This window comes from Thrips palmi, unplaced genomic scaffold (assembly GCF_012932325.1).
Source record: "Thrips palmi isolate BJ-2018 unplaced genomic scaffold, TpBJ-2018v1 HiC_scaffold_4, whole genome shotgun sequence".
In the NCBI taxonomy this organism is placed as follows: domain Eukaryota; kingdom Metazoa; phylum Arthropoda; class Insecta; order Thysanoptera; family Thripidae; genus Thrips; species Thrips palmi.
Genome location: NW_023144631.1, coordinates 12,392,674 through 12,450,611, shown reverse-complemented (window position 1 = coordinate 12,450,611; position 57,938 = coordinate 12,392,674). Strand labels below are relative to the sequence as shown.

Genomic DNA, 57,938 nt, shown 5'->3' with positions numbered 1-57,938 from the left:
CTTGGTCGATCTTCACAAAATTTGGTATCACTTTGGATTGCCTTTAGAGCCACGCGGTGGTAGCAAATTTGATCAGAGCCCCAACAAGAGCCCTGCGATTGCACTGTGATAATTTGTTGTCACTTTAGCCTTGAAATTGTCATCAAGTTACGACTCAAATTTTCAGTGTGGGGCATAATGTTCCGTCATGCTCACTAAAGTCTCGTCGACTTTTTAAATGCACGATCGTGCACGATTATAGTTTTTATGCATAAATAATGCATACACAGATACGTGGTGTGTATGAAATTACGCAACACTGTACATTTGATGCATCTTCCTGCTTAAAATGTACACTGTGATGCACAATATTATACACACACCTTACGTACATATCTGTGCATGCACAGACCGCAATAATTAAATGTGTGGATGGATGGAGTGCTGCAACTGGGGGTGGAATCGCGGCAAGGAGTCAAAGTCAGCGGTGCCAGTTTAGAAGCTAGTCGGAGACGTTTGGGCCCTGGTCTGAATACGGGTGGGGTCAGGGCCAAAACTTTATATTCGAGTTAGGCAGTTTCATTCACTGTCAGAAATTTTGTCGTGAATTAGCGACAAAAACGTCGCTAGTTTTCATAGCGACAGAAGTCGTTCTGAAACTACTTCGTCGTAATTGAACGACCAAAAAATCATTTGTCTACGACAATGTCGTAATCGCGATTACATACTTTGAAATCTGAAATCCCCGAAGAGTTGATGAAAAGTTGCAATTTTGCTCGCTTATTCACGATTTGTGTCATTCATTTACGATTAATTACACAAATTTACGACAAGATTCGCAAATGTACGACTGAACTCATAACTGCACGACATATTCCATAGATAAATTACGATCGTTCGTAAACCTCCGATTAAGTTGTAAATTTACGACTTAATTCGTTTCAAAACGGAACGTCTCGCTATCAAAATTAGCGACAAATATGTCGTAAATTTACGACTCAAGTCGTATATTTGCGCCTTGAGTCGTAACAAAATATGTCGTTTAAAAACGACATAATTGTTCTACAATATGTCGTAAATTTACGATTATTTTTAACAGTGTGGGTTTGCGAGGGTACACTTACGAATGACACGGATGGCATTCGGGTGAAGCCCGTTGCGTTCGAATACGATCCAAACACGTTTCTCAAGTTAAACATGGACAGAGGCTTGAAGCGGAAGAAAATGCCCTCTCCCCATCGTCTCCGTCGGAACTTTGGTGTTCGCCTCCTCCACCAGAGTGCGCTAGCGCGCCGACTCTCGATTGTTCTCGAGCTCTCGCTGGAGTCCTTGTGAGTGCCTGTTAAAACCTCTCCAGTGAAGTCGGCAATAAACAGTCTTCGAGACAAGTCGTGTCTGAAGTAAGGAATACACCATAAATCCCTTGTCCATGGATCCATCCACAGTCCATGTGCAGTCCGAGCACTAAAGCTACGTTTGAATTCTGTTCCGCACCCTCAGACTGTTATCGACTTTTTGTCCTTTGTTAAAAAGCATTTTACATAGCAATAAACAAAAAAACTACTATTTCCTCAATATTTATGTAGGATTTTCTTCGTTATATTGACATAAAGCCAATTTGCTATTGACAAAGAGTCAATACGCCATGGACTTAAAAAATAGTCAGTAATTGATGACAATTAAGTTTTTATAGTGAACAACATCATACATGGTTACAAAGGAAATACTAAATATTATTGCTGCTCAAAAAACTACGTCAGCAAAGGACAAAACGTCAATAACGGAGAGAAAAAAGTCAATACGAGTCTGAGAGTGCGGACGGTGTCGTCGTGGCCATCGAGGGCCGGGCACGTGCCGCAAAGCCTTAAGCCTCAAGAACGCCCCGTCGAGCGATTCAGAAGATTCGTTTTTCGTCGCTGTCTCTATCGCACGCATGAGGCTCTCCCTGAGGGTGCGAGAGAGACAGCGGCAGACTGATGTTCTGAATCGCTCGGCAGGTCCCAATTGGCGTGGTGGGGTGGTGCGGGGCCGGGCGCGGCGGCATTCAAAAGTACATGGTCCGAGTCCAAGCCGCTCGATGCCGTTGACACCAGCAGAAAGGACCCCTTGACAGAAGAACGCCCTCCTCGACGGGGACCAGCACACATTCAGACAGTCGTTATCGTCGCTCTGTCTCTCTCGCACTCATGGGGCGTTTCGTTTGGGTGCGACAGAGACAGCGACGGAATCGACTCAATGAGTCAGTCTGCTGGAGGAAAGGTCGGCACCGACCGCCCGGCAGCCTTCAGTGCAGTGCCATGACTTTCCGCGGCGCCACGCTGTGGCTGTGGGCCGCGGGCTGCAGGGTGGGGGCCTTGTTGGGCTTCATGCCGGTGTGGTGGCGGCGCGGCCGCGCGCACCCACTGTCCCAGATGGCGGCGTTGGCGGCGTTCGCATGTTGCCAGGGCGCCATCATCACCAGCTTCCTGTTGGTGGTCGGCCCCGGCACCATGTTCGCGACGGGCGCGCTGCCCTGGTGCCTGCAGCTCACCGATGGCCTGGTCTGCACCACGCGGCGCCGCGACCTGGCCGTGCTCCTCAACAGCGTCAAGGCCTACCTCGACGCGTACCCGCTGGGCGCCGCGCGCTGGCGCTCGCTGTTCATGTTCTCCGCCCTGAGCGTGACGCCGATCCTAGCGCAGGGCGCGTACCAGATGAGCCAGGTCGGCGGCAGCGGCGTGGTGGGGACCGTATCGCACGTGGTGTACTTTTTGCTGGTCTCGGCCACGTTCGCCTGCACCTGCCTACGACTCATGTGGCCTATGGCGGTGCTGTGCGCCGCGGCCGCGGACCTGCGCGTCGACTGCAAGCGGACCGTGCTGACGGCGTCCAAGAGCCACGCCGCCGCCCTCGACGCCGTCCTCGACGGCCACGAAGCCACCCTTGACGGCCTCGCCTGGCGCGCGCTACGCCAGCGCCAGTTCCTCCTCCACGACATGGTGCGCAAGTCCGGCGACGTCAACGGGCCCTGCGTGTTCATGACGCTGCTGTACCTCGCCAGCCAAACCACGGGCGCACTGGACATCTTTGACGACGCCGAGCTGCTCCCCGCGCTGCTCTACTACTTCCTGTTCATGGCACACGTCCTCGCCATCGCCGCGGTCTGCCAGTGGCCTGCGCTGCAGGTACTCATCGAACTGAACTACTACGAACTTTTTTCTTGTGCACACTCTTAGAAGCCTACGAAGAATTTGATTCGTAGCTACAAAGAAAATGAAGGCATTGTAGAATTGCTTCGTATTTCGAAGAAATGCTTCGTATTACGAAGGATTTTGCTTCATAATACGAAACATTTCCTCGTAGATTTTACAATGCCTCCATTTTCTTCGTATTACAAAGCGATTCTTCGGAGAGTTTTTACTGTGCATAGCTTGTGAACAATATAGATCATGGGCGTGAAAGGCACAAATTCGTGCAGTTTAAAACGCATGCACAATTTTGTGCAGAGCTAACTCACAAAAAAAAACCTGTACAGTAATTTTGTGTGCACTCAATTTGTTTTGACAATTTAGTGCACGCCATCACCCAATTTGAAATGGGCAAACTTAATCGACAAATTTGTACGGGGAATCGCACAAATTCGTATGGAATCGCAGATTAATTTATCTGAAAACCACGTATGCGCAGTATCGAGCAGCGAACAAAGCTTGCCACATGAGACTTGAGTGTTACGAGCCCCACGGGCCAGCGGGCTGACTTTGACCATATACCTCTTCCCACCGCAAAGCTGTCTGATTTTCCTCTGTCGTAGTTCGAAACCCTGGCCATGGAGGTCCAAGGTCTGTCCATCAAGTACCCACAGGCCTTCGATCCGAGCGCCGTCATCGAGGTGAGTGCCCATCCCGCCTCCCAGTGGTCCAGAAGACCGGCGTTCTTGGACCACTTAGCGCCTGACCACGCCCAACCTCACTATGGCTTGAGAGCGAGATTTCTCCGTAGTTTTTAACCACAGTGCTGTGCTGCACAAGGGGAAATAACTCCAGCCAAATTTGTACACCAAAATTCATCTAACTTGTGGATTTCACCAAAATTCATTAAAACTCATCAAAATCCAACTGATCGAATTTCAACTGAAATTCATCGAATTTCAACTGAAATTCATCGAAATTCGACTAAAATTCATTGGATTTGTACACCGAAATTCACTGTGATTTCCCCTTGGTGCTGCAAGCAACGCGTTGCTCCGGCGTGGTCGCTTATGTACTTCCCCGCCTGCCCCCAGGTCCGGTGGCTACTCACGTGCATCGAGAGGCAGGACAACCGATACAGCCTTTGGGGGATATGCCGCTGCGACGAGAGCGCCATCACGACAGTGAGTTTACTTTGTCAGTTTTCTCAAGGTCTTCACTGTTATTCAACGAATTTTCTAACGAATGTGAATTTTGTCACGTTCGCCGTTCGCTTGAATGTGATGTCACACTCGTTTGAAGGTGTCACGGCCCATGGTCATCATGCGGCCGTCTGATGCCATAGACAATCAACTATATCCATAGACCAACTGCTTCATACCCAGGCTGGGATCCATGTGTTACGCCGCTCCCTGATTGGTCGGTACCTTTCACTTCACTCGTCATTGGTCGGCTGTGGTCACCAAGCTGCCTCGGCAGCGAACGCCGCGTCCTGATTGGTCGAGGAGGCTCGAGCTCCACCAATCAGAACGCGGCGTTCGCTGGCGGAGGCAGCTTGGTGCAGTCGATGCCACACTTGTGGAACAGTTTATACCTTTTAAGTTGATGTTCAGCTGCTTTCAGTGGGTGAAAAAGAAGCTCACATAAATGAGGAATATCATCAAACGGCTCGATTTTTCAAATGAACTTTAATTTTAGAGCCTCAGAGGAAGTTTTACGGAGGAACACCGCTCGTGCCGCTCGTGCCGACAACTGATTGTTTGTGTTTCACTTGGTATTTATACCAACAAGCTTCGCTCAAAAACCAAGAGCCAGAAACATAGATTTGAACAGGATGAATGTAATCAGCCCACTAAAATTGGCATTTGTCGAGTTTTTAACCTTGAAATGTTGAAGTGAAAGGTACGGACCAATCAGGGAGCGGCGTAACACATGGATCCCAGCCGGGCATGAAGCAGTTGGTCTATGGATATAGTTGATTGTCTATGCTGATGCGAGTGTCACATTCGTTTAAGTGTGGATAAAGTAGAGATGGGCGAACATGTTCGGATCCGAGCAAACTCGAACGATCCGAACAAAAATTGTGTTCGTTCAGGGACGGACAAAAAGTGCTCGGCCACGGACTGTTCGGAAAATTTCGAGTTAGTCTGTTCGTGGCCGATCAATTTCTCGCTAGTTAGTTTTACAAGACGCTGAATTGCACACAGACGCGACGAACGAGCGCAGACCATGAAAACTCATTCAGTATTTGATCCAGGAAGCGGAAGAATGGGATAACTCAATTTTGCCCATTTTTCAGGAGAAACAAAAAAACTGTTAGCAGGGAAAACTAAAACAAAACAAATGAATGTTGCAGATGTTAATAATTTCAAAAAGCATTTTTAAAATTAAGGAGGGGTTAAGTTGAGTTAATTCTTTTTACACTAATTCTGTTTTCAATTTCTTGTTCGTGTTCGCTCGAATCTGAACAGAGCCTGTCCGCCCATCTCTAGGATCAACATTCAAAAGAATGTGACAAGATTCACTCAAATGTGACGTCACATTCGTTGAATAACAGTGTTTCCGCTGAAGTGGACGAGGTGGGCCTACAGACGTCTTCCAGTTCGCAAGCCGAGTCCTCGAACAGAACTCGATGTGAGGGTTTATCCGCCAGATTTCTCGCTCGGAGGGCAATCGGTTGGCGCCATCATGAGTTTGAATGGAGCCCTACCTGATGCCGCAGCTCGGAACTGGTCTCATGTCGTGCCCGCCGTCCACCCAATACTGATCACAACTGCCTTTGTTTCGCAGGCGCTGTCGGCAGTTTGCATGTACTTTTTCACATGCTTCACGTCGCAGGGCTTCGACACAGCCAAAGACAACAATATTTAGGAAAGTCATTCTGGACAATTTTGAAAATGTCACCCTATTGAAGTTTGAGAGAAAGCTGCAGTAAAGTTTCAATATTGTCCATTTGGCTGAGCGATAGCGAAGCCCGTTACTCCAGTGCGGTAGAAAAGTTTTGTCTGTCTGTCTGAGTGTGTGTGTGTGTGTACACCAGGCATGGGCACGGTACTCTAAAATCAGTACCGCGGTACTTTACCGGTACTTTCGAAAATTTCGGTACCGCGGTACTTTACCGGTACTTTTGAAATTTTCGGTACCGCAGTACTTTACCGGTACTTTTAAAAGTACCGACGGTACCGTATTGCGTTACTTTCAAAAATTGAAGAAAAACGAAAACGGCAATGCAAAAAGAAAGAGAAATCGAGGGGGGAGGAAGTGGATCAAAGTGCTAAAAAAAATCAGGACAATAAATTCGTATAAACAATAAGTTCAAGGTCAAAGTAAATATATTGTGGCTGATAAAAAGAAACTGTTAACAATGTACATATTTAAAATGAGTCTTACATTGCATGAAAAGCAATACAAAATTAATAATATAAAATCTAATTAAAATATGAAGTAATGTACAATAAACTAAAAGTCACTGTTAACACCACAAAGGACGAGGTTTTCAAGTGTCCTGTCGCCTAGCCTGGTCCTTTTTCGAGTCATTACATACACAACTCCCCCTGAACGGCTCACAGTGGGCCACGAAGCCGGTTTAGGCGGACATAATTCTCCCAGGCCATACCAATGGTTATTTTGGCGTGTAACTTAGTAGTCGGGGGTTTTGCCCGTGAAACAAGCTTCGTATGTGCTACGTATGTGTTTCACATGCGAGACCTGTATGTGCACATACAAGTCGTATGTGGCTCGTATGCTTCACATACTGACACACATACTGTCAAGCATGGGAGCTCCGTATGCGAGCATACGGGGATGTACACGCGGCTGGACGCACATACGGCCACGTATGCCGTCTTCGTATGTAGGCATACGACTCGTGTACGGCCTTGTACACGCGGCTGGACGCACATACGGCCACGTATGCCGTCTTCGTATGTAGGCATACGACTCGTGTACGACCTTGTACACGCGGCTGGACGCACATACGGCCACGTATGCCGTCTTCGTATGTAGGCATACGACTCGTGTACGGCCTTGTACACGCGGCTGGACGCACATACGGCCACGTATGCCGTCTTCGTATGTAGGCATACGACTCGTGTACGACCTTGTACACGCGGCTGGACGCACATACGGCCACGTATGCCGTCTTCGTATGTAGGCATACGACTCGTGTACGACCTTGTACACGCGGCTGGACGCACATACGGCCACGTATGCCGTCTTCGTATGTAGGCATACGACTCGTGTACGGCCTTGTACACGCGGCTGGACGCACATACGGCCACGTATGCCGTCTTCGTATGTAGGCATACGACTCGTGTACGACCTTGTACACGCGGCTGGACGCACATACGGCCACGTATGCCGTCTTCGTATGTAGGCATACGACTCGTATACGACTTTGTACACGCGGCTGGACGCACATACGGCCACGTATGCCGTCTTCGTATGTAGGCATACGACTCGTGTACGACCTTGTACACGCGGCTGGACGCACATACGGCCACGTATGCCGTCTTCGTATGTAGGCATACGACTCGTGTACGACCTTGTACACGCGGCTGGACGCACATACGGCCACGTATGCCGTCTTCGTATGTAGGCATACGACTCGTGTACGACCTTGTACACGCGGCTGGACACACATACGTCCACGTTTGCCATCTTCGTATGCAGGCATACGAATCGCGTACGAACTTGTACACGCGGCTGGACGGCGCTCGCATCGCGCTCAAGATCCATTGTTGCCTTGCAGCAGTGTCTTGCTTGTGAGAGGGCGTAGGCAGAGAAATTGTTAGTTTTGGACAATGGCGTCTCATGGTCCCTATGCGTTTGAGCACGTCGCAAGAGCAAGGAGAATTATGCTCCACGAGTGCCGAGCATACGTCAATGTAAGTGGTTTCGTTATAAGTTTCTTCCATGTCGGTGGCTGCAAAAGTGACATGGATATTATTTGATTGATTTATAGACTGAGATCAGTCGTCTACAACGAAAGCTCCAGCGCCTACCGAGTCAAATAAACGAAAGCATCAGGATGCTTCGAGTAATTTTGGAGCTGCTGGAAGAGGAATGGGTTAATGAAGTGGTACCTGCCCGTTCCCGGAGACACTGTAAGCACTATGCAATACTTTCCCCCCTCCCCGCCTCCCTCCCCCCCTCTCTTTCTCACTCTAGTTTTAATTTTTAAAGAACTATAAGATGACCTGAATCTTTTTTCTTTATAAACTCTGAATTCTACTTGAATCAAACTTTTCAACACTTTCTGGGTGCAAACTTTAGAGGATAAAAATATTTTTATTCTTAAGAATACTTTTTTGGACAAAAATCATCCGAAGTTTTACCTTTATTGAACCAAAACAAATTGCAGTTGAAACATCCAATTTGTGGCCTTAACTTTTAAGCCCACATATCGATGTCAAGTTACACCCATGCATAATCCACATGCTTATTTAGGCTAGTGGCAGGGTTCAATGAGCCCCAAGAGCCTTTAAAAATGTCCAACATTGTGCAAAAATTGTACTTAGTTGACAAACACTACCTTGTCAAAGTGCAAGTAAGGTTTGGAAATAGTATTTTCCCTATTTTCATCCAATATAAAGGACCAACGTTATGCAAAGAAACTTACCATTAGAACATTTACAGGATAAAATGTTTTTCTAACAACGCAACCTATTTTCCTTTTGATCTATTCCAGTGCCTGACTTGTATGACCATCCGGAGTGGCCTCAGTCTCGTGAGAGAAATTCAAGGGAACCTCAACACCGTGAAAATTTTAGGTACAGAAACTGGCAGCAATGAAAGGAGAAGAGAAGCATGAAATGGTTTGTGTTTCGATGAGAGGAATATAATGGAAGTCTTGCTTCAGTTCGCTTCTTGTTTCTTAAAATTTGTTTCCGAAGACTAATTAAAATTATCTTGACACATGTTGATTTTTTCTCCACACACATGTAGCTACCAACAATGTAGCTGTTTGAGTCAAAGTAAAAAAAGTTTCTTTCACATGTGGTGGCCCAAGAGGCAAATCACAGTTGTTAAAATATCACAGAAAGTTTCTGTGTTGCTCTACTCCAAAAATGAGCATAAAAGAGGTTAACCTGAAGTTCAAAACACATACTTTCCGTGTTCGTTACCCAGGTATAATAAATCCATAAGTTTGTAGAATAATTTCATTTTGATAGACCTCCAGAGTTTAGAAAAATTAAAACTGACTCAATAAATTAACAGGAAATATTGTAGTTTGCAGACGACAACTATCTAGACTGCCGTCGGCCTGGCCTAGCGTGACAGCCAATGACAGCGCAGGGTTTTTGGCGGGCCGATGCGAACCGCTGTAGACGATGCTCACCCACATAATTTCCTTTCAAAACCGATTGGGTCGCTGAATACCGATTTAGTAATGGAAAGGTGATAAAAAAATGCATCTCACTTTCATTTTAACACCCCGCGTGCCTGTGCTAGCTATTAAACTGCGAAAAACATCACTTAAAAAACGACTATCCACACGGCTTTCAGGCCCAGGACCACTGCTGCGGCACTAACAGACCTTTAGGGTGAAAACAAGAAAGGTCGCTTTTTCGATTGGTCTTGAACGGCTTGCATTATTCATTCCATTTTTTGAGTGGTGGAAGATAACTTAAACAGGAACACGCTTGTAAAATTTCAAACCCATCGAGCCACGGGTTCCATGGTTATTACGCCATGCAGTTTAGGGACCGTTCATAAGCTGCGACTATGTTATCGCAAAAACAGATTTCACTAGTGCACATTTGTTGCAATTAAATTTTTCTACATGTAAGTCACATTCTTTTATGGTCCTTGACCGTGCGCCGCTTCTGTGGTAGTTCTCAAAAGGAATTCTATGGACGGTCCCTAACAGGCACGCATCAAGTCAGTATCAAGTTTGCATCAAACCCAACCTAACCACCGGCAAGTCTGTGAGTGTAAAAAAGTGTGTGGGTGGTGGTGGTGGTGGTGGTGGTGGTGGGAGATGTAGGCAGAAGAGTGGGAAAAATAATTTTTTAAAAAAAATTAAAAGGTTAAATGTTTATTCTTAAATATAAAAGCACAAAGATCGTTTATAAATGGACTTCATAGGGGTTTGGCATAACTGCAAGGTAGATTCCAATTTTTGCAACTTTTGTGACAATGGACTCAACTGGAATAACAATTAACTTGTCTGATTCTGAAACTGGCAATAAATGGCCAACAATATGCCTAGAATTTTCATGACACATTATTTGAGTATGTTCCATTTTGTACACTTGCACTAAGCAATACAATGTTGCACTGCTTGATTTTATAAAATAAAGTATTTGACCATATTGAATCTTGGCATCACTTTTAAATTGGATAATTGAATTGGCTCTCTTCACTCTTTCATCATACAGTTTAGTCGTAAAAAACTTAGACATAAGTTTAGCTCTTGAATGGAGAACATAATATCCTAAGTCTGGACAAGACTGAATAGTTCTCTCCTCGTCTAATTTTAAATTTTCTTTAGGCAAAGGCTTTCCTTCTACTTCACTGACTTTTGAACTAAACTGGTGATGATCACCATCACGAGCATTAACAATGTTGTCTAAAATAGCCACACTTTGACAAATCTTTAAATTGTTAATTAGTTCTTGGCCTAAATGTTTTGTACCATGAACAAGCCTCCCTAGGAAACCATTAAAAGACTCAAAAATAAAGGCAGCTGTGGCCCACAAAGGTCCCCAACGTTTTACAAGAAGACTCAAATGAATTAAATTATGGCAGTTGTATGTGTAACACTTTTCACCATACAATTCTTTGATATCTCTTACAAAGGATCTGAGCATAAGGTCAGCAATAACTAGATCGTTATCTGAAATACAATCCTTCAAAAGAATAAACATAGCTGCAACCAACAGAAGCCAATGTTGGAAGTATTTGTCAGGTAATCTCCCTTTAAATAGAGGTAAAGAATAAAATAAGAGAAAAGCACGAAAGTCACTGGCTTTCCAATACTTTATGTCAGCAAGTTTCCGTGGCAATCGGTTAAAAAAGTCTGGCACTTTGATAGATTTGATAAACTCATCCATTTCAGGTATTTGATCACCAAGAAACCATGGTCCCCTCTTACATAATAATATCAAAAGGAGGTATCTAACAATTCCTAATGGAACAAGGTGCATGTATTCAGCAGCCGTACAAGTACCTCTGTCCAAGTGAGGGATTTCTGATATTACTGAGTTTCCAGCAACACCCCTCTGGGGCTCTCCAACCCTTTCGGCTTCAGTACCTAACTGGTCCATACTGACACCAGTACGAAGTCGACTCATATTTTCCTGAAACAAGAAACGCCTCAACCTTCGCTCTGTACCATTACGTAAAAGAATTGGCTGCGTTCTCAGAGCTTTCTGTTCACAAATGACACAAGCATATCTGGATGCGTGCTGTTGCATCCCAATCACCTTAGCCTTAGCTGGGGCATCTGCACACAGAACTGGAGCTGAAATTCTTGAAACAATACGTTCCTTTGAAACTGGATGGACCCAAGTTACTCCCTCTTCAGATAATTTTTTTAAAGAATCTACAAATGGTTGTAAATAAACATTCATATTAGGCTCCTTCTCACCAACATAAACACCAGCTACAATCATAAATGAAGACCGGAGGCGTGGTGGAACTTCACACACAATGCCGAGTACAGGCCACAAATCAAGTGATGAACTCTCAGACATTAAAACACCATCAGTGTTCCACAACAATATCAAGTCAAAAGGATTTGGAAAATGCAATTTAACTCTTAAGTATTCACAGCCATCTAAAATATCACAAATAAAACCTGCTTTCCTGGAGGGATGATTTCGATATGAATCTATAACTGAGGCTAAGCCTCGCTGTTCAAACATATGTTTAATTTGCTCGTCAATTGGAAATAAAAAAAATTTGCTGTGGCCATTGGTATGGTCACATGAGTCATTTACAATCGTCACCAGATTTAAGCAGTCATTACAATACTCAAATGGGACCTCCTTGCAAGCTGAAGTCAAATCTTCAAGTCTTTTGAAAGCAGCTCTCCCATTTGCTGGCATTTCATTAGGTTGAGGCAACATTTTTTTAAAAGCTTTGACAGTTTGATCAAAACTATCTTTAGTCCACCTTCCATCAACAAACAACTTAAGAACAGTTAGAAGACCTTCCTCAGCACTTACAGGTGCCCCACTGTATAGAGAATAAATAGTGTCAGCACTTGCGTTACTTTGATCATCATTCGCTTGATCATCAGAAGACTGAGCATTTTCAGAAGATCTACTTGGAGAAGCTACAGAACCTGAAGTATCACTAGAGTATGATTCACTGTCACTGTCTTCACTTCCACTACCACTGTTATCATGATCACTCCCAATTTTGGAACCACTAGCATCTTCACCAGTTGAGTGGCTTTCACTTTTATGACGATTGCTGCATGAAGCTCCATTTGCCTCCAAGTTGCCAGAATTTTCTTGATTGTCAAAGACATTACTTTCTGGGCCAGCATTTGTATCATCATCACTTAAATTGGATTTGAAATTCAGTAGTTTCCTTTGCAGAGTTGTTCTGTGTAGCTGGAAGTAAAAAGAAGAACACAAGATAAGTTAAGGTTGTGTTTATCTGTCCTACCCATTAAAATAAAGATTTTTAATAGTGGATGAAAATGAGTTATATTTTATTCTTCATTCCACTTGTCCGATCAATAATATAAAGAACTAAAACTAGAAAATGATCATTACTAGCTAGTCAAGTATACAGATCTCTGGGTGTATGTTAGAAATTCATTTAAAAGTTTTTTTTATTTTATCTTTGAGTGCGAATGTGACATTCACCTTTACAAGTAGCTTTGAGTGTTCACTGCCAAGAAATTGTATGAGCCGCATTGAATTTACAATATTCTTTCACTTGAGCAAGATACAGACACAATGTAAAGAAGTATTCTAGCTCTTTAGTTTGTATCCGAGTCCAGGTTGCCCCCTTTGTCCTACCTCGCCCTTGTGCTGCTTATAGTAAAAGCACAACATATAGTGCAGTAAAATAATTACCATCGGAACTAACTTTGTTGGCATAATTTATCCTACGCTCTGTTAGAATTGCCATTAAAAATGTACACATTTGTTTGCCACTTGACGAAGTTTCACGAGACCTCAGCTCCCTCAGAACCCAATATTTTTCACTGGGTTTGTTTGTGCTGCAGCTTTAGCTCACTAGTGACTCCAAGTATTGCCTTTTCATGTCCCAAGCATGACTTGGAGGCTTCACTGGTGTCTGTGTTTATTAAATTGTTTGGTTCAAATGGTTCAACTCTACTTGGCAGTTTTATTGGGGCAAGGTGTTTGAGTGTCTGGTTGCCAGTATCATATTCATACCTATGCTTTAATCAAGAGAGAACCTGCACGAATGCCATAGAACCATAATTTGGGCATATTATCAACACAGATATGATAATATTGCAATACCAGTATTGTGTGCAATAAACAACATTGAATTTCAATTTTACTATTGCAATTAAATCAAATCTGTGTACTTGAAAAGCCCAGATTATGGTTCTATGATATTTGTGCAAGTTCTCTCTTGATTAAAGCATAGGTATGAATATGATACTGGCAACCAGACTCTCAATCACCTTGCCCCAATAAAACTGCCAAGTAGAGTTGAACCATTTGAACCAAACAATTTAATAAACACAGACACCAGTGTAGCCTCCAAGTCATGCGTGGGACATGAATAGGCAATACTTGGAGTCACTAGTGAGCTAAAGCAGCAGCACAAACAAACCCAGTGAAAAATATTGGGTTCTGAGGGAGCTGAGGTCTCGTGAAACTTCGTCAAGTGGCAAACAAATGTGAACATTTTTAATTCATTATTATAAAATTTTGTAAAAACCTGGCAATTCTAACTCAGCGTAGGATAAATTATGCCAACAAAGTTAGTTCCAATGGTAATTATTTTACTGCACTACATGTTGTGCTTTTATTATAAGCAGTACAAGGGCAAGGTAGGGCAAATGGGGCAACCTGGACTCGGATACAAACTAAAGAGCTAGAATACTTCTTTACATTGTGTCTGTATCTTGCTCAAGTGAAAGAATATTGTAAATTCAATGCGGCTCATACAATTTCTTGGCAGTGAACACTCAAAGCTTCTTGTAAAGGTGAATGTCAAATTAGCACTCATAGAAGAAATTTAAAAAGACTCTAAGTCTTTTAATAGTTGAGACTCACATGCAGACACCAAGGAAACACAGATTGGGAAAAATTAATTTAAAACAAAACATTATTAAATGTTCTTAAAAATTTACCTTGCGCTTGACACCTCTCTTTACTGGTGATTCGGTTGATGACTTGCTACTATCAGAGGATGTCGACGTCGAAGAGTGATGAGCTGGAGTAGGGGGTGAATGACAGCGTGGTGAGGTTGGTGGAGAACAACGCGCAGGTGATGACAATGGGGCCGCCGGGGAAGTTGGAGGAGATAAATGTATGTCCTCTTCTTCACCAGACATATTGGGTAGATTCTACAATAAGGCAGAAGAAATAGATGTAGACAGCAGACGACAAGGACCAGCTGAACTCTGCAGTACAGCATTAGATTGAACGCCTTGAAAGCAAGTTTATGTGAATGATAACAATTTGTCTTTGCCACCTACCTTAAATGGACAAAGTTAATTCTGGCAACGATTAGCAGGCGTCCACGCCCCTTCACTGCACATCACGGCCATAAACTTCCAATTTTACCATCAACTTGGTGACATATCAGGTTTAGCCTTCAGTGCAGTCTGCTTCTGCATTTTGTCCCAGTCTGATGAGCAGGCACTGAATGATGATGGGTAAGGTTGGCGAAGAACAACGCGCAGGTGATGACAATGGGACACCGGGGAAAGTTGAAAGTCATAGCAAAATTTCATCTTCTTCTCCACACATATTGGGTTAATTCTATAACATGAAAGAAGAAGAAATAGATGACGACAACAGACGACAAGGAGCAGCTTAACCCTGCAGTAAGGCATTAGATTGCACGCCTTGAAAGCAAGTATACGTGACTGATAACAATTTGTGTTCGCCACCTACCCAGAAAAGATAAAATTAATCCTAGCAATGATTTCCAGGTGTCCATGACCCGTCACTGCTTATCACGGCTGTAAACGTATCATTTTGCCGTCAAAGTTGGGATCTGTCAGGTAGCAGTCGGCGTGATCTGAATTTTCTTCTTGTTTTGTTCTTCTTGTGCTTCCAGAGTCCCTTGAATCCCACAAATCTGCTAGTGTTTGTGTTTTTTTTTTCTTTTCTCTATTAATAAAAACATTTGAAGATTGAAAAATTTATCACGTTTTATTGCATCATCTCGAGTAATGATCTCTTTTTCAATATTTTGGATAATCTCATACAGGTAAACAGTTGACGATTACCCGATCCACACGGCCGTGGACGCGCACGCGCAACAGGTCCGTTAGTCCGTTGCTCGAAGTGAAGTGGTATACTCGTCCCAGCGTAACCTTTCCGAAAGTAGTCCCTTGGCCGTTTTATCCCCACATTGGCACAGATTATTCGATGTTTCTCCCAAAATAAAGATTGATTCTCAAAATGAGGGCGAACGGGGCAGACAAAAATGTGTGGGCCTTTGACTGAAATAAGTTGTTATTATCGAATCTCTTCCAGTTGCTCAAACCTAATGCAGAAAGTTTGGAGCTCGGTCCAGAGGAGAAGCCGACCTCTCTCACACAGACCAAAACTTCTAAAGAATGAGACAAAATTTCAAAAAAAGAAGGTGAACGGGGCAGACAAAAATGTGTGGGCCTTTGACTGAAATAAGTTGTTATTATTGAATCTCTTCCAGTTGCTCAAACCTAATGCAGAAAGTTTGGAGCACGGTTCAGAGGAGAAGCCAACCTGGTGCATTTAAACCAAAATTTTAAAAGAATAAGCCAGAATTCCACAAAATGAACGCGAGCTGGGCATACAAAATAGTGTGGGGCTTAGACCTATGCAAGCTCCTTTTATGGAATCTCTTCCAGTCACTCAATGTAAGTGCGAAAAGAGGTTCCGAGAGACCGTTGTTTTGAAGGGCTCGGACCGGCACGTCGTCTGCCCGCGGAAATGCAAAACCCGGAATGCGTAATGATTAAGTCCGAAATTGTTCGTAATTTTTCAATGTTGTTTATTTATACGATTAATTATGATGGCAACGGTCTAGGGTTGAGTATTAGTTTTAATAAACCGCATTACCTGCGGGACTATTTTCTGTTCTCTGGCTACTGGCGGAGTGATTTAGAAAGGTTATGCTGGGACGAGCATAGCAGCTGCGTCGGCGCGTCCCCCCCACCATCGACGCGCCTTCCTGGCTAGAAGTGAAGCCCTGAAGGAGCCTTACGGGGCGCGCGGCTATCATGCCTTCACGCAAGGGACCGGAAACGGGTGGGGGGAACGCGCGGTGGGGCGAAGGCGCCGCCAAATATTTGAATGCAGAATGGAGTTGCTTTCGTTTAATTCAGACATAAATTCTTAAGTAGTCGGGGGCCATTAAAAATGTAGCGCTGCAGTACTTTTTCAATAATGTAACGTGTATAAATAAGAGGTTAAGGAGATTCCAGTGCAGGAATAAGAGTAGAAATACTGAAAAACAAGGATCAGGTTAAAAAATGTATGTTTTATTGCCTAATATTGAGGATGAAACAATACACTGTGTAGAAATGCACACATCTCGCCAACTTTCATGGTCACTCATACAATACCCAGCACTTGACTTGGCTCGCTTTTAGCCTGTAGCTTTGACAGACAACACCTTGATTTGATCAATCGGGAAAGCATTACCATTTTTGCTGGCTTTCAACTAATTCCTAAACAGAAGTCGTTTGTAAGCAGCAGAAAATTGGACAGCAGTAGGGTTGTTGTTGATTGAAACCTCCCAGTTGGCGAATCAAGCCGAAGAACATTTCTAGGGCATCTTGACTGAACTTATACTTAAGAAGATATTTTAATGACCCGTTACGCACAAGTCTGTCAAAAAGGGTCTCAAACGAACAAATGGCCAGGAGAAAGCCCCTGAAGCCTTTCTCCCGTAAAGAATTTACCACAGCTACATTTGACGGTGACTTGAGACCCTTGATGTAATGCTCTGACACCCGAAAAACCTCCTTCCATACACTGTGCATTGTCGGGCATTGGCATTTAGAATTTCAATGCCCCATAAAACCGAACTATAACCAATAACCAATGACAGTGGAGATTGGCTTCAAAATGACAAGAGGTTCTAGACATCAAGGGTGGAAAAATAATAATAATTTGGGGCACCTTTCACCAAACGGCACAAGGTGCTGGTTCTGGTGTTTTGAACGCCATAACCCAAATTGCACAAAATATCACAGTCATGAGAAAAAGCTCAAACATGACAGGATGTTTAGAACATCTGTCATTTCATCATTTAAAGCCTAACACTAACAATGTGGGTTTTAAACCCTTAAGACAAAATAAGAAATACAGCACATTAAAATGGAGAAAGCTCCAAAATGACAGGAGGTTCTAGACATCAAAAGGTGGAAAAATAATAATCATTTGGGGCACCTTTTGCAAAACGGCACAAGGTGCTGGTTCTGGTGTTTTGAACGCCATAACCCAAATTGCACAAAATATCACAGTCATGAGAAAAAGCTCAAACATGACAGGATGTTTAGAACATCTGTCATTTCATCATTTAAAGCCTAACACTAACAAAGTGGGTTTTAAACCCTTAAGACAAAATAAGAAATACAGTACATTAAAATGGAGAAAGCTCCAAAATGACAGGAGGTTCTAGACATCAAAAGGTGGAAAAATAATAATCATTTGGGGCACCTTTTGCAAAACGGCACAAGGTGCTGGTTCTGGTGTTTTGAACGCCATAACCCAAATTGCACAAAATATCACAGTCATGAGAAAAAGCTCAAACATGACAGGATGTTTAGAACATCTGTCATTTCATCATTTAAAGCCTAACACTAACAATGTGGGTTTTAAACCCTTAAGACAAAATAAGAAATACAGCACATTAAAATGGAGAAAGCTCCAAAATGACAGGAGGTTCTAGACATCAAAAGGTGGTAAAATAATAATCATTTGGGGCACCTTTTGCAAAACGGCACAAGGTGCTGGTTCTGGTGTTTTGAACGCCATAACCCAAATTGCACAAAATATCACAGTCATGAGAAAAAGCTCAAACATGACAGGATGTTTAGAACATGTCATTTCATCATTTACAGCCTAACACTAACAAAGTGGGTTTTAAACCCTTAAAACAAAATAAGAAATACAGTACATTAAAATGGAGAAAGCTCCAATATGACAGGGAGTTCTTGACCTCAAAGGTGGAAAAATAATAATCATTTGGGGCACCTTTTGCAAAACGGCAGAAGGTGCTGGTGCTTTCAACGCCATAACCCAAATTGTAAAAATTATCAGGGTCATGAGAAAAAGCTAAAACATGACAGGATGTTCAGAACATGTCACCTATCATTTAATAATGGAAATGTTAACTATGACCAAGAGAGTGGTGAGCACTAAAGGCAAAAGAGAATTAACGTACAAATGGAGAATAGCTCCAAAGTTTTAAAGATGAAGAATTGCTCCCAAGTTTCAAAGATGACAATACACCATTTTATGGTATGGATTGGTCCTTTCTGAATGCTGCTATTATTGACCCACAAGAGCAGGGCGAGCAATCCATATTAGGGCTCTGTCTTTCCAATGGAGTGGTGCGTCGATAGTGACACAGCGCACATCAAAATCAATGGCCTGAAACAGAACAAAAGGTGTATTAACCATAGGATAAGCAAAATTTCTAAATGATCCTGGTTGTTAAAAATGTATGCAAGCATAAGCTGTGGTCAAACTTATCATCTGGGTTACCTCCGTTTATCAAGGGAAGCAACAAAAGTTGCCAAGCAGGTGAAGGCTACTTGAAAGTGCCCAGGAAGCAAAAGCAGCGGTGATGACAAGAGTTAGCATGACAAGGCAAGACAGGATGGGAGGATTAAGGAAAAAGTTCCCAAGCACATGATGTCACGAGATAATTATATTCATTATCGCTCAGTCAAACACAGACACAATCACATAAGCCTTTCGTATGACATTACTGACAGCTTGGAAACAACAGGAAAACAGATTAAGAATTAATGTTATAATTAAAGATACATAACTCTACAGCCAACACAATAGGACACAAATACCAGCAATTTGGTACTAAAACAAACTGCTCTCAGGCCACACTCTATCCACTACAACCACATCAGGAACCAAATAGAAACAACTTAAGGCAATCTCTTAAACAAATAAATTCCCTCACTCCCAGACACCTCCCCTCACAGCCATATAAATAAATTCCCTCACTCCCCAGACACCTCCCCTCACAGCCATATAAAAACAATTAACATACAAAAGCAATTGCTTTGCATAAATAAAGTACAACAGTCACACCAAAACACAAGGTAATACTAGACACCAAACATGGGACAAGGTGTCCTTCACAGCCACACCGGGGAACAAATAAAGAGAATTTCTTCACATATGCGAATAACACACTCACACAAACACACACAGCACATAACCCAAAGCCAAGAAGATGTGCATCTGTTCTCAGCCACCCACCACAGCCAGAACATGAAACTAATAAAATGAAGTAAACAAAGTAACACTAAAACTCATTACATGAATGAATTGTCAGGTAAATGAGACCCAAAGGCAACTTGTAAAAAGTGAACTCTGAACATGTTAAATGAATGAATAATAAAAATAAAAAATAAATATGCTGATCAAGATAGAGCAGTTAAAAGGTCACAACAAAAATCTCAAGTGCCTTGCAACTAAAAATTACCATAATGTATAGTTTTAGAGTACAGCTGCCGCTTGCTTCCACTTTGTAGGACATCATTGTAATCCCTACAAAGTTGATGCACCCGGATATCCCAGTAGACACTGAAAATTTCCTTAATGAGACTCAGCACATGTGCATCGAGAGGGCCTAAGTCCAAGACATGGGCGTCCAAGCTCTTGAACACATGGCTTTCTATAGCCTCATTACAGGCATGAACAGCAGCTGTATTCTTCAGCTTTGTCGCCTTTAGGAGGTCTACACCCTTGTTCTGAGTACAACGTATAGCATTCTCCGCCAGGCGACAAACAACAAGTACATCGATAGTGGGATGAACCTTGGTCTGGACTGAGCTCCCTGACTTCTTCCGGATAAACCCATGAACATCACCAGATGATGATGGGTCAGACGCAATCAGAGCAGAAGCACAGTCAATGCAAGCACAGGTCCGGAAAACGTGGCGAGCCACAAACCCAGCCAGATATGAGACAATTGAGTCAACGCACATATCTCCCCAACGTTCATGGTCACTCATACGATACTCAGAGAGGTAACGGTCAAATTCCTTCCAATCGATGTCTTCCAGACCTGCACTTGACTTGGCTCGCTTTTTGCCAGTAGCTTTGACAGACAACACCTTGATTTGATCAATCGGGAAAGCATTACCATTTTTGCTGGCTTTCAACTCGTTCCTAAACAGAAGACGTTTGTAAGCAGCAGAAAATTGGACGGCAGTAGGGTTGTTGTTGAAACCTCCCAATTGCCGAATCAAGCCGAAGAACATTTCTAGGGCATCTTGACTGAACTTGTACGTTAAGAAGGTATTTTAATGACCCGTTACGCACAAGTCTGTCAAAAAGGGTCTCAAACGAACAAATGGCCAGGAGAAAGCCCCTGAAGCCTTTCTCCCGTAAAGAATTTACCACAGCTACATTTGACGGTGACTTGAGACCCTTGATGTAATGCTCTGACACCCTAAAAACCTCCTTCCACTCTGCTTCGTTAGATAAGGACATGGGAGCTTTCAACCCTTTCCCAAACCTGCTTTTCGAATTGAGCACATCAAAAAGGTTGTTGAACACTCTGATGAAGCGAGCAGTTGCACTTGCTCCCTTGAATCTGGTAAGCTTCACCGTAAATTCAAGGTATTCAAGTGCATCTGCTACACTGTTACTGAATGTCTGCGCAGCAAACTTGGTCTTCATCTTTTGTCTGCACCAGTCGACATGAACTCGACTAAGACGGTTGCCAAACTTCAGACCTATCTCAGTCTGAAGATTGAACAAGTCCACGATGTAATGCCAACTGACTTTGTTCCCATCAACATCTATCATGGAGCCCCAGATGGCAAGTGTGTTCCTGACCAACTTCAACATGTGGCAGACATCGGGAATGAATGCAATGGGCCTGGCTGTATCCTCAGGGTCAGGGAACATTGAGGTGTAATCGCACCAGTTAACATGTGTCCCAACGGATGGAGGTTGACCCGCCATACGATACAACCGGACCCGCAGATCACCCCCTAATCTGTTGACCATAGTGAAGTTGGTAGGAAGTCCATCAGCGACAAGGGCTGCTACACTCACCCCAACCTGACACAGGCGCCTGATAGCATGACGCACCAGGATCGCCAGCATCATGCCAGTCAGTCCAGAATGGAGAAAATACCCAATTGGAATCTTCAGATGGAGGGTGAGGAAGACCACCATGAAGACGCATGCATCTGTGGCATGAGGAACTGCTTTCTCAGGAACAGTCATCAGGTCACATGACACCTCATTATCCTCCTCCTCACCCTCCACCTGATCAATACCAGGTAGCTCCCCATCAAGGACCATGGGCTCATCAACAGCCTCATCATCGTCAGGCACAGCCTCCTGGGGTACACACTCCAGTTTGGAGGTAACGTCAATGATGCCCCCATAGTTGACGGGACCAATTAGTTTGTCCCCCACCATTTGGACATGCTTCCTAATCTTTACATCGTCAACCATGAGGACAACGGGCATATCCGGATTCTCCTTTGACAAGTGTTGTATGGTCTCCAGGGCCTCATCTGTGAACCCTGGCTCACCACCTACTGCCGAATACCACATTCTGATAGTCCTGTCACAAGGCAACTTATTGTTTACTTTGCTCCGCAAATAATTGTAAGCTGGTTTAGAATAAAAGTGGACAGTCAGGGCAAAGGAGCGAATCACGGGGCCATACTCTCCATTAATGTCCCCAGCAATTCGCTCAAGCAACACATACATCTCTTCTGGCACTTGGTCTTTGAAAATTCTCACAGCACACTGTGTATCCAAATTTAAACTTACTTTCTTAATGATTTCTCTCAAGGCATCGATCTCAGCATCTCTTTGTTCCAACTGAACATCTCTTTGAGCCACCTGTCGTTGCAAAATTGAAATTTTTCGCTTATCCTCCAGAATCTGGTTCTGCAAAAACTCTACCATATTCTTCAGTGCTACTTTGCGAGGCGAATCACCCTCCTCTATGTCAAGACAGACAGGCACTGGAGCACCACTCTGCAAATGCCAAATCAATTTAAATGAATATCAGTTGACACTATGCCATAAGGATAGGACAAGAGTTGTCAAAGTTGCTTCATACCAGAACCACGACTTTTGATGGGGTCTCAGAAATGTCAAGGGGGAAAGCGCCTCTCTTACGTGATGAAGGAGGAGAGGAGGGCAGGGGAAAAGGGCTGCTTCCATTGAGTTCGGTGGAGTTGCCTCCAGATGGAAAAGAACTTATTGATGGTGAAGACTGCTGCAGACAAAAACAAATATGTGATACTGAAGGGGATATTGTGCCAATCCAAAAAAATGTGACAGCACTCACACAAACATTAGATGCTGGAGTGCGAGGGGTAATGGGTGGAGTAAGTGGCATATCCATCTTAGCAGCAGCAGATAATTCACTTGGCAAAAACAGGGAATCAGAAGATGCTGGAGGTGTCCTCCGCATCTGCAGACAAAATGGGAAAGTTTAGTGATGGTGTTCAGTACAACACTCAAAGGGAAATAACTCTCAGGGACTAAATGTACCTTCATTTGCTGGTTGAGGGTGCTCGGAATTATGTTCTCAATTCTTCGCAACACTGATACACCTGCTCTACGACTAACAGGAGTTTTGCAGCTTTGCGTAGACTGGTATCATGAAAAACAATACAATGGCAGGCCAGTGATAAAAACAGCTTCAAAGTAATACCTTCAAACCAATTAACAAAAAACAGAAGTACCTTACCTCTACACTGTTCTCTTGATGTTGCTGCTGCGGAGAGGAAGATGACTCAACAAGGACAGGGCTTTCACCATCAGCGCTAACCTTCTTCTTACGGTACACGTAAACATTACAATTTGGAAGATGCTTTGATATGATCTGCAACAAACCGTTTGCAATGTAAAAACAGAAAAATCACAATTCTGAACAAGCGTCAAGCTTATAACTGCAACTCACAGTGGAGGCTGGCGGTAAGTTGTGGAGCAGGATTTGGAATAGCACCAGGGAGTAGCAATAGCTTCTTTTTACTTGAAGGATTTTGCTAAAAATCTTTCGGCTCAAAGTGCAGGGTGCAAATTCTGGCACCTTTGGGTGGGACCCAATCGGATCCCTTTCCTGTCACCGCTTCCACCCACTTCGGCCTCCTCTCATCATTCCGAAATCTGAAAATAAGAAAGCACAAACGAATGAAGCCATGATCTGAGCTGCGAGTTTCATTCATTCACTAAAACACAAAGCGGCATAACCCCACTTCCATTGATAAACAAGCACAACTCACGTCACAAGTGCCACCCCCTCTGGAAGATTAGCGTAGGTAGTAGTACAGCCCCTCACAGCGCACCCGCAGCGACTTTTCATGATGTAAAAGTTAGAAATATCATATACTCTTGAAAACTGACGCTGGAGCACAAAACGCGCGCGACGCTTGGCTTGGCGGTGGCTTGGTGTTTATTCCAACATGGCTGCGCGTCGACTTCCGGCGAGTTGCGTGAAGCAGAGACGGGCAAAATCCGACTCCGTTTCAACTCCAGACCGGGCGAGCGGACGGGGGGGAGGAGGGGGGAGCGAGCACGGGCTGCTAGCAGCTCCCTTGTTGCTCGTTTTGGCGCCTTTTAGCCCTCTGAGTGCACCTGCATAGGCTTCTTTCTAGAACTCTCCAGTCTGAACTTGATCAACTAGTTTCAATAGAAGTTAACTTTTTTTCTGGATTTCATCTTCTGTGCATCATGTCCGATCATGTGGAAAACACTGAGTGGGTAGTAATACACTGCAGTGATGATGATTCACATGTACTCGTCAAAATAGAAGATGTGATCTACGTGGGGGAGCTCAATTGTGATGACAAAGTGAAATTCTATTACTTGAATGAAAATAATAAAAGAAAGCAGTACGAAGGCTTTGTCAGAGGCATTTCATGTAAGTGCAGTTTCTGTTTCATGTTGAGTCAAGCTTCAGATAGCCTACACCGACTTAGGTTATGGTTGCTTGGTTTGGGACAGAGTTGCTGTGTTGTTTCGAGTCTTCGTCCATCGTTTGAGACAATGTTAAACGTAGGTTTTTTTTTATGTTCTAGATGACTACAGAAAGATGGTAAAGCTGCAAGATCAACTTAACTTATCGACTAGACCCAAGAGGGAACTTTCATTTCATGAGGAACTACCAAGACGGGCAAAGGTTGCTTGCAATAACACTATAATCAAGAAAGAAAAGATGGAAGGCAATAAGAACAATGCTTCTCAATTGAAATCTGAGCAGGTAATTTGTTGTATTGTGCACACTACAAGTAAAACTCTGTACTTTAAAGTGTGCCAGCTCTTTACATCATATTGGACACTTTAATCTTGTCTTCCTTTGTGAAAGAAAAGATTGAGACGACTGTGATTTGGTGGAGAGATGAGACACTTTAATCAACAGTTCAACTTGTAAATTTTATATTTAAATTTATAGTATTGTAGTGAGGTTAAGATTTGATTGTGTCATGGCTGAAGGTCTGCCTTTCCTTGTTTCAGCCAAGTAAGCGGAAGCGAGTGGACTTATCCAACTCTTCATCTGGCAGCAAGGCCAAGGTATGGTCTCTTTGCCATTTTGCACTGTGGTGCCTTCGAATATTTGAATCTCAAAATATATTATTGTTTCATTGCAGAGTGTTACAGCCAAGACGCCTTCTAGCAGCTCTACTGACTTAAAGAACTCTGATGATGACGATGCTTCAGTTTCCAGTTTGTCCTCAGGCGAACAATCAGTGTTGATTAAAGTATGATATAGATATGATTTCCTCTTTTCTTTTCTTGTGAGGGAGTCACAATTATTATGTGTGTGCATTTCCTTTCTAGTTATCTCAGAAACAGAAGAGGGCAGAGGAACGCAAATTGTCACAGCTCTCAGCTTATGCTAGGTCTTCTAAAGGTAAACTGTTTTTTTTGTACATTATCAGCATTTAGTTTATTTCATAATATTGGTTTTGTTTTCAATCCTTTAGGGGCCATTGAGATTCAAGGAATGAAGCAAGCCTTAGGAGAGAGTAGCAAATCAACACAGAAGGTTGAGACATCCTCTGAGCCTACAGGTGAGACTAGTACCGTCAATGGCATTAGCTGCATTCAATTCTTTTTTTTATAAATACTTTTATCGTTAATCTTTTAGATGACAATGATTCAGACTCTTCGGGAAAAGTAGAGATTCCCCCCAAAACAGTTAAGAAAACTGACGGCAATGATTCTGACTCTTCGGTAGAAGTTCAGATTAAGAAAAAAGTTAAGAAAATTGATGGCAATGATTCTGACTCTTCAGTAGAAGTGGAGATTCCAAAGAAACAAGTTGGCGCGAACAAGAAAAATGTAGGGCAAACTGATAAGCCCCTGGGGGCCCAAACCTCATCGGTTTCAGGTAATAAACCTAACATAATTCTGGCATTGCGTTTTAACTATTGATCACAGTTAACGGATGATAATTGAAACATTTGGTTTGCAGTGGAAGTGAAGCAAGTGGCTGTCAAGGCCAAGCGTCAGCAGAAAGAAGTAAGGAAGATTATCTTTAGTGGAGAGACGCTGGCTTACAGTGTTTCTAAAGAGGTAATTTCAGTCTGCAGTATTGAAACCTTATTAAACTGCTGATTTTCGTTGAATATATATTCTAATTATTTATTTATATTATTCACAGAATGCTCGATTGGTTGATTCATACGATGTCTATATCCCAGAGAAAGATTTGAAACGGATAAGAAGCACTTGTGGGTCCAGCTCAGTCCTAACAAGGCGTCTTACAAGGAAGATATTCACTACCGAAGCGAGGGAGAACTGCAGTGTGAGTGGCAAACCATCTATGACCAAGGGGCAAACCATGCCCGAAGTTCGAACTGCTCTTGACCAAGATGGTGTCAACGCTATCATTGGTAATTATTATGAAATGGATTTGACTTATTTATGATGCTCATTCTTAAGAACTTACAAAATTTCATACCTTTTCAGAGTTTGTGAGAAACAGGGCTGAGAAAAAGAAATGGCCCACTCCATCTGACGTGTCCATAAAACAGTGGATGGCTAATGTTTTATGTGAAGAGAGAAAGTCAAGACAGCTGGAACAGGAAGCTCAAGAAGAGGAGGAGAGAGCGAAGAAGAAGGCAGCAGAAGAGAAGAAGGCAGCAGAAGAGAAGAAGGCAGCAGAAGAGAAGAAGGCAGCACAGACTGAAACAACTGATGTTGGTGATCAAAACCAACGTGAAGCATAATGTGATTATTTGGGCTTTGTTCCAAGTGTGTATTGTTCTCTTGATTGTGTTCTAAGTCAAGTTAGTTCAACTGAAGTATTATTAAGGATTTGCATTGCCAAAATGTTGGATTTTATTTAAGTTTCTATTGATCTCTGTGTTCCAAGTCAAGTTTGTTCAACTTGACTATTATTTAGTATTACCATTGCCAAAGTTCTGCTCAAGTCAGAATAATTTTGAGGGACATACTGAGTTTGTTCATTCGTTTTATGTTTTTTGATGTTTCATTTTATATTTTTGGAATATTTAGTATTATTATTGCCAAAGTTCTGCTCAAGTCAGAATAGTTTTAAGGGAAGTACTGAGTTTGTTCGTTTGTTTAATGTTCTTTGATGTTTCATTTTATATCATTTTTGGAATTTCAACATACCTTGAGGTACTCTGCGTATGTATTTATGTAAAATATTCAAATATTTTATTTTTAAATACATAAGAAAGATTGTTCTGAAGGCTGTATTGTTTTTATTTGGTTAATGTTCTGATTCATTTTGTTTGCATTTTGATGTCCATTATGAGTTGGCTGAGCGTTTGGTGTTACCTTCCTGTGTTTTCCCGCTTCAATTCTGAGAGCTCTCAAGTAGTGTACCCTTCTGTTTGCAGACGTTAGCGCCTGCGGGTCGAGGGAAAGCATGCCTGTCACACACTTAAGTTGGGCGGGCTTGCCTACCCTAGATCTCACAGGCGCTCCGCCGTGGCAAACTGGTTGCCTACTTGAGGTCGCTCAGCCGGCGTTTGTTGCCGGATGTAAGCGTCAAAACGCGGAGGTTAATTCTAGGTCCCGCCCTGCTCATTTTTTACTCCATCCACATCCACTTTGCGTTGTGAAACACATACACTTTGCATATGAGCAAGCACATTCCACGCATGCTAAGCGCATATGGACTGTATACCGTGGTGCCAACTCCATCCACATACACTTCGCATGTTGAAACACATACATTATTGAGCATACGAGAAAGCCCATTCTATGCATGCAGAGCTCATACGGATCGTATACGGTGGCGCATACGACTCACATGCATGGTGTATGCGTGTGCTTTGGATGGCCACCGCGAGCCACATATGGATCGTATTGTATAGTACATTCCATCCACATGTGGTCGGTATGCGAAGTGTATGTCGTTGCGGCCACTTACGACTTCACATACAGTGAATTTGAGACACATGCAGACCACATACAGTTACTTTGAGACACATGCGGTTCACATACGATGCATGTATGGCCGAATTCCCATCAAACACACATACGGACCGCATCAAAATTGTATTTGTGCATAACATAGGATCCATATACAGCCATTCGTATAGAGCTTTGCATACAGACATGGTTTCACGGGTGAGGGGCGGGGAATCCGTTTCACACAATATCTGACCCCCCAGTGTGAAATTTGACATTTGGCGTCTGTGTACAAGGAAGGAGTTGAGCTAGAGTAACCAGATTTGGAGGGTACTTCAGGAGTACCGTCCAAACAAATAATCCGGTGGTGCAAATCCCGTCCGGGTCGCACAAGGGCTGCTGCAGGTGCATCATGGTTTACATGAGCGGGAGGGGAATTTCCGCCATTATTGGTGCTAGCAGGGCACATAGGGTATTTTTGGAATCGGGGCGACGAGACAAGATGAATGGACCTGGTCCCGACCCCATCGGCCGCTTTTACAAGTTGGCCAGATCAGGATCTTCAAAATAGGGGGTCGACCGACTAAAAACAATTATTGCAGATTTCGATTGGTCCCAGCAAGACCTTTTCAATGAGGGGTCGGAAAGGGGGTCCAGGAGCCCGACTTCGTCTATTAGTCACATCAGGATCTTGAAAAAAAGGGGTCGACCGACTGAAAATTTTGACTTAAGTTTTCGATAGGTCTTGGCAAGACCTCTTCAACGAGGGGTCGGAAGGGGGGTCCAGGAGCCCGCCTTCATGAGTTATGGGAAAAAGTGCGACGGACTCGTTTTGCGCTCCTGCTGTGCCTCTATTGCAAGGAGTTGCAGTAGCATGGCAAATATGGGTATTTTCGGAATGAGGGCGAAGAGACAAATGAAATGGGCATATTCTGAGGACAGTTGGAGTAAAAAGTGTAAGGACTATTGCATATTGTGAATAGAAGGGCGGGCCTAAGTCACGATGGTACATCGATAACTTTGCTTTACCCGCTCACGGGGTGTGTGATGCGAGCGGGCCGAAGGCCCGAGGAAAGGCCGCCGGCAGGCCAAGCTGGGCCGGCCCCCTGTCGAACCGAGTTGCCGGCGCAGCGAAGCGGAGCTGGCAACTCGGTTCGACGGAAGGGCGGGCCCTAGCTTGTTCGCCTTTTAGGCGATGTTTAGGAGACACTACAACTCGAAGTGGCAGGTACACTGTTAAGAGAAGTCGTCATTTTACAACAGTAATCCCAACAATTAGTGTTGTAATATTACAAATAATAATTCGTAGAATAACTACAAGATTCATGAAACGAACAATCGTCATATTTTCGACAAACTTTACTCATAAATTTAGGAATAAATTCGTAATTTTACGATGAAATCTTAATGTTACTCACGAAAGATCGTAGTTTTACTGATAAAATCGTTATCTTACGACTATTCTCGTTACATCACGCGTAAACTTGTTTTTTTTACAAATAAAGCTTATTTTTTATGAATAGTTGCCTGTTAAGGGGGGAGACTCGTCATTCTCCTTCAAAAAATCAGATTTTTGTTTTTGAGTTTTTTGAATTCTTTGTGTCAAACCCTTGAATTGGGTGGCTGGCTGGTTTTGAAATTCGAAACCGTTTGGCCAAAGGACGACATTTTGTAATTTATTTTCCACAGGATAGGTTAGACCGTTCAAACTTTGAAGCCATTTTACTCAATTGCAATATTTTGGGTCTTGCGCGCACGATTTAAGCCAGACCGTTGATTGTATTGACTTCATAATTTTTCCAATGTTTCACCTCCATAAGGCCGTCAGTCTGAACTAGGATATCTTCAATCGGACAAGCGGAAGTGGCCGAAAACGGTTATTGAAATGCTTAAATTTGAATGCTTTCTTTCGTACACCTTAAAATGTAAGTTTCAGGCACTTAGGAACCACCTATTTCAATTATTCTAGTTCAATCTAGAGTGCCGGGAGTCCTTTTGAAGGAGCAACAAAGACATTTATGATATGATGCCGCATTCTCCAAAAATCATGCGCGCAGTGAATTTTCGTCGTATTTTCGAGGTTTGGCAGAAAGATTACAGATCCTAGGTTATGAGGCCTAGAGTCAAACTTTTTTTCCAAAATGAACCTTAAAAAACCAGCTTTTTATTGGAAAACCCCACTGACCCTAAAATCTATTGGAAATAGTTTTCATGTAAGCCTGAAATTTGCTAAAATTATGGTGTTAAAGACGAGTCTCCCCCCTTAAATCTGTACCACGAACTGCACTGTTTTTTTACAAAGAAAATTGTAAATTGACAAATTGTTCATCAATTTACAAACTGCTTCTTAAATTTACTGGCGAAATCGTTAATTTACAAGTATGATTTTAAGAGCAAGTCCGAAAAAATGCGTTTTCGTCCGTTGTTTCCTTACTATATAGGAAGAAAAAATGCCTGAAACGACCAAAATTTGAGGATTAAGTTTGTAAGTTTAAGAATATTTTTGTAAATTGACGAAAAAAAGATGGATGATATCAGATCGTTTTTGAAATTTACGAGCAGTTCGTGGTACAGATTTTACAGACAACTAATCGTAATTTCACAAAATAATCCCGAACAGTGTAGGGGCAGCTAAATTCTTTTGGGTTTTGTTCCTTGACATGTTGGCTTCCGCAAGGACTGAAGGAGGCCGTTAAACAACGTTAAACAAAAAAGTGCCGCCTCTACAAAGGTTTAATTTTGACAATTTGGTCAAAGTGTTGTAAACAAGAAGCCGGACACCACAAAAATCGTCCAAAATCAGATGTAAATGTACCTTAATTTTCGTAAAGAAACGCGGTGTCAATGAAAAGTATGACGGACAAAAATTAATAAGTGTTTTTAGCGTTTGAAATCATGCAAATTTACTGCACCAAAGTAGCACAAATCGTTTGGCGCGTGTTTGACCACCTGTATGTTGGCAAAAACGTGTCCCTGTGTTGAATTTCTGTCCAATCCCGGGTTGTTTGGAGTATTGGAAAGAGATGTCATGAAAAAGAACTTAAAGATTTGAGAGTTGAAAAAAATGGAATTATGTCCGCCTAAACCGGCTTTGTGGCCCACTGTGCGGCTCAGCCAATCTGGCTGAGATTTTGCAGGGTCATTTGGTATGTCCTTGGCTCGCCACACACCGAAATTCAGCTTTCTATCTTAACCCATTCGGTCATAGTAGTCAAAAAATACTTCAAAACGGCAGAAAATAAGACAACTTTTGAGGTACTTTCAACTTTTTGTCAAGTTTCGTGTCGTTTCTTATGTTTTTGAGGCTGCTGATGAAAATAGAACCTATTCGGACATGTTATTCGCACGCAATATGTTATTCGCCCTCCACGTTTTATTCGCACTCAACAGGTTACGGCGCATAAGCAATCAACAAAAGCATGACAACAAAAACAGTGAACATGGCTACTCCTATGAGACAAACGAAACATTCAAATCGTTACTTTTGTGTGCATTTCGTCTCGCCACGGTCAACGATAGTGTGTGTCTGCCATGTTTTATCGTGTCGCAGTACTTTCGAAAGGTCTGAGTGCTCTCGGGCCATTTCAGAACAATTTAAGTGTTGTTCTGAGGATGACTTTGAAGAGGGAGCGGCTTGATGTGGCAGGGCCAGGCTATAGGGCTCTGAGGCTAGCTCAAGTCTTCCTGATTTGAGAATGGACTGAGACCCCTTGCTGTGTCAACCCCTTATCCAGAGAGAGTGACTCAGTGATATTCAGCTTTTTGTGTTGATGTGAGTACCATTTTCCAATCGTCTCAGGAATCGCTGGCCAAACCAAAGCGTTTCAATAGTTGGCCAGCGGCATTGGCACGTAACCTGAAAATACAGATGCAGGTCTTGTATTTTCCTGGTCCAGTTCTACTTTTCATAGTATAATTGCTGTGATTTGAACTGGGGATCCTAAGCACTGAAAACTATTGTATGCACGTTTATTTTTCTGTGAACGGTAACGTACTGAGTTGCGCCCTTAAGGGAGGACCCTGGTGAAAAAATGGCCAAAACTGCCAAACATAGTATTTTTAAAGTTCATAGATAAAAAAAAGTGCATAGAAGGTTCCAGATTCAACAGGTTGAACACCTTTAAACTATGTGGGTAGTTCCTTCATCATTTTGAAAGTATTAACATTGAGATCAGTTGTCGTTGGCTTATATGCTCAACTGGCGTACAGGACATGAGCCCCGTCCCGTTTGAGCCCCGATGGTCTGAGCCCCGACCTGAGCCCGGGTTGAGCCCCGACTTGAACCCCCACTCAAGCCCCAATTTTCAGAGCCCGGATTCAGCCCCGACCTGAGCCCCGTTTGAGCCCCATTTGAGCCCCGCGACCTGAAATCACGCAATTTTGCATGATTTATTGCCACGGGGCTCAAATGGGGCTCAAACAGGGCTCAGGTCGGGGCTCAATCCGGGCTCTGAAAATTGGGGCTTGGGTCGGGGCTCAAGTCGGGGCTCAACCCGGGCTCAGGTCAGGGCTCAGACCATCGGGGCTCAAACGGGACGGGGCTCATGTCCTGTATGCCGCTCAGCTTCACAGCTTTGCTCAGTCGACAAAAAATTGTGTCGTAGAAAGAATCCCTGCGTTCCTGGTTGACACCTACATGAGTCGTCTTGCATGGACTCTATTCATTGATGACTTGTCGACAAATTTTAGAGACAGAATCTTGATATCAATCCTACTTTTTTCTACAAACACCTAAAAGTTTGAAAAAAGGCAAAAAATTCACTTTTTTTAAACATTAAAATTTGAAAATTCATATCTTAGGACAAAAGTTGAAATTGAAAATTCCGTCACTTAAATCTCTGCTATACATCTTTAGGATAGCCCAAAATAATTTTCAAGACTTTCCGTTCGAATGAAAGACGCAGGAAGATTTTTCCCCAACGCTCTAAATAACACTAAAAAGCCACTTTTCTCAGAGACCGTACAACATTCTGGATTGAATTTTGTTTTGGGAACTCACCATAATGAACCTAACAACTAAGCAAAGTTTCAACTTTCTGGGATTATTTTAAAGCCTACTTGAAAGTTTCACCAGCGTCCCCCCTTTAAACTTCAGCTTCAGCCTCCCGCTTCAACCATGAAACAATTTCCAATTCTTTTTTTTAACATGTGCAGGAAGGCAGCTGCAGATACAAGCAAGAACACAGTGCAGGCACGCTCTCTCGTTACGTCGAGGTCAAGCAGACTGAGGAAGCTTTGCGCGAAGCGGTGTCTTCTGTGGGCCCCGTGGCCACTCTTTTCGACGCCACCCACTGGAGCATTCAGCACTACCAGAGCGGTACGTATCAACTGGGCATTGCGCCTCTGCTAGAAACCGGTACCCATTTCATCATCGGAACGACTCGCGGAGGAAGTTACTCCCACACAACGTATTTCACGTTGGTAACGAGTCCTGGTTTTCTTAAGAAGTCCCTGGAATTCGCTTATGTCCTTCTGCAAATATGAGGAACCGTCTAAGCCTGATATAGGCCTAACACGTATTTCTCTGCTAGTATTTCAGTCTAGGAACTTACTAGCCTGCCAGCACCTTCAACTAACATCTCGCTTCTGTACCGTTTTTTTAAATCACTATTTCAATAGTATTGCACTTACTTCGCTTTCAATAGATCTTATCTGATCGTTTCCGTACAAAGAATCTTATCAGAAAGGCATGTGACTTACTTTAAGTTGGGTTATTGGCGACGGGTAAGAGAGGAGGCGTAACATTTTACACGCACACGGCATCTTCCACCTTAATTTGTTTAAATAAGATGACGAATTGTTAAGATTCTTAGTTCAAATTTTCAAATTTAGTGAAATTTGCTTGAGTTGCAGATTAGTTTATACGGAAAGGGCCAGATCGACGCCTCCTAATAGAATAATCCTAACTGTCAGTGCTGATCCAAGACAATCCTAACTGTCAGCGCAGATTGTACGACGTAAAAAGCTATTTCTTATAACTTTCTGTGACGCCAACATGCTGCTTCAAATTACTTGGCAATGGACTTGTTAAAAAGTATAAACCTTGCATACAAACGTGGAGATTGTTTTTCATTGATATCATGATTCGCTGCTTTGGACTGAAGAGAGCTAATGAGCAGTTTTCGCCTCCTCTGAAACCTCTGAGCAGTTAGGATTGTCTTGGATCAACACTGACAGTGTGGATTATTCTTTAAGGAGGCGTCGATATAAGATGTTTGGACTAGAACACCTCGAGTATGTTCCGCTTCGAATGGAGCGGAGCGGAACAGAGTAAGTACTCCTCCGCGCAAACCACACCTCGACTGTCTGTTTCTTCCCTTTCAAGGCATTTACTACGAGCCCGCATGCAGTTCCAATGTGAACCATGCCGTGCTTATCGTGGGCTACGGCAGCGACGACGATGGCCAGGACTACTGGATTGCGAAGAACTCGTGGGGCGCCGCCTGGGGCGACCAAGGATACTTCAAGACCGCCCGCAATAGGGGGAACCACTGCGCGGTCGCCAGTTGGGCCAGTTACCCCGTTGTCTGAAATTAGATGTGACTGTACGGACGCTGCCAACACCAACCATGCCAATTGTGATATTAGTTTTAATTTATTTCTCAATAAGATTCTCACTTAAAATAAAGTCTGGTTAATTGAACCTGTTAAGCCCGTTCCGTAGTATTTAAAGATCCCTACTGTTTGAAGTGCCGACTGCAGGACGAGTACAGTCGGATGCAATGCTGAATGTGAATTTTTGTGTCCCAAAACTGTCCTTGGTCTTATCTTCACCAAATTTGGTATCACTTTGGGTTGCCTTTAGAGCCACGCGGTGGTAGCAAATTTAATCCGAGCCCCAACAAGAGCGCTGCGATTGCACTGTGAAAATTTGTTGTCACTTATGACCAAAACGTGCATGATATTTTCATCACTCTCAAATGATGACAATCTCTTCACAAATTGGTGACATTTTTATCAAAGCTACTATACTCATACTCACTGCATGAGCGTGACAACAATGCCATCAATTGTTTTGATGACATCGTTGTAAGGAAAATTAGCCTTGAAATTGTCATCAAGTGACGACTCAAATTTGCAGAGTGGGGCCTAATGTTCCGCCATGCTCACTAAACTCTTGTGGACTTTTTAAGGGGGCACACCAGTGAAAATGTAGAGGTTTTGAAAAACGATCATTCTGAGAAAAGTAACCTATGTACTTGATTGATATTTTTTTCGTGGCTCAAAATTATATCAAAGAAAAAAAAATCAGTATGGGAGGGTGGGGTGGCGATTGCAAGACGCACTTCCAGTGCACTTCAGTTTTCTGCGACCTTGTCTCACTCCTGCCACGATTCCGCCTCTCTGGATTGAGCCTCGAGCACGGGATTTGAAAATTTCTCAACAGGACCCATGTGGCTATGGTCTGAACCACGGGCATGCAAAAAGAATGATTTTGAATTTGTTTTTTCATAAGGCAAAAATAGAAACAAATTTTTTAACCTAATTTTTTGCGCTTTCATGGCAGCAGCTCACGTCCTATTTATGGGATGGCCATATCCGAGGTTCAGACCATAGACGCAAGTTTAACGAACATTTTGCCGCAAACCACATTAATTTATCTCAACTTTTGCGCCCGTGAGAGTGGCACATAGGTACAAAAAAGGTGTTTTGAGAAAAAGCCCTTTTAGTAGAAACATAGATTTGACGTGTTTTTTCGGATTATAAATGCGCCTTTTGAAGTATTTCAGTTCGTTTTGCGCCAAAATGACCCTCTTTTTAACTGCGTTTGGGTGGTTCAAGGGTTTTGTAATTAAACTTTAAGTGAAAGACCTGAACGTTCACAATTGGTCTAAAATATCCAAAAATAATAACCCTTTTAGCAACTTCAAAAATGTGCACAAGCCAAAGTAATTGGAATTTTGGGGTGGGGTTTGCGGCATTCGACTCGGGATGAATAGCAGAAAAATAAGATAAAATAAAAAAGAAGGCAAAAATTTGACGATTTTCACTGGTGTGCCCCCTTAAATGGACAATCGTGCACGATTATGCAGTTTTTAATGCATAAATAATGCATACACAAATACGCGTGGTGTGTATGAAATTACGCAACACTGTACATTTTATGCATCTTCCTGCTTAAAATGTACACAGTGATGCACAATATTATACACACACCTTACGTACATATCTGTGCATGCATAGACCACAATAATTAAGTATGAGGATGGATGGAGTGCTGCAACTGGGGGTATTTGTGGAATCGCGGCAAGGAGTCAAAGTCAGCGGTGCCAGTTTAGAAGCTAGTCGGAGACGTTTGGGCCCTGATCTGAACGGGTGGGGTCACGGCCGAAATTTCATATTCGAGTTTTACAGTTTCATGGGTTTGCGAGGGTACACTTACTAATGGCAAGGATGACATTCGCGTCGAGCCCGTTGCGTTCGAATACGGCCCAAACCAAGGGCGGATCCAGGGACGGGTTTCAGGGGGGGGGCGATGTCGCGAAAGTTGCCTACCTACAGGGGTAATGTGCGACTTTTTGCCTACCTTCCAGGCGGCTTCGCCGCCTTAAGGGTTGGATCCGCGCCTGGCCCAAACACGTTTTTCAAGTTAGACATGGACAAAGGCTTGAAGCGGAAGAAAATGCCCTCTCCCCATCGAAACTTTGGTGTTCGCCTCCTCCACCAGACACTACAAATCCAAAGGTCAGACTTTACGCCTCTGGAGAGGCGAGACAAAAAGTCTCGCCACATTTTGGCGATACTTTCATGTCTCGCCACAATATGGTCAGATTCAAATGTCTCGCCAATTTATGGCGAGACTTTTTTGTCTCGCCAAAATATGACCCAAAATTATTGAATAGAGAATAGGCAATGCATGGATTCATGGCAAAATACATAAACTACTGCATTATTCACAAAATTCATAAGAAAACATTTCTGATCACCACTGATAGTTGTTTGACCCACTGGGGACTCTCAAGAGTAACGCTGTTTGTTTCGCTCATAAACCAAGAGGTGCGTCTTCACATAACAGGGCCGCTCACATTCAGTTTCATTGAAATCAGATTGTACTCACAATAATCACAGTAGCACTGTGGCTATGAAGAAATTTGCAGGCAGGTTGAGAGTTGATTCATCCAATAAAGATTGTCTACAAACATGTAGCTTTGAGTACTGTACAACTTAGCCCAGAGAACAGATGGTGCAGACTGTTGATGAACTTAACATTTTGACAGTTCTCCTTTTTCACACGCAGTTTGACAATAGCTCGAACGATTAAAAGACATCTTCGCAAACAGATAACCCAGTTGGCAACAGTCGTCATTGCTCGAAACTAGGAAAAACTAAATTATATCGTTGCAAGTCAAACAATCGCTCAGAGGCTGGCAGCCATTTTAGAGGCTATGTTTTTGTTTTTGGACAGAAGAGGTTATGGGCAGTTATGGGCGTGACGATTTAGATTCAGATTCGGGTTGGGAAATTATACGCATGACCAAACCAGTATTCGCAGTCACATCCTCACATCTCGTAAACAAAAGTAACATGAGGAAATGGCCGCTGGTTATCATGTTTTCCTCCCGACTTTGCATCAATAAAATTAAGTTTTTTCTAGTTTGGAGCGATGACGACTGTTGCCAACTGGGTTATCTGTTCGCGAAGATGTCTTTTTATCGTTCGAGCTATTGTCAAACTGCGTGTGGAAAAGGATAATTGTCAAAATGTTTAGTTCATCAACAGTCTACACCATCTGTGCTCTGGACCAAGTTGTACAGTACTCACAGCTACATGTTTGTACACAATCTTTATTGGATGAATCAACTCTCAACCTGCCTGCAAATTTCTTCATAGCCACAGTGCTACTGTGATTATTGTGAGTACAATCTGATTTCAATGAAACTGAATGTGAGCGGCCCTGTTATGTGAAGACGCACCTCTTGGTTTATGAGCGAAACAAACAGCGTTACTCTTGAGAGTCCCCAGTGGGTCAAACAACTATCAGTGGTGATCAGAAATGATTTCTCGTGAATTTTGTGAATAATGCAGTAGTTTATGTATTTTGCTATGAATCCATGCATTGCCTACCCTATTTAAATAATTTTGGGCCATATTTTGGCGAGACAAAAAAGTCTCGCCATAAATTGGCGAGACATTTGAATCTGACCATATTGTGGCGAGACATGAAAGTATCGCCAAAATGTGGCGAGACTTTTTGTCTCGCCACATTTTGGCGTAATGTCTTTCCATTCAGTTTGCAGTGAAGTGCGCTAGCGCGGCGACTCTCGATTGTTCTCGAGCTCTCGCTGGAGTCTTTGTGAGTGCCTGTAAAGTAAGTCCAGTGCACTCTCAGACTCGTATTGACTTTTTTCTCTCCATTATTGGCATTTTTTTCCTTTGTTTACGTAGTTTTTTTTTAAGCAGCAATAATATGTAGTATTTCCTTTGTAACCATGTACAATATTGTTCACTATAAAGACGAAATTGTCATCAATTATTGACTATTTTTTAAGTCAATTGGGTATTGACTCTTTGTCAATACCAAATTGACTTTATGTCAATATAACGATCAAAATCCTACATAAATATTGAGCGAATAGTACTTCTTATTGCTGTGTAAAATACTCTTTAACAAAGGCCAAAAAGTCAATATTAGTCTGAGAGTGTGAAGTCAGCAATAAACAGTCTTGGAGACAATTCGTGTCTGTAGTAAGGTATCAACCACAATCCCTTGTTCATGGAGCCATCCACAGTGCATGTGAAGTGCGAGCACTAAAGCTCCGTTTAAATTCTGTTCCGCGCTCTCAGACTGTTATTGACTCTTTGTCCTTTGTTAAAAAGTATTTTACACAGCAATAAACAGTACTATTTCCTGAATATTTATGTAGGATTTTGTTCGTTATACTGACATAAAGTCAATGTGCTATTGACAAAGACTCAATACGCCATTGACTAAAAATCTCATTCAACGAACGTTAATGAAAGCAGAGGATACTCGTTTGGTTTTCTTCTACGGGGTCGTATGGGCTCATTCCAAAGATATTATTTAAAATCTCATTCAACGAACGTTAATGAAAGCAGATGATACTCGTTTAGTTTTCTACTACGGGGTAGTATGGGCTCATTCCAAAGATAGTATTTAAAAACTGAGTCCTTTGTGCCGTGGCCTGCACCGCCGCGCCGTGCCCGTTGGATTGCGAGCACCCGGTGCCTCTGCGCTGGGGAGGGATTGTCAATGCTGCGCGCAGGCCGTCGCGCGCGAGGAGGGGGTGCCATTGTCGAATTCCGCGCAGGCTGCGCCTCATTGCCAGCCAGCCAGCCACACGCACCAGCCCGCCCCGGTCGCCAGCCCCTATTATATTGTTAGGATACGCGCTTGGTTTCTGGACTCGAGAGTAAAAGCACGCTGACACCTTCATTTGTGTATAGTAGTTTTAATTATGTTTCAAGTGTAAAGGTATCATCTGCTAAAAATAGTCAGTTATTGATGACAATTAAGTTTTTATAGTGAGCAAAATCGTACATGGTAACAAAGGAAATACTACATATTATTGCTGCTTAAAAAAAACTACGTAAGCAAAGGAGAAAATGTCAATAACGGACAGAGAAAAGTCAATACGAGTCTGAGAGTGCGGACAGGCGTCTTCGTAGCCATCGAGGGCCCGGCACGTGCCGCAAAGCCTTAAGCCTCAAGAACGCCCCGTCGAGCGATTCAGAAGATTCGTTTCTCGTCGCCGTCTCTCTCGCACGCATGAGGCTCTCCCTGAGGGTGCGAGAGAGACAGCGGCAGACTGATGTTCTGAATCGCTCGGCAGGTCCCAATTGGCGTGGTGGGGTGGTGCGGGGCCGGGCGCGGCGGCATTCAAAAGTACATGGTCCGAGTCCAAGCCGCTCGATGCCGTTGACACCAGCAGAAAGGACCCCTTGACAGAAGAACGCCCTCCTCGACGGGGACCAGCACACATTCAGACAGTCGTTATCGTCGCTCTGTCTCTCTCGCACTCATGGAGCGTTTCGTTTGGGTGCGACAGAGACAGCGACGGAATCGACTCTATGAGTCAGTCTGCTGGAGGAAAGGTCGGCACCGACCGCCCGGCAGCCTTCAGTGCAGTGCCATGACTTTCCGCGGCGCCACGCTGTGGCTGTGGGCCGCGGGCTGCAGGCTGGGGGCCTTGTTGGGCAGCGTGCCGGTGCGGTGGCGGCGCGGCCGCGCGCACCCACTGTCCCAGGTGGCGGCGTTGGCGGCGTTCGCATGTTGCCAGGGCGCCATCATCACCAGCTTCCTGTTGGTGGTCGGCCCCGGCACCATGTTCGCGACGACGGCCGTGCTGCCCTGGTGCCTGCACCTCGCCCAGGCCTTCGTCTGCACCACGCGGCGCCGCGACCTGGCCGTGCTCCTCAACAGCGTCAAGGCCTACCTCGACGCGTACCCACTGGGCGCCGCGCGCTGGCGCTCGATGTTCATGTTCTCCGCCCTGAGCGTGACGCCGATCCTGGCGCAGGGCGCGTACCAGACGAGCCAGGTCGGGGGCAGCGGCGTGGCGCGGACCGTATCGCACGCGGTGTTCTGTTTGCTGTGCACGGTCGCGCCCACCTGCACCGTCCTGCGACTCATGTGCCCCATGGCGGTGCTGCGCGCCGCGGCCGCGGACCTGCGCGTCGACTGCAAGCGGGCCGTGCTGACGGCGTCCAAGAGCCACGACGCCGCCCTCGACGGCGGCCTCGACGCCTGCCGTGATGCCGCCCTCGACGGCCACGAAGCCACCCTTGACAGCCTCGCCTGGCGCGCGCTGCGCCTGCGCCAGTTCCTCCTCCACGACATGGTGCGCAAGTCCGGCGACGTCAACGGGCCCTGCGTGTCCATGACCCTGCTGTTCCTCGCCAGCCAAACCACGGGCGCACTGGACATCTTTGACGACGCCAAGCTGATCCCCGCGCTGCTCTACTACTTCCTGTTCATGGCACACGTCCTCGCCATCGCCGCGGTCTGCCAGTGGCCCGCGCTGCAGGTACTCATCACACTAAACTACTACGTACCTTTTCTTCTGCACACTCTTAAAAGCCTACGAACCATTTGATTCGTAGCTACAAAGAAAATGAAGGCATTGTAGAATTGATCCAGGAAGCGGAAGAAGGGGATAACTCAATTTTGGCCATTTTTCAGGAGAAACCAAAAACTGTTAGCAGGGAAAAGTAAAACAAAACAAATGAATGTTGCAAATGTTAATAATTTCGATAAGCATTAGTAAAATTTTGGAAAAAAATCAAAAGTGTAAGGTCACTCCGTAGAGGATTTCAGCGACTTATCACTTTCCGTTGAAATGGAAAACAGAGTCAGCTCACCTTATATTTCCTAAACAAAGAAGAATTTAGAGACAAGTCAAGTGGAACAATAGTCTGCATAAAGTGTATGTTACTCTGGTGTATTTTTGGGACTTAGCTCTTTTTTCCAAATTGAAATTTAAAATGTAGGGGGGGTTAAGTTGAGTTGATTCTTTCTACACTAGATTCATAAAAACACTTGTTTGTAAGTTGAGTTATATCCTTTTGCCAATTTGTCAAACGGACTCATGTAGACTAAGGTTGAGTTATCTCCCTTTTCCAATGAAATTTAGACCGTGAAAGGGGTTAAGTTGAGTTATACCCTTTTTCCATGTGGATTTTCTCCTAAACTGCTTGGAATTCAGTCAAATAATTTGGTGTAATGATGTAAACCATTCTAAGGCACAATAATAAAATAAAAACTCAATTTGGGGATAAGTCAAGTTATTCCCTTCTTCCGCTTCCTGGATCAATTTCGTGCAGAGGTAACTCACAAAAGAAACAAAAAAAAAAACACCTGTACAGTAATTTAGTGTGCACTCAATTAGTTTTGACAAATTTGTGGACGCCATCACCCAACTTGAAATAGGCAAACTTAATCGACAAATTTGTACGGGGAATCGCACAATTTCGTATGGAATCACGGATTAATTTATCTGAAAACCACGTATGCGCAGTATCGAGCAAGCGAACAAAACTTGCCACATGAGACTTGAGTGTTAAGAGCCCCGCGGGCCAGCGGGCTGACTTTGACCATATACCTCTTCCCACCGCATAGCTGTCCGATTTTCCTCTCTGTCGTAGTTCGAAACCCTGGCCATGGAGGTCCAAGGTCTGTCCATCAAGTACCCGCAGGCCTTCGATCCGAGCGCTGTCATCGAGGTGAGTGCCCATCCCGCCTCCCAGCGGTCCAGAAGAACGGCGTTCTGGACCACTTAGCGCCTGACCACGCCCAACCTCACTTTGGCTTGAGAGCGAGATTTCTCCGTAGTTTTTAACCACAGTGCTGTGCTGCACAAGGGGAAATAACTCCAGCCAAATTTGTACACCAAAATTCATCTGACTTGTGAATTTCACCAAAATTTATTAAAACTCATCAAATTTCGACTGAAATTCATCGAATTTCGACTGAAATTCATTGAATTTGTACACCGAAATTCACTGTGATTTCCCATTGGTGCTGCATGCAACGCGTTGCTCCGGCGTGGTCGCTTATGGACTTCCCCGCCCCGCCTGCCCCCAGGTCCGGCAGCTACTCACGAACATCGAAAGGCAGGACAACCGATACAGCCTTTTGGGGATATGCCGCTGCGACGAGAGCGCCATCACGACAGTGAGTTTGCTTTGTCAGTTTTCACAGGGTCTTCACTGTCTCTCAACGAATGGGACATCACATCCGTTAGAATGTGAATTTTGTCACGTTCGCTTGAATGTGATGTCACACTCGTTTGAACGTGTCACGGCCCATGGCCATCCATGCGGCTGTCTGATGCGGGTGTCACATTCGTTTAAGTGTGGATAAACTAGAGATGGGCGAACATGTTCGGATCCGAGCGAACTCAAACGATCCGAACAAAAATTTTGTTCGTTCAGGCACGAACAAAAAGTGTTCGGCCACGAACTGTTCGGAAAATTTCGAGTTAGTCTGTTCGTGGCCGACCAATTTCTTCGCTAGTTAGTTTTACAAGACGCTGGACTGCACACAGACGCGACAAACGAGCGCAGACCATGAAAACTCATTCATTATTACATCTGTACTTTGAAAGCAATATCAGAGATCCTTAACTTAACTTAACATTTAACTAACACTGCTTTCATAACGTAACATAAGACAATGTTCGCTAAAGGTTAAGGGTACGGACTTTTGGAAGTACTTCCAAAAGTATCCCTACACAAATTCAAAACACAAAAAAATAACTTACCCTTTTTGAAAAGATGTCAGAAGTTAAGGTTAGTAACTTTAACTCTTACGTTAACGTTATGGTGCCCTTATGAGGTAAGTTAAGGATCCCTGGAATACAGTTATGCAATAAATATTAAGGACTGTTCGAGCCTTGAATCGTTCGATTCCGAACAAATTTGTGTTCGGATCGATCGGTTCGTGAAAATTTCTGATTGGTTCGGATCGGATCGAATTGTGTTTTCAATTTCTTGTTCGCTCGGATCTGAACAGAGCCTGTTCGCCCATCTCTAGAACCAACATTCAAACGAATGTGACAAGATTCACACGAATGTGACGTCTCATTCTTTGGATAACAGTGTTTCCGCTGAAGTGGTCGAGGTGGGCATACAGGCATGTTCCAGTTCGCACGCCGAGCCCTCGAACAGAACTCAATGTGAGGGTACCCGCCAGATTTCTCGCTCGGAGGTTCATCGATTGGCGCCATCATGAGATTGAATCGAGCCCTACCTGATGCCGCAGCTCACAGATCACAATTGCCTTTTTGTTTCGCAGGCGCTGTCGGCAGTTTGCATGTACTTTTTCACATGCTTCACGTCCCAGGGCTTCGGGACAGCCAAAGACAACAATATTTAGGAAAGTCATTCTGGACAATCTTGAAACTGCATACACCCTATTGAAGTTTGAGAGGAAGCTGCAGTAAATTTTCAATATTGTCCATTTGGCTGAGCGATAGCGAAGCGAGGGGTGAATCACTAGTGTACTCATGTGTACACATTCGTCCGTACTCAGTGTACTCACAAATTTTAAAAGAGCGAAAATAACCTGATTAGTCCAGGAATCGGTATTGATTTTTGTTCAAAACGCCAAAAAGGCGTAAAAACGTTAACAATGTGCCCAATTTGTGAGTATAATCAGGTGTACTCACCTGTACTCACGTACTAATGTGTACACCTAAACGCTGAGTGATTCACCCCTCGTAGCGAAGCCAGTTACTCCAGTGCGGTTGAAAAGTTTTGTCTGTGTGTCTGAGTGTGAGTGTGTGTGTGTACACAACTCCCCCTGAACGGCTCAGCCGATCTGGCTGAATTTTGGAGGGTCATTATGTCCTTGGCTCGCCACACACCAAAATTCAGCTTTCTACCTGAATCCATTCGGTCATAGTAGTAAAAAAAGAACACTTAAAAAACGGCAGAAAATAAGACAACTTTGAGGTGCTTTCAACTTTTTGTCAAGTTTCGTGTCGCTTCTAAAGTTTTTGAGGCTGCTGATGACGAAAATAGAACCTATTCGGACCCCCGACCCAAAGTTAAAGTCCATGAGTGAAAATTTGGATGGCAGGTGTAAACGCCAGGCGTGGATTGTCGAAACTGTCGCAGCATCGCGAAGCCTGTTACGACAAAACACGGTCTGGCGTACACCCGCTTTGACTATATACCAACGGATTGGTCTCGATACTTCCAATTCAACCGAACACAAGGGCGGAACCATTTACAATCAACATGGTGCATTCGAGTTTTTCCTAAATTTTATGGTTTCTCGTATTTTTCGGTGTTTTCACTGCACCTGAAAATAGGGTACTTCGGAGAAGATTCAGACCGGAAGTCAGCGCGACAACGGGAGAAACAAAAGAGCGTCGCGCGGCCGTGCTTGCCGGTGGTGGGGGTCAGTTTGAGCATGGTGGGGGCAGCGTGCGCCAGTGCGTGGTAACTCCGGCCTTATAGGATTCTGTTATTTGACCGAACTGGAGGAGCAGGGCGCCAACGTGACACGGGCTACAAACAAAAATCCTCCCGTGTCAGGGGCAAATCTGCAACGGTGCAATTTACCGATATTTGACGTATTTTTGATAGAATAATGAGTTTAAAATGGAAGGAGGCGTAAGTGAAACAAAATTATTTAGTTGCAAGTGAGTTTAGACCCAATTTGGACCTTTTCAAAATTTGTCAAGCTTGTTTGCTGGTAGGTTGGTGGAATCGTTTTGTCGTCTGCTCAAGTAAATATAAACAATCATCAAAACTTACTGTCTGCTGTTTTGTTTACTTAATTTTCTAAACATCGTCTGCTTGTTGGTATACAAACTTTGCTAAATATGGTCTGCTTGTTTGTACACAAACTGTGGTAAATAATATGGTCTGCATGTTTGTATACAAGCTTTTGAAAATATCTCCTTGTTTGTGAACACTAAGAGTCAATTTTTGTAGCATAGGGTTGTATTTGCTTAATTCGTTGAACAGGAGGAAAAATATTATGTTCGGATATGTTTTTTGTTAATGTTTTTTTATTAATCAAACGGTTGTTTCAAATACATCTTTGTACAGCGAATGAATTTATTGGCTGAGCGATAGCGAAGCCTGTTACTCCAGTGGGGTTGAAAAATTTTTCCTGTCTGTCTGTGTGTGTACACAACTCCTCCTGAACGGCTCGGCCGATCTGGCTGAGATTTTGCAGGCTTATGAGGTATGTCCTTGGCTCGGCACACGCGAAATTTCACCATCCTAGCTCAAGTGGTTCAGTTTTTATAGCCGAAAAACACCTAAAAAACGGCGAAAAATCGAGTTTTCTGCAGGCAGATCACTTCTGTCTTGAAGAAAGGGGTGTCTGGGGGGCGGAGCTCCCCAACCTCGACAAGTTAAAAAGTTACAAGGGTCAAGATCGTGTTATCTGTAGATTAAGCAACTCTTTCTAGAATTAAGGGGGGTCTGGGGGGCGGAGCCCCACAGCATGCAACACGTAAGAAGTAACCGTCGATGGACGAGCCAATGCCTGCCGAAGGCAGGCTAGCGCCGCAGGCCAAGGTAGGTACGCCAGGCGCGGATTGGAGGAACAGGCCGCGAGACATCGCGAAGCCTGTTACGACAAGACGCGGTCTGGCGTAAACCTACCAAACAAGGTAGGTTTACGCCAGACCGCGTCTTGTCGTAACAAGCTTCGCGATGTCTCGCGGCCTGTTCCTCCAATCCACGCCTGGCGTACCTACCTTGGCCTTCGGCAGACATTGGCTTGTCCATCGTCGGTTACTTCTTACGTGATGCATGCTGAGGGGCTCCGCCCCCCAGACTCCCCTTCATTCTAGAAAGAGTTGCTTCATCTACAGATAACACAATCTGGACCCTTGTCACTTTTTAACTTGTCAGGGCTGGGGGCTCCGCCCCCCAGACCCCCCTTTCTTCAAGGCAGAAGTGATCTGCCTGCAGAAAATTCGATTTTTCGCCGTTTTTTAGGTGTTTTTCGGCTGTAAAAACTGAACCAGTTGAGCTAGGATAGTGAAATTTCGCGTGTGCCGAGCCAAGAAAATACCTAATAAGCCTGCAAAATCTCAGCCAGATCGGCCGAGCCGTTCAGGAGGAGTAGTGTACACACACACACAGACAGACACACAGACAGACAGGAAAAACTTTTCAACCCCACTGGAGTAACAGGCTTCGCTATCGCTCAACCAATAAATCTGCATCAGGGACACAAAAGTGGGAAGCCTTCTGGCACCTAGCGAAGACTGCAGCCAGGGCAGGAGCACTCTGAAAGTTGTCTTCTTACAGTGCTCGCAGCGATGTTTTCTTTCATTAGCCCTATGACATTTATAGGGGTAAACTCTGTGTACTGGCAACACTATTCTTGATAGGTCAAAGAAATCACAGAACATAGGATCCCAAAAATTTAATAGCCGTAACCAATTTTTCCTGAAAAAAAAAAAGAACAGAAAAGTTAGTGTTTGCAGGCCTTTGTAAACCTAACAGCTATGGAAAGTGCGAATAATGATAAACTTACATCTACTCTTTCCTATTTCCTACTTACAAGGTAGGTTTACGCCAGACCGCGTCTTGTCGTAACAGGCTTCGCGATGTCTCGCTGCCTGTTCCTCCAATCCGCGCCTGGCATACCTACCTTGGCCTGCGGCGCTAGCCTGCCTTCGGCAGGCAATGCTTGTCCACGGTCGGTTACTTCTAATTTGTTGCATGCTGAAGAGCCCCCCAGACCCCCCTTCATTCTGTATAGAGTTGCTTTATCTAGAAATTACACGATCTTGACCCTTGTAACATTATAACTTGTCGAGGCTGGGGGCCCCCCCCAGGCCCCCCTTCCATCAAGGCAGGGGAGATCTGCCAGCAGAAATCTCGATTTTTCGCCGTTTTTTAGTTGTTTTTCGGCTATAAAAACTGAACCAGTGGAGCTAGGATAGTGATATTTCGCGTGTGCCGAGCCAAGAACACACCTTATGAGCCTGCAAACTCTCAGCCAGATCGGCCGAGCCGTTCAGGAGGAGTAGTGCACACACACACACGCAGACAGACAGACAAAACTTTTCAACCGCACTGGAGTAACAGGCTCCGCTATCGCTCAGCCAAATAATGAGGGAAAGGTGAACCCCTATTTGTTAAACTCAGTTTTCATAATACTAAGGGAAACCTACAGGATATAACTCAAAAGAGCTCGAAGGAGATTGTACCTTCTTTGGCAATTTCAGACTAAAGAATGCTTCGGCGAAGCCCTCTTTAATATATCTGAGAAAAGACATGCATCCTCCCATGAGGACCCAAGTAATGCTCTGAAGAACATTTGTTCAAGCCCTGAGAAAATCTCTCTGAAAAAAGATGGAAAATGAATGGGGTCTCCATGAACGTGATTATAGAGTTTTTCTCCATAAAATTTCGGAGCCAATTTCTAACAGTGTGAGCTCCATAGTGATGCCACATGGAGGAAGTTTGGGGAACATCGAGCGGTAGCTGAATGTATTGAATAAGGAATTGGCTGAGATGAAGGAGGAGATGGCAGAGATGAAAGAGGTAGGGCTGAAAAGGTAGAGGGAGGTGGAGTTGAAAGAGGAAGAAGATGGAGGAGGATTTCACTGCAAACTGTTGGTCTAGGCATTATTTATGCCCTTGACTCATAACAAACTGTGGCACAAGTGCGACACTGGACCTATCACATCATATTTAAATGTAGACTAATAATAATAATAATAATAATAATAATAATAATAATAATAATAATAATAATAATAATAATAATAATAATAATAATAATAATAATAATAATTTTGCCACTAATAATGTGGTAGGTCCACTTTGTGCCACAGTTTGGTAGGGTGAAGGGAGTAAAAAATGTCTAGACCAACAGTTTGCAGATCATATCAAATACTTACAATGCCAGTGGATGGCTCGACCTCCATAAGACGCTCTGGCCCCTGCCTCCTCTCCGGGCCCCAGTTCAGTTGGATTTCGTCCTCGTCTTGAGGGAATGGTGGCTCCTGTGGTGGAGCGGACGGGGCATGGGAAGCAGCAGCTTCATTGATCCTTGCCACCACCGTCTTCACAATCTCCTCCTTCTCTGCTTCTCTCCTCTGCACTTCCTCTTCTTCCTCCATCTTCTTCCGCTTTCTCTCCTCCTCCAACTCAACCTCCCTCCTCTTTCGCTCCACTTCCTTCAACTCTCCCAACTCCTTCCTCATCTCCGCCATCTCCCTCTTCATTGCATTCATCTCCCCACGATGCTCCCCCAACTTCTTCCAAGTGGCATGGCATCCATGTGTAACTCACAACGGCAGGAGCAGTAGCTCGAGCTGCTCGCACTTGCGCTCGCCCGGCGGCGCTCTTCCTGACCAGGACGCGAGCGTCTCGATCCTCTTGATCCTCCTGAAGACATGTTGATGATGTTGATTTGGCTGCAACAGAAAAACAATGGAGCTTTTGATTTTTTCCTTTACTGCTTTGAATCGAGTAAAATAATTTGGTGTAATGATGCAAACCATCCTGAGGCACAATAATCAAATAAAAACTCAATGTGGAAATAAATCAAGTTATTCCCTTCTTCCGCTTCATGGATCAAATATTTCTCACTCTTTTCGGGTAAGAATCAAAATTCTTACCAAATTTTGGGGTGAATTGTTCTACCTCCCATGCTCCATCATGCACGTTGAATTAAGGTATACCCATTTGTCGTAGGTTTTGCTCCAAAGGTTGCGAATGAAATCGTTTTTCATAAGTTGTTAATTAAGTTCGGGACAGTTCTCATTCACATAACCGTGTTGGTGAGTGCTACAAGGTAGGTTTACGCCAGACCGCGTCTTGTCGTAACAGGCTTCGCGATGTCTCGCGGCCTGTTCCTCCAATCCGCGCCTGGCGTACCTACCTTGGCCTGCGGCGCTAGCCTGCCTTCGGCAGACATTGGCTTGTCCATCGTCGGTTGTACTTCTTACGTGATGCTTGCTGAGGGGCTCCGCCCCCAGACTCCCCTTCATTCTAGAAAGAGTTGCTTCATCTACAGATAACACAATCTGGACCCTTGTCACTTTCTAACTTGCCGGGACTGGGGGGCTCCGCCCCCCAGACCCCCCTTTCTCCAAGGCACAAGTGATCTGCCTGCAGGAAATTCGATTTTTCGCCGTTTTTTAGGTGTCTTTCGGCTGTAAAAACTGAACCAGTTGAGCTAGGATTGTGAAATTTCGCGTGTGCCGAGCCAAGAACATACCTAATAAGCCTGCAAAATCTCAGCCAGATCGGCCGAGCCGTTCAGGAGGAGTAGTGTACACACACAGACAGACAGACAGGAAAAACTTTTCAACCCCACTGGAGTAACAGGCTTCGCTGTCGCTCAGCCAATGATTTCTTTTCGGTCAAGTTTTATGCGCGACGAAAATTTATTATGATAATGCCTCAGGCCTGGCGTCAGCTTCAGGACGGACCTCGCCGCCGAAGCAGCGGCACAGCGCGAGGAAGGCGGCGGCATGCTTTGGGCGTCCTGGACTGTGGTCGACGTTGGGGGCGGCCCTGGTTGCAGAGCAAGGCGCGGTCGAGGCCCTCGGGCTCGCCTGCGTAGTGACGATTCGCGGCAATTGTACAGAAAATTGGTACTGCCATTGGGCCTCCGGGTTACAAGGCAGCCACCTTATCCACTTTTGTTTTTTGAAGGTCATGATGATTTATTTGCCAGTGAATTTTCGTATTCTCAAAGTCTGAACTTTAAGACTTGAGTCTGAATTCTTATTTCAGAGTAGGCAATCTATAAATAATAGCCCGAATTTTCAGACTTTTTTGATAGTGTTGCCATTGCGGGAAATGCGAGACCATTCATCTTATTCAGTACGCACATACAGCTGGTAGTTCTCATGTACAGGCAATACAAATATTGCAACAAGGATGGTGCCTCCTAAAGGGTTGCAAATAGGTCCTTTAAAGATCCAAGTTATTGTGGCAAATGATAGATGTCTCCTAGAACAAAAATACCTGGAGAAATAACAATACCAAGTTTAAAGTTTTTAGATCTACTAATTACTTTGTTACAGTAGTGCATAACACCTTCATTTTTCAGACTTTTAATAAGCAATGGAATTTCAGTACCTAGACACAACGACCGATTATTATGGCATGGCTGGTTCCATACACCAGTGCGGCCAAGAAGCCGTTCAGGTTTTGAAACTTAAAACAAGAAAAAGATTATAATGGGCCACATTCAGCGACACACTACATTAAATTGCGGTGTATTTGAAGACATGTTTCTTTACCCATACAAAGTTTGGAAATCCTTGCAAAATTGAGAGAATAATTCGTCTGCTTATCCATGTCATACTGAGCTATACAGGACCCATTAAGAAGAACAATACCTTCAATCAATTCACAAATTTACAAAATACTTCTCAGGTATGCCGTTCAATAAGAGTTTCACGTTTTACAGTTGGCAAACGGCAAAGGGGCGCTTTCCAAAAACAGTGACTTCTATCAACTTAGTGTGGAAGGTTAAAGACGTCTTAACGTTAATTAAGTTCTTGACTTTTGTCACTTAATGAAAATGGTTGGCCTTTGAACTTAGGATCAAACCAGAGACGCAGAAGCTGTTTGAAAATACCCTTGTTCGCCGCGTGCAACATATCGCAAGTCATTCCAGCTACGCCACCTCGTTTTGAGCATGGAGCGGCAGGGTTCGCCGGCCAAACTGCATGGCTTCTTTGCGCTGGTACCCCCGAGAAGGTAAGAAAGACGTGTAAACTCTGGTCTAATTATGCCCTATTGAAATTAAAATGTGCGTTGGAGGATGAAATGGATTCCATTTCCGTCATCAGCACCCTCAAAAACTCAGGAAATAATGTAACACTTGGTGTAAAAACATCAGGCACTAAAACGTTAACTTTTTCCTGCCCTACTTTTAGTCATTCTGTTCTTATGACCGACTGGATTGAGATAGAAAGCTGAATCATAGTATGTGGCGAGCCAATGAATGACCCTGCAACATGTCAGCTGCAAATCGGCCGAGCCGTTCAGGAGTAAAGTCTCGTATTGACCTTTTATGTCTCGCCTCTACATGATTGATTGACAATTATATCTTTGAAACGTTTAAATTTGTAGATAGTTAAGGAGAAAATAGTACATTTTACGTTTGCTCAAAAACCACTATAAGCAAGAGAGAAAAAAGTCCATCTAGGTCTGAGAGTGTGGGCTTCGCTACCGTTCAGCCAAATACTTTCAGTCGGCCAATTCAGTAGGCTCTTTAGGCCAACCCCATTTTTCCAAGACCACAATCTGGCCAATAGACGAAGTCTACGTATGCTCACGGTTTGGTCCAGGTGACATAACAGCGCGATCTATTATTGTTGACGGTACTGAAGAAAATGAGGTATCCACCTAAAAGAGGAATAAAGTCAGTAACTGATGAGCGTTGAGGGTTCTGACCTCTGGCTTAAAATCGTCATATAGTGAGCAGCTGAAGACCATAAACAAAATTGCTGCCACAGTTTTTTAGAAAATATTATTTTGCATTTTTCGTCACTTAGCAGTAACCTTGACGATTCTTTGGAAATATTCTCCGACTACTCAATGATAAAACTTACACGAACACCTGCCGACCCCCGCAGTGAGACGGTATAAATCGTGCACGTCGGACTGAGAAATGTCAGTACAGCAGTACGTTGCCATGTTGTTCAAGGTCGTTGTTTTCGTCGCCGCGGCAGTAGTCGTGAGTATTCACTGTTAAAAGACATGCCTGTCAGGGTCCCAGATACGGTCCGACCGCACTAAAACCATGCATTCCATTGAGTCCATCAAAAACCGTAGAACATTACAGGAATGATATCGATGGGAGTTCTTTACTAACCAAAATGATCATTTGCCCGAATTGTCACTAACCCGAATCTTCACGAGGCCGAATTTCCTCTAGTAGTTCCGTCCTTTTGCAATGTTCCCGTTTTGTCTCACTTGCCCGAACTGTCACTAACCCGAAGGCCACGCAAAAGTGTTTCACTAAGCCGAATCTTCACTAACCTGAATTATCACTGGCCCCAAACTCGGAACCAGGGTGGGGGACGTATTTCACTCTGCTGCTTTAGGTCTGCACGGTAAAAACGGAACCTGGTTTTCCCAGCAACTCCCTGGAAATCGCCTATGTCTCTACCATAGGCTTCCTGGGAAAACCAGGTTCCGTTTTTACCGTGTGCCGTGAATAGGGTAAAATCTGTCGCATTAAGAGTAATTTTGTTGCGAGCCCGTTAGGTCAGGTAAAAATAGGTCGTACCACTTAATTTCTGACATTCCGGCCCTGCGAACTGCAGTTTCCCTCTTGCAGACACTAGCTGCGGCCACCCCTTTTCCACATTTCAGTGACAATTCACGTCAGTGAAACGGAATGGAAAAGCTCCACCTTCGCGGTACTGGCACAACGCTCCTTACACGCATGCTTTCGGCTTAGTCACAATTCGGGTCAGTAAAACAAATTTCGTTTTCGACTAAATGATCGTGTTCTGTGTTTTCGGGTTAAGGTCAGTGCGGGGAAAAACTGGACAGATGAAGAACTGAACACCCTACATTTCACTGCAAATGCCTTAAGCACACACTGTGGCAAAAAGCTACGGAAAATTCTGTAAACAGCTTGTGGTAATTCTCCGTAGGCCCCTTATCAATATTCTCCGTAGGCTCTTACAGTATTTTCTGTAGGACTGCACAGTATTCTCCGTAGGACCGCACAGTGATCTCCGTAGGACTATACAGTCTTCGAGGTCCTACGGAGAAGACTGTGCGGATTTACAGAGAATACTGTGCGGCCCTACGGAGAATACTGTAAGAGCCTACGGAGAATATTGATAAGAGGGCTACGGAGAATCCTGGCAAAAAAATTAACAGGATTTTCCGTACCTTTTTGCCACAGTGCAGGCTTACTCTACAAATCGAAGAGCGTACATTGTATGCTCTAACTGGAGCATGCCTGCAAGCACGCTCTAGCTAGCGCCTGCCTGCCAAGCATGCTTTTACTAGTGCATACATGTCATGGACACGCTAACTGGAGCATGCATCTAGTGCATAAGGGATAGGGAGTTGCCTGCATCAGGAAGCGTGTACATGGCATGTATGCTCTAGTAAGTGCACTGGCTTCAAGCTTTAAATGGATAGCTTTCTTCAAATCTCCCTTCTTCCGTCCTTAACCTGCAAATATGCATACTGTAATCTGCTTCTGATTTGACATTAATATAAATAATAAAAACATTAGAACATTATTATAGACTTTTCTTTGGAGGAGTTTGGGAACGCATCTCGGTCATCTGGCTGAAAATAGAATAAAACAATGAAGAAACAATCTGTGAAGGGATTTCATTTTAGAAGATGAACTGAAGATGTATGATTCTTTGTCCTAGGTGGCAGCTCCCGCTGCGGCCTTTGAGGCTTCGGACTGCTCGGAGGTGCCGGGCTGTCTGAACGAGTATCAATGGAAACATAAGGTCGACCAGGCACGAGCCCAGGCTTTCTGCGCTGACAGGTAAACATAACTGGCAACACGTCTCATTCGATTGTTTGAATTCATTTATTTTCCTTGAAACAATCTAAATTCTTATGTATAATATTGATTGAAACGTTTTGGAAAAGCACTTATTTTTTGCGTTTATAACCTCTTTAACCATTAGACAAGCGCCTGGAAGGTTAATTAATTACAGCACTATTCTTTCTAAGGGTTTGCAAAACACACTCATTCCAGGAACACACATCCATGACATCACATTGAAAGCGTTGCGACAAATGAGACACAATGTCACGTTCCATTCAGCACTGAGTCCCCCCTCGCGTCAAGACGAATTTGATACAATGCTCAAAGGAACGTCAAATTTTTCCTTTATTGGTTGCAACGTTGTGTCACTTTCCTAGAATGAGAGTGAAATCTAGCGTCATCTTTGTTTACTCATCTTTACATGTTCCTTTATTCATCTTTACATATTTCTGTACTCGTACTCATCTGTCGTCGTTCATAGGTACAAGACCTGCAAGAATGCTGACGGCAGTGACATGAAGCAGTACTGCAAGGTCGCCTCCCCTCAATGCGTCTTGTTCGTGTTCGAGTACATCGGTCTGGACGACAAGGCCAAGAAACAGGCTCAGGACTTCTGCAAGAAGAGGCTTCCTCGCTGCCAGTAGCCGCACCCACCCACCCACCCACCCACCCAGCGTTTCGGGCGCTGAGTGAACAAAGGGTCTGCACATGTCAATTTTACTCAATGAGTTTTGGTGGACTAAATAAATGAACACAGGGCAATAGCTTGTGACCATGAAACACTTTTTTGCTGTGATTGATTATGTTTCGTTATCGGCTCCTGTTTCCAGCGGTCAAACGCGCAGCTGCTCATAATAGACAAATTTTGCTTGGTTCCACCCTCGCGCATGGGAACGTTCAGACGACAGCAAGACTCTTGGTGTCTTAGGCACCTAAGTCAAAGGCGATACTTAAAGCGTCTTTTCTGGCGATATAATTGATGATCGTCAACAAGAGGAAACAAGAAGATGTAATTACACAAAAATCTTACCCTGGAAACGGCGATGCACAAAACTAACGCCGAACTTTGGCGATGCTTTGGAGTTGAAGTATCGCTTAAATTTTGCAGTAAACAATTAATTAGTTAACTCAAAAATTAACCAGTCACCCTGAACTGTTCAACGTTAATTGCTATATTTTGGCAACGAAAGTATCGCCAAATTTTGGCGTTACTCTTGTTTTGCCATTTACGTATACACTGAACACTGCAAAGGCGATACTTAAATACATTTTTTGGCAATACCACATAGCATCGCCAACCAAAATTTGGCGATACTTGGGTATCGTCAAAACCACGGCATTAAACTAAGAATTTGTCCCCTTGGTTGGTTCAAAGTTTATTCCCAAATCGTGGCAAAACTCCAAAGTATCCCCAAATTTTCGCGCTACTTCTGTGTATCGCCGTTTTGATGGGAATACTTTTTCGTTAGGCCGTTTATTGGCGATACTCAATTGTATCGTCACAAAAGGTACTACAAGTATCACCTTTGGATTTACAGTGAAAATGGAACGACCCGACACATGGTCAAATTATAACATGATCAAAAGTCACGCCGAAATTCAGCGTGACAAAAAGTCACGCGGGAAACGCTATGACAGGTGAGTAACTCCGATATCGCGTTAATGATGCACGTTGATTGGTGCTTTGATGGCGTTTCTTAGGAAAAGTCAGGCCAAAGAACTGGCGGGACTGAACAGTGACGCCGGAAAATTGGCGTGACTTCTGAGTCGCGCCGTGAAATGACTTTTCTGCCACGTCATGTTTTGGCGCGACACTTTCATCATGCTCCTCAAACGGCGTGAAGTCGCACCGATACATTTTCAGTACATGATCGCCTCAGCCCCGTGATGTGAAATTCATTCCATCCCCTCCTCCCCCCCCCCGTAAAAAAAAACACGAACAAAAAACGTCAAATCGAAACAGCCTTGATTTTGACTCCCGCCCTGCACCTCTTTTGTGTTGAAATGTCCCATTTGCTTGCGAAGGTTTTCCGCCTATTTTCCCTCCACGTGGAACTGCAGCGTGCCAGTGCCCATTAGGCCGCGAGGCGCCGCTTCCGCCGAACGCGTTGAAGTGACGCGCCCTTGACGGGCTGTCTCGGCGAGCTGTCCAGTGCCTGCACACTGATTCCGAGAATCGTTTTCGTCGCTGTGTCTCTCTCGCACTCACGGGGCACCCCTCGTAGGTGCGAGAGGGACAGAGCGACGAAAACAGCTCTCGGAATCAGTCTGCAGTGCCTGCAGCGGGTGAATCCCGCCGCTCGCCCAGTGCAGGTGAGGACTGCGTCCAGCTTGGACTACTTAGCAGAGCAGCGCCGCCCTCGGGACCGAGCAGCATCGTCGCACCCGGCCGCACGATGAAGTTCCTCACTGCCGCAGTACTTCTCGTCACCGTGGTAGGTGCACACGAAATTCATGTGCTCTCAGGAGAGAGAGAGTGTGCTGAATACACGCATCAGTTTGATCCAAGAAGAGGGAGAAGGGGATGACTCAATTTTCATAATTTGTCAGGACAAACAAAAAACTATTAACAGGGTAAACTAAATACTAAATACTATCAGATGAATGGTGCAATTGCATCTTTGTCAAAATAAGCCTAGGAAATAACTAAAAAGTTTCAAAAGTATAAAATTGCTCTGCAGAAGGTTTCTGTGATTTAAATCATTGCGTCTTAAAATGGACTACGGAACCATGGTTAACTTACTTCGTTCTCACAAACGAGTTGGAATTTGAAAACAATTCAAGTGGAGCGGAGGTCCGCGTAGAGCCTATATTCCTGTGGTACATTTTTGGAGTTGCCTCTTTTTTCCAAAGTAGTTAGGGGACTTGAGTTGATTCTTCTTCCATTAGATTCATAGAGACACAAGTTGAGTTATCTACTTATGCCATTTTGTGCGATGGAACCATGTTGACTTCGGTTGAGTTACCTCCATTTTCCGATGAAATTTAGACCGTAAAGGGGGTCAAGTTGAGTTGTACCCACTTTTCGTGTGAATTTTTTCCTAAACTTTTATGAGTTGGGTCAAACAATTTGGTGTAATGATGCAAATCATCGTGAGGCACAGTTTAAAGATTTTGTTTTAGAGAAACGTCACAAAAACATGTTAAGGCCAGTCCAGCTCAACGTTCATGAGTTAAAATGACTTATCTTTTATTCAGGTTCGATTAGTTTATCAGGCTCCTCACTACACTCTCAGACACGTACTGAGATTTCGTTTGATGACGTCTGCGCGCATTAAGAAGCGTCTTATCATGTTTATTTGTTTTAGGAACATTATTATCGATATCCTATCGACAACGAAATTCTATTTAATGCGCGCAAACATCAATGAACATTGATATAACTTCGATTGAAGGATGAGTGTATCTTGTACGACATTCGCTGCTGTTCAAATTCAAATTATGTGCACGATTTCTGACAGGCCACAGCGGCGGTGGCATCTCCAGGCCGTGGCGGAGGGCGCGGGGGTGGTGGTGGTGGTGGCCGCGGCGGTGGCTCCTCAGCGTGCAAGACAAGCTTTCCTGGCTATGCCGGTATGTGTAAAAGCTGCTGCTACAAAAAGTCTGAATGGTACAACAACACTGCAAAGCCAGTGGCAAGTTTTCTTGCCACAAATTTGGCAAGCTGTCTAGAATGCCAACATTTGGCAAGCTTTGGTCGGCACTCTTCATAAGGTTGCCAAATTTTGGGAAGCTGGGAAGTATTTCTGGGCCAAGCTTGCCAATTTTTGGCCTTCAAAACGGCTTGCCAAATTCGTGGCAAGTAAACTTAACACTGGCATTGCAGTGAATGCAACGAAAACTGTGAAAGGACGGGGATTGTAGGAAGTACAACGAGAGCTGGGCTGCACACACTCAATTACTGTGTACTTTTTTGGTGCACAAGCTTCGCACAACATTGAGCCTGCGTTCTGATATGCCCGACTTTTACGCGTAACAACGCACACTCTCGTGCTCGGTTACGCACAAATTCGCGCATTTCAAAACCATCAAAACGCATGCCCAATGCTGTGCGAAGCTTATGCAGAAAAAGTACATGGTAATTTTCGTGAGCACTCGTTTTACCGGTTCCTTTAAACCTTGTACAAC

The 57,938-nt window shown here is 44.0% G+C and overlaps 6 protein-coding genes across 6 annotated transcripts in view; 5 read left to right on the top strand and 1 right to left on the bottom strand.

Moving 5' to 3' along the window:
* The first annotated feature begins 2,931 nt into the window (after nt 1-2,931).
* LOC117649472 lies at nt 2,932-6,712 on the top strand. Its single transcript, XM_034392312.1, has 4 exons — nt 2,932-3,143; nt 3,770-3,847; nt 4,241-4,330; nt 5,937-6,712. Exons 1-4 carry the CDS (start codon nt 2,955-2,957, stop codon nt 6,015-6,017), a joined length of 438 nt encoding a protein of 145 aa, XP_034248203.1. The 5' UTR covers nt 2,932-2,954; the 3' UTR covers nt 6,018-6,712.
* Nucleotides 6,713-16,437: 9,725 nt separating this feature from the next.
* LOC117649591 lies at nt 16,438-23,597 on the bottom strand. The gene is made up of 7 exons (XM_034392482.1): nt 23,442-23,597; nt 23,229-23,363; nt 23,030-23,125; nt 22,824-22,949; nt 22,593-22,751; nt 22,298-22,507; nt 16,438-18,904 (listed from the first exon to the last, which is right to left on the bottom strand). The coding sequence occupies exons 3-7, from the start codon at nt 23,033-23,035 to the stop codon at nt 18,803-18,805; spliced, it is 603 nt and encodes a 200-aa protein (XP_034248373.1). The 5' UTR covers nt 23,036-23,125; nt 23,229-23,363; nt 23,442-23,597; the 3' UTR covers nt 16,438-18,802.
* Nucleotides 23,598-24,128: 531 nt separating this feature from the next.
* LOC117649430 (zinc finger protein 830-like) lies at nt 24,129-27,023 on the top strand. The gene is made up of 10 exons (XM_034392216.1): nt 24,129-24,401; nt 24,559-24,740; nt 24,995-25,051; nt 25,129-25,239; nt 25,319-25,391; nt 25,465-25,551; nt 25,629-25,871; nt 25,956-26,056; nt 26,145-26,376; nt 26,453-27,023. The coding sequence occupies exons 1-10, from the start codon at nt 24,212-24,214 to the stop codon at nt 26,710-26,712; spliced, it is 1,536 nt and encodes a 511-aa protein (XP_034248107.1). The 5' UTR covers nt 24,129-24,211; the 3' UTR covers nt 26,713-27,023.
* Nucleotides 27,024-30,009: 2,986 nt separating this feature from the next.
* Nucleotides 30,010-34,511, top strand: LOC117649632 (cathepsin S-like). The gene is made up of 3 exons (XM_034392538.1): nt 30,010-30,081; nt 33,023-33,185; nt 34,194-34,511. The coding sequence occupies exons 1-3, from the start codon at nt 30,010-30,012 to the stop codon at nt 34,397-34,399; spliced, it is 441 nt and encodes a 146-aa protein (XP_034248429.1). The 3' UTR covers nt 34,400-34,511.
* Nucleotides 34,512-51,887: 17,376 nt separating this feature from the next.
* On the top strand, nt 51,888-54,472 carry LOC117649269. Its single transcript, XM_034391873.1, has 3 exons — nt 51,888-52,013; nt 53,683-53,804; nt 54,292-54,472. The coding sequence occupies exons 1-3, from the start codon at nt 51,948-51,950 to the stop codon at nt 54,452-54,454; spliced, it is 351 nt and encodes a 116-aa protein (XP_034247764.1). The 5' UTR covers nt 51,888-51,947; the 3' UTR covers nt 54,455-54,472.
* Nucleotides 54,473-56,101: 1,629 nt separating this feature from the next.
* The window catches only part of LOC117649372, a 3,496-nt gene continuing 1,659 nt past the window's right edge, over nt 56,102-57,938 (top strand). Inside the window, exons 1-2 of the mRNA XM_034392062.1 lie at nt 56,102-56,245; nt 57,272-57,383. Coding sequence (XP_034247953.1) covers nt 56,207-56,245; nt 57,272-57,383 — 151 coding nt within the window. The 5' untranslated portion in view covers nt 56,102-56,206. The remainder of the gene's footprint in view (nt 56,246-57,271; nt 57,384-57,938) is intronic.

Bases quoted from the DNA above. Each gene is read 5' to 3' on its own strand.
- LOC117649472 (XM_034392312.1), top strand. From the start codon at position 2,955: ATGGTGCGCAAGTCCGGCGACGTCAACGGGCCCTGCGTGTTCATGACG. The intron at 3,144-3,769 runs GTACTCATCGAA...CCTCTGTCGTAG, and splicing joins GCCAGTGGCCTGCGCTGCAG to TTCGAAACCCTGGCCATGGA. The intron at 3,848-4,240 runs GTGAGTGCCCAT...GCCTGCCCCCAG, and splicing joins ATCCGAGCGCCGTCATCGAG to GTCCGGTGGCTACTCACGTG.
- LOC117649591 (XM_034392482.1), bottom strand. The intron at 22,508-22,592 runs GTATGAAGCAAC...TGGCATTTGCAG, and splicing joins CATCAAAAGTCGTGGTTCTG to AGTGGTGCTCCAGTGCCTGT. The intron at 18,905-22,297 runs GTAAGTTTAAAT...GTTCTGTTTCAG, and splicing joins TGAGAGAAATCATTAAGAAA to GCCATTGATTTTGATGTGCG.
- LOC117649430 (XM_034392216.1), top strand. From the start codon at position 24,212: ATGTCCGATCATGTGGAAAACACTGAGTGGGTAGTAATACACTGCAGT. The intron at 25,392-25,464 runs GTAAACTGTTTT...TCAATCCTTTAG, and splicing joins TTATGCTAGGTCTTCTAAAG to GGGCCATTGAGATTCAAGGA. The intron at 25,552-25,628 runs GTGAGACTAGTA...TTAATCTTTTAG, and splicing joins GACATCCTCTGAGCCTACAG to ATGACAATGATTCAGACTCT.
- LOC117649632 (XM_034392538.1), top strand. From the start codon at position 30,010: ATGAACCTTAAAAAACCAGCTTTTTATTGGAAAACCCCACTGACCCTA. The intron at 30,082-33,022 runs GTAAGCCTGAAA...TAACATGTGCAG, and splicing joins CTATTGGAAATAGTTTTCAT to GAAGGCAGCTGCAGATACAA. The intron at 33,186-34,193 runs GTACGTATCAAC...TTCCCTTTCAAG, and splicing joins CATTCAGCACTACCAGAGCG to GCATTTACTACGAGCCCGCA.
- LOC117649269 (XM_034391873.1), top strand. From the start codon at position 51,948: ATGTCAGTACAGCAGTACGTTGCCATGTTGTTCAAGGTCGTTGTTTTC. The intron at 52,014-53,682 runs GTGAGTATTCAC...TCTTTGTCCTAG, and splicing joins TCGTCGCCGCGGCAGTAGTC to GTGGCAGCTCCCGCTGCGGC. The intron at 53,805-54,291 runs GTAAACATAACT...CGTCGTTCATAG, and splicing joins CAGGCTTTCTGCGCTGACAG to GTACAAGACCTGCAAGAATG.